Source organism: Solanum lycopersicum, chromosome 11, assembly GCF_036512215.1.
Source record: "Solanum lycopersicum chromosome 11, SLM_r2.1".
Taxonomy (NCBI): Eukaryota; Viridiplantae; Streptophyta; class Magnoliopsida; order Solanales; family Solanaceae; genus Solanum; species Solanum lycopersicum.
In genome coordinates this window covers 6,558,962-6,623,039 of record NC_090810.1, presented here as the reverse complement: position 1 = coordinate 6,623,039, position 64,078 = coordinate 6,558,962, and the positions used below count along the sequence as shown (strand labels likewise).

The window sequence follows — 64,078 nt, the reverse complement described above, 5'->3', positions numbered from 1 at the left end:
TTGATCTAAGGATATTAGTCATCTTACACTCATACACAATTAAGATCTTCAATGAGAAACGAAATAAACAAATATGTACCAATTTATGCCCTTAATCAAAAACATATAATATCATGAGTATGAGACAGACATAAGCACATCAAAGAGTCAAAAGAGTATAAAATTTGAGGATAAAGATTGAGACAAAGATTACTAAAGTGAGGAAGAAAGGGATGTTTACTGCCATTGATAATTTTTTCAGTATGCCCATTGTGCACCAGCTTCTTTATTCTGATCAGTTTTCTTAGAATGTGAAATTTCATCAAGAGAAGCATGAGATACATCATCACATTTTTTTTAACTCTACTCCATAACATTTTCATTCCTCCATGATTTTCTTCCTTTTTTTTGATAGCCTTTTTCTTGATGACAACTTGAAGGAGTACCAACTACCAGTAAGAGATTCATCACATTTTTGTGCACAAAGAGATGTGTTTATCAATAATGATAGCAAGCAACAATTTATTTCTGTGAGAATTGTTCCCCCTGAGAGATAGACAAGTTATACACTTGGAATGGATGAAATATCAATTTTGGAGTTTATGAACCTGGTTCAGATGTGGGTGGTAAAGCAAGGTTTCCCCTAAATTAAAACATGAGTGACTTCAATACTGAGATTTTAGTCATTAGAGCAGTTTGAGATTGATCGATGCTTATTGTCAAAGAGGGTTCTTGGTGATCTTTAAGAAAGTTGAATTTTTGATGATCGACCAGGTTCATTAGTCCTTATGTCTGACCCAAACTCAAGAAATTAATGCACTGAAAAAGGATGGTACATACCTGAGTATTACAGAGAAACCAGGTTCCCCTTTTTTTTGTGTTTCTTCATGATTTACTTAATGGTGTTAGCAAAGAGTAGAGATAACATCCGTAAACTTTCTAAGCATTGTTTGAGGTGTGACTTGAGTGTGTACCTGTTATAGTACGAGGTTGAGTTAGCAGATATTCATTGTATAATTACTCAAGCGTAAGATTATTCTTTTACTAGCCAATTATTAAAGGAAATCATGATAATGCATCAACTTGTTTCGATAACACCATGCTTTGACTGTTTTTTCTCAAGTTCTTCATATTCAAGGCCTTCACAAGAATGTCGCATCATCATATTCTCCCAGATCAAATGAATCTCAAGCTGATTCACAGAGAACCAACCCTTGTCAATTTTTAATACCTTCCAATGAACAACAAGAACCATGTTCATACAACAAAGTTCCCCCAAAGGTGAGCCATACTCTTACTGTATCGATTGCTCTAATATTCCCCCAATCTCCAGAACCATAGATAAGTAGTAATTTATGTTGCAGGTGCATCAATGATTGTTAGCTGTGAACCAGGTTCAAATGCAGTGTTCCCTAAATTTGCATCATCAAAGATGTTTGATATCATGTCACTTTCTTCAACCTTTTTTTTTCATTTTTCTCATCCTTTTCAAGGAATAAACTGCCTCATTGAAAATCAAAGAGCGAGAGGAAATTTTCTACCATTTTTAGCACCATTTTGGAGCATGCACTATTCATGTACCAAGTTGGTCTTTTCCCTCTCACCTTCATCTGAACACTAGTCAAAGATTAGTCTTGGGAACCCAGATTAGCTTGGGCCCCTTTATGTGAGTAAAACGATGAATAAGATTTCTTCTAGCCCATAAAGGCAAATAAGAAAACCTTTTATTTGGAGCATTTTTATTTCGAACCAGGTTCTTAGCCGTATCAGTCTTTTCCTTTTTGGTGAACTTAACATTTTTCTGAAAAGCCTCAAATAAAGCTTTACATTGATTCTTTAAATGATCTGAGTTTCCACAATGAGTGCATAAACTTTTAGACATGTGAATAGTGTGTGACACAAGATTATTCTGTTTTTTAAAACCTAACCCACTTCGACTAGTGGTTTGCTTTTCTTGAATCTGAGTTAAAATTTCAGAGGACCTGGTCCATCTAAGATTTCTTTCCAGATCCAGTTTGGTATGATCAAGATTTTCTTGTAGCAACCTATTCCTTTCTGTTAAAGCTTGATATTTTATGGTTAACAAGTTTAGTTTATCTTCTAGAGCTAATTGAAGTTCACTAGCAGAGTTTTTGCCCTTGTGACTTAACTCTGAGATTTTAATATGTTCTTTTAGTTTATTTTGAAGAAAGTGATTGTGTTTCTTAAGATTGTCATTGACTTCTCTTAAAGATGCATAGTTCTCCATCACTTGTTCTCTTTCAGAATTGACAGACTGATATACATCTATAAGAGTACTCAATAAGGACTCTAGTTCCCTTTTAGAATATGATTCAATATTTACTTTGATGTGATGAAAACTTACCTTGCTTTGATTGTCATCTTCTTCATCATCTTCAGAATCTGATCTAGCCATGAGTGCTAGTATAGTTTCTTATGATCTGCATGTTTCCTTTTCTTTCTTGGTTTCCACTGCTACAAGGGCAAGAAAGTCATAATCATCTTCTTGTTCTAGTGCAAGAAGAGACTGGTTTTCTGTCTCATCACCCTCAGACTCTTCATCAGATGAATTCCCCATTGCTGCAAAGGCCCTCTTCATTGACATATCTGCCTCTTGAGTTGTCATTCTTCTGTTTGAGGGGACAAACTTATCCTTTTTGATGTCTTTGCCCTTCTCAAAGTTTGCCTTTTTCTGCTCTAAGGCCCAAAGTGGACAGAATTTTATGAAGTGATTTGGGCTCCCACACTTATGACAAACCTGGTCTTTAGTGTTTTCAGATGGTTTTTGAGAAGCTTTCTTTTGAAAGGCATGCCCTGTCTTTAGCATTCTGGTGAACCTTTTGGTTATGAGGGCAATATTTTACTTTTCAAAATCATCTGATGTAGTAGCTTTTAGAACCAGGTTCCTTTCCTTTCTTTTTCCTCCAATTTCCTTTTCTTGGTTTTTCTTGAGTTCGTGTGTGATGATATTACCAATTAACTCATCCATGGCCAGTGAGTCTAGGTCGCGGGCTTCGGTGATAGCCTCGACTTTGCTTTCCCAAGTTTCAGGAAGGACACTCAAGAGTCTCCTTACTGCCTTTCCATTAGGCACTATCTCTCCTAAAGAATACATCTCATTAATGATAGAGGTGAACCTAGTGTGCATGTCTTGAATAGTCTCCCCTTCTGCCATCCTGAACAGCTCATATTGCCTGTTCAAGTTATCAATTTTAGACTTCTTGACTTGCGTTGTTCCCTCATGAGCTGTTTGCAATGTTTCCCATATGGCTTTGGTATCTTGACATGACAAGATTCGATTGTATTTGTCTGGTCCTATGCCACATATCAGAATTTTCTTGGCTTTGACATTGTTTTGAATTGCAAGTTTGTCTTCAGCATTCCATTCTTTTCTTTCCTTTGGGATTTTGGTGATTCCATCAGTTGCGGTTTTCATAAGTATGGGTGGGCCATCTAGAATTACTCCCCATAGATCAGGGTTTTCACCAATAAGATGGTCCATCATACGATTTTTCCACCATCCATAATATTTGCCATTGAACAGTGGTGGTCGTGTTTGTGAAGCTCCCTCTTGTGGGGTAGGTGGTGCTGCCATTGAGTCTTTTCAAGGTGTGAATCTTTTAACGAAAAGACCTGCTCTAATACCAATTGAAGGAACCTAACCCCAGAACACGAACCAGGTTCGTGTAAGTTGTTTTTAAGTAAAGACAGAGTAAAGACACAAACACTTATAGAATTAAAAATCTTCCTCACTCAAGGAAGGAAAAACCTCGTTTTATTAACTCAACTATAATATTTTGTGATTACAACTCAATAATCAAAAGTCTTATCTCTACTACTCCCTCGATTGACTCCAATCGATCTCTCCAAAAGGCCAAACCCACCTTTTGTTACAACTCTTACTAACACTCAACCCTACAAAGAGCCAAACCCACCCTTTGTACAATAAACTGTAAACTACAATTAAGAACAAAAACAAGACAAATAGTTCTACACGATAAAACCTTCTTACTCAAGAATGTTTTAAACGTAGTAATCCTATCAACATTGAAGACTTCAATTTGATGAATTATTCTCCCTTGTTCTCTGCGTGAAGTCGTGCCTTTCTTCCTCTGCCTCGTGCTCTTCTTATAGAGTTTATTTTGCCTTGTACAATCCTTATCTGATAAGGTAAGAAAGTTATTGTTAAACAAGGATTCCTTTTTTAAAGTACAATCCTTATTATATACAACTTCCTTCCTTAATAATATATTTAAGGTTTTCCTTATTTGTATCAACTTGTACCTTTAATATATTATTTTTGGCTTTGTACAAATAACTCCGTTTTACTCGATCTTAGACTCTAGCCTGGCTTCTTTTGCTGCGTATATTTGCTACTGTTCTTTGCGCGTCTTGTCTATCATCAAAACATGAATTATCGATTCTATCATATTCTATCAACTACCTTGTTCATTGTTATTTTCAGGTTTTCGAGAAAGGATGTGGAGTACAATGATTCTTTGTACCATAATAAGGGTGATATTCAAAATCGAAACAACTACATATTTATTAAGTTGTTAAGATATACTATAAAAGTTTGGGATAGAGCGGTGGAGATGAGTGTGAGAAAGGATGTATTTATTTTGAAAAATCAATTTAGAGTCATACCAGGGTGATTAGCCACAAAAGTCATCTATCTTGTGAGGAGACTGATGGAGAAATAAGAAGAAAGGGAGATGTGCTTACATATGATGTTCATTGAATTTGAGAAGGCCCATGACAAAGTCCTAAGGAAAGGCTTGCAACGATGCCTAGAGATAAGAGGTGTATCAGTTGCCTACATTCGGATGATAAAATACATTAACCAATGATTTAAAATACATGTTGAAACAGTAATAAGAGACTTTTCTGTAGAAATGGGATTACACTAGGGATTAACTCTTAGTCTGCTTCGATATGTTTTGGTGATAGATGAATTGACACGTGGCATTCAAGTAAAGATGTCATGGTATATATTATTTGTGGTTGATATAATATTGATTGATGATACGTGTAATAGAGTTAGTGATAAGTTAGAGTGTAGTAGACTAAATGTTTAGGTTGATATAAGAAGGACTCAGACAGAGTATATGAAGTGCAAATTCAATGATGTAATGCCTGAAGTAGGAATGAAAGTGCGGCTTGACATAAAAAAAAAATATCCATATGAGAGACAAATTCAAGTATTTTGGAACTATAGTCTATAGGGGAGTAGGGCATCGACGAATGATATCACAAATCATATTGGTGCATCATGGATGAAGTCGAGATTTGCCTATAGAGCCTTGTGTGATAAGAAGGTACCCCCTAAACTCAAAGATAAGTTCGAAGAGGTGGTTTGACCAACATTATTGTATGAAGTGGATTGTTAACCAGTCAAAAACTCTGATGTCAAGAAGATGCATGTGTAGGAGATAAGGATGCTCATGTGGATGTGTGGTTACACTAGGAGCTATAAGATCAAAAATCAAGATATCTCAAATAAGATAGAAATGACCTATGTAATGGATAAGATATAAGGGAAGAAAGAGTAAGATGATTTGGACATGTAAAGAAATGATGTGTAGATGCACTAGTAAGGATGTGCAAAGGGCTGGTTACAAATCAAAGGGTACGAGGAGAAGCATAGGTAGACAGAAGAAGCATCAGGGGAAGGTGATAAGACATGATCTATATTGCAACTTCAGTTTACCGAGGACATGACCTTAGATAAGAGGGTGCGACGGACACATATTAGGGTATAATTTTAGTAGGTAGTTGTAGTGTTGTCTTGCTTAAAGTTACTAATGTTTGCAATGGTACTAGTTATGCTTAATGTACTTCATGTTTTTTTATTTTTTATCATTGTTTGTTATTGTTTCTATAATCTATCCTAGTATCTTGTTTATTCTGGTAGAGGTATATCAAAAGAGTATGGCCAAAGATAAATAAATGAATAATACACTTTTCTAAATGTATAAGGACAAATATGACTCTTTTTCGCGTTTCTATAATCTGTCCTAGTATGTTGTTTATTGTGGTAGAGGTTAATTTTATCAAAAGAGTATGACGAAAGACAAATAAATGAATAATACTCTTTTCTAAAAGTATAAGGGCAAACATGACTTTTTCCGAAAATAATATAATTGAGTTCAATTACACGATATTTTAGCGTTTTTCTAAAAGAATAAGAGAAAACACGATTTGTTTTTTTCCGAAAATAATATAATTGAGTTCAAACTACAGGTCTTTTTAGCATCTTTTCTAAAAGAATAAGGGCAAACATGTCTCTTTTCCAAAAATAATATAATTGAGTTCAATTACATGCTTAAAAGATTCCTAGAGTTATTTGAGTTCTAAACTTCTTTTCATCCAACACACTATCATTCAAACTAAAGAAATAATTCAGTTCAAGTCTTTGATAATCTCATATTCCCATCAAATAAAGAAATAATTTAGTACAAGCCACCTAGATTTGACATCAAATGTCAATTGATGACACATATGAAAAACTAATATTGAGATGATTTAACTTTTATTTATATAATCAATCAATAAAAAAGTCCTCACTCATTTATATCATCCTCATTAGCTTGTATCAAACATCTTAAAATAAAGCAAAAAGTCTCAAGTGTATAGTAATATATGTTATGATAATAATAGAACAAACCATAGTACTGATGAAATTACAAGCTAATTATTGGTGGGGATACATAATTCTTCATTGTGGAAGTTTGTTAAGCTTACAATAGACATAATCCTTGTACTTCTTGGTCTTGAATTTTGGTGGGTTGGCCTCATTAATCAACTTAGGGATTGGCCCAACTTCATGCTCTGATGAGGGCTCCAAGAAAACAGGCCATGACATTCTTGTCTTGTGTTTGTTCACTGTTGTCCTATGGTACACACTCTTGTATTTCCCATTGCTAAGAATCTGTTCAACCATTAAACACTCATTTTTAGAAATACAAACATAAAGAGAGAATGAGAGAAAATAATACAAGGCATGGGCGGGCTAGAAGCGTGTACATCTGTTTCGACAAACCTAACTATTTTCTAAAGAACCCATAAAATTGAAAATCCTAATTCCGCCTGTATCATATAGAATTTGCCAAATACCTATAATAATAACTAGGGTATATCAATTTTAGTGAAAAATACACAAATTGGACTAACTAGGTATAATTTCCCAAATCGAACCATATCCAATATATATTTACCCTTATTGAACCAAAGATTCAAATATTTTATGTGAGTGCCTCCTTATTCAATTCACTAAACCACTACTTCTACATTCTTGATACTAGCAAAGTATGTATATGTATATATATATATATATATATATATATATATATATATATATATATAAAAAAAAACAGAGTTCTCACTAAATTTTACTATCAACAATCCTACTATGAGTTGATTCCCATGAAAAGTTGAAGTCGACTATATAAATCCTGGGTGATGGTCCAATTTAGTTTGGGGTATGGGAAACCTAAGTAAGTTCAATGCATCCAAAATGATAAAATGATCAACAAGAAGGGAATATGAGATATACCTCAACTTGGTCACCAATGTGGACAATTATAGCATTTGGTATGTAGTTGACATCATACCAATGACCATCTTTAAACACTTGGAGTCCTTGGACTTCATTTGGGACAAGAAGGGTGATATGGGACATATCAGTATGAGCCACAACTCCAAGAGCCAAATCAGGCCTTGGACATGGTGGATAATAATTGATCTTTAACATGTAAACTATGTCTTCACCACCAGCTGCCTCCATCATTTCATGGCCTTCCAAACCAAGCCCAAGTGATAAGCTCCTAAAGATACTATTAGCAACTTTTCTCAGACACTTTGCATATTCCTCATTTGCTTCCCTAAACAAAAAAAAAAAAAAAAGAGTTAGTTTAACATTTATCAATTGAAAAGGTAAAATATATGATAGTATGATGTTTGTGATCTTAATTGAATGTATTATTCGTTAATATATATGTGATTTTTTGATTATTTATATTTTGAACAATTTATAAAGTTGTATACATATCAAAACTATAACATGTGTAAATACATTTAATTGTCTTTTTTATATTAAAAGTAGATGGTATATTTGTTTTAAATTGAAATTAAAATTGACTTTTGTGAGTGATCAATTTATTATAATGAATTATGTAGCCACAAATAATTCAAGTGAGGAAATAATAACAAACATAGCGACAAAATTGTTTTTTTTCCTAGCTAGTTAGAAGGTCATATAAAAATAATATTGTACTGAAGTTATTTAACTTGACTTAATTATATAAAATATCATAATAATTCAAGGTATAATTTAAAAGAAGTTTTGTAGAATTTTAAATTAAACACAAAATAGAGCAAACACTTAATCCTACGTTACTAATCTTTGTACCAAGACAACCCGCTATTGTTATAAATGCAGGAATTTAAGTGTGGAACGTAGTTGAGTATATAGACAAGAGGAGCTTTGAGAAAAATGGATTTAGTAAAAACGTGGTCCACTTCGTTAATTAATTCATCTCAATTTAAATGGACTTTAATTATTTCATCTCAATTTAAATATTTTGAATAATAGATAAATTTCAAATAATATATGTTATCATCTTTCCTTTTTGTGTGAGCATATGTGAATTTCGAGAGTGACTCAAAATTTTAATATGTTTTTAGAAATTTAGTCACTTCTAGACATTCAACACATGTAATTTCTTTTAATTTGTTTGACCGATGTCCTACAATTGATTTATATATATAATTTTCTAATTATTTGAAATTTTATTTTATTAATTATGAGGATTCAATTCTATCATCTCATAATTTTATTTTTTCATATTCCCTTCCCATATCGAAATTGCAGTATATAACGTAAATACTCCTAGTGACATTAGAATGTATTCTATTTTGGCTTACAAACAAAAAGAATTTACGTCTTTAAAACAAATCATGACAACCATGAAAATTCCTGGACGCATGCATATATCTCTTAGTGTTTATCTTATATATATATGTCTCACATCATAAATAAATTTTCATTACTATTAATTTATTTTAATATGTTAGAATAGGTTATCTATTATTGATTTACCACTAATTTCATATTCTAGATATAATAGTAAATCAAGGTATATAAGCCACTTGTGGTCAGGCGTTCATTTAAAATAAAGTTGGAAATTTATAAAGAGTGTATAGAAATTGCATAATACAAGCTCTTTTTTTAAAGAAAAGGTAAAAAAATGTTACTAGTGAATTTGGACACACAAACATCGACTCATTCAAGATGTCTGAAATTCAACGGAAGGGTCTCGAACCATTAATAGACTACAACTACCAGATATATATTATAGATATCTAAAATATATTATTTAATCAGTGTGTATACTGCGCTCTTGATTTATCTGAACCCCATTTAGCTAGTTTGTATATTTACTTATTTAGATTTTAAACCTTCTTAGTTAAGGCGCTAATTCCGCCAATAATACAAGTTATCACTAAGTTTCTTTCATTTTTCATTTTATGTGACACAATTTTCTTTTTGATTAGTCCTTAAAAGAATGTCACAATTTGTAAGTATTTAAATTTATAAATCCTCTTTTATCCTTGTATATTTATAAAAAGAGAGACAAATGAATTTATTTTTTCTACGAGACAATTTGCTTTTAACATTTTAAAATTTTCATTATTTCTTAAAACTCCCACTACAAGAAAACTATCAATAACATGAACATTTTCCCGGAAGTTAGTATGAAAATTTTCAGAAAAAAAGTTTTCTGCGAATTTTTATACTAATTTCATGTAATTCACAATTTTTTTTACAGTGCATCAAATGTTGTCACATGAAATAAAACGGAGGGAGTAATATTGTGAAAAAACGAAAGGATGAGAGGAAAAAACCTGTATGAAGGAGGATTTTTTGGCCAATAATGATAGTTAATAGCAGGAGGAGGCCAAATCTTATGAAACAAATGATCAACCCAACCTTTTTTGCCTTCAATTTCCTTTTGCAAACTAGTACCATATCCTTCTAAACTTTTTGCCCCTTCCTTCTTTGCAATCAATTCTTTTTCCTCTTGTGCTACTTCTTCAAAAAATTCCTTACCAACTCTTTGCAAATTCTCAATCACTTCATCAGGTATCCCATGATTTATCACTTGAAAAATACCCCACTCTTTACTAGCCTCAACCATTTCCTTAACCAACTTCTCTTCATCGTCATCGACCTTACTCAGGTCGATGACTGGTACTTCAAGTACCACTCCCTGCAGCGTTGTCGCTGCAGGCTGTTCGTTCTCTGAACGAATATATTCTGATGGTATTGTGTCCATGCATTTCGTTATCGACGATATTGCTTGGACCCTTGCTACCTCCATTGTCAATGATGTTGGTGAACTCTGACCTTGAATTGTTTTCATTTTTCTTCTAACATGCAAAAAATTTTGTTTCCTTTTTATAGGAAAGTGACGCGGTGTGTGTGTTTACTTTTTCACATTTTTCAAACCTACTTTTTGCCTTTAATTAACACTTATAGAGGATCTTTCTCTTCTTTTGTTTTTTTTGTTACGTGGATTATTATGGTTCACTTATATCACCTACTCAACTTAATTTCTTTTGTATATTGTAAAGATCAAATATTGTATTTTTAAATTAAAGATGCGCAAAATATATTAACAATGGAAAACTGTTACAAGTTCTTTGGGGTTTTATTGAGGTAAAATTTTTTGATTTTGTAAAATTGAAATTAATAAATAATGACATGAATAAGTGTTTTGTTAAACGACAATGATATAGATGTAATCAAACTTTTAACGTATAATATAAATGAATCGTTTCTTAAAATTTGACGACATATTTGAGTTTGAATGAATATCAACAAAAAATTTAAAAATTGTCTGAAAAGGAAAAAAATAATGACATGGATGAATGTTTTTTTTAAAGGACAATAACATGGATTAGTCAAACTTTTAATGAATGACATAGATGAATCTTTTTTAAAGTTCGATAACATATTTGAATTTTTTCTAATAAAAAATTATCTGAAAAAGGAAAAATATAATTATTTGTTAAAGTAATTAAAAAAATATCGAACAAAACTATAAAAATGTAAATATGATGGAAAATTGACACTTGGTGTTGTAATTGTCACTCCTTCAACCTACCTACAATTATAGTACATAATAAAAGAAGGTTTTAGCCTGAGCCACACCATCTAACTACCCAAGTTTGAATGCCTTACCTAACTTCTTTCTTTTTAATTTCGTATTTGATGTTTATATAAAAATCTGATTAAATGTTAGTTTGTATTAAAATATTTTACATTTAAAGGTAAAATGTTTTCTAAAAAGGTTATTCTAAAAGGACTCAAAATAAAATTTCTTCTTATCAAGAATTAAAAAAAAATTATCGCAACATCAAAATTTAGTGAGCTTCAACATAAAATCAGAGCTTGCAATTGATATTTTGTATGTATAATAATAGTTCAACTTTTTTGTTTGGGGCCCTAACATATCCAAAACTATTCAAAATAAGAACTCTTTCAGACTCCTTTCATTCTCATTCTTTAAATTTTTTCTAAAACAAATAGCATAAGTCAAATATAATAGTTAAAATTTAGTTGATTTATTTTTAATCATGATCTAAATAATGAATATACTAGTATTTCAAAAATTATTTTAATTTCAGTGTTTGAAATAAATTTTAAAATGGCAAAAAATAAATTACAATCACAATAGAATAAGAAAGAACTTTAAGGTATAATTCTGTTCCTTCCTTGATTCTAAACTCTTAAAATTTATCCATGATTCGAGGGCCGTTTGTGGCGTGTTTCTTGACTCAGGATGATTTGGACTTGATATACATAGTTTGAGGGCCATTAGTGGCGTATTTCTCAAACTAGGATGATTTGGAGTCGATCTATATAATTTGAGGCTCGTTAGTGACGTATTTCTTGAACTATGATGAAATTCATTTCATCAATGGAATATTCGATTTCTTGATCTCTATCTCTTTATGGAACTTTTGAGATGTCTTTTAAGAAATTTAGTACCCTGTATAAAGTATTCCCTCCGTCCAGAAATATTTGTTATGTTGGCTTATCGAAAGTCAATTTGACTAATTTTTAAAGTTAAATTAATCACATTAATTCGATATTTTAAATAAAAAATTAGATATTCTAAAACTATATGAAAAGTACTATAAATTATAACTTTTTGCATATTAATATGATGAAAAATTGCATCTTAAAATATTAGTCAAAGTTTTTATAGTTTAACTCTAAAAACAAAAATCATAACAAATAATACCGAACGAAAAGAATAGAATTTAGAATTGAATACCCTCTGAAAATTCTAATTGAATAACACACTTTCTAAGAAAGTTTCAATTTAAATTGAACAAGTCTTAGGTCCCGTTTGGATGGGCTTAATAAAAGCAACTTTAAAAAAGTACTTTTGAAAGTGCTGAAACTTATTTTTAAAATAAGCAGTTATGCGTTTGGATAAAAGTGCTGAAGTTAAAAAAAGTTGTTGATGTGTTTGGCAAACAAGTGCTGATAAACAGCTTTTTAAATCAAAAAGTCTGAAATACCCTTAAAAACTGTAAACATAATAAAAGTTAATTAATTTATATTTTACAGCCATAAATAATTATATTTTGCTATCATTCACATATTTTTTTCTCATCACAAATTATTTATAAGAGGAATATAAACTAATTATAGATTTTAAAGATATATAATTTGAATAGATTAAAGAACGATTTAAGATTTTATTTTAGTTTCATCCATAGGTAATAATAATTGTCTATCATTCACATATTTCTTTATTATCACATATTATTTATAAGAGGAATATAAATTTTTATTTAAGTTATATGTGCAACTTATTTTACATTTTAATAATATATAATTTGAATAGATCACTTGAAAAATTTAAAATTTATTTTATTTTCATTCATTAGTAATAGTAATTGTCTATCATCCACACGTGAAAAGGGAAAAATAGAAGAAAGAGATTTAGGGTTATGTGGGTAATTTGGAGATTGTATAAAAATATTAAGGACAAAAAGGTAAAAATGTGATCAACTTAAAACAGCTTATAAGCTGAAAAAAGAAGAAGCATCCTTACCCCCAGCTTTTAACTTTTAGCTTATAATAAATTTTGTTTTAACTTAAAATAAGTTGTTTTGAGTATTGCCAAACAGCTAAATAAGTCAAAAACTAATTTTTTAGTTAGTTTGATCAGCTTTTAAGCTGAGCCAAACAGACTCTTATTTATCTAACAAGATTTTAATGTCTGCCCCACCATTTTAATAACCATGGAATTCAGGTGGAAATACAAAAGATTTTTTTTATATAGAAAACTGTTGCAAATTTAAGGCAGGAAAGAATCTTTGTCTAGAAAATATCAAAATATGCATATGCTCTTGAATGGGTACTTATTTAAATTTTATGCTTTACTTTAACAACTTTTTAAAGCAATTTAAAGTAATAGTAGGGGAATTTAAAGCAATTTAATTGCATATTTAATACTTCACATTGACGTTTCTTATTTCTCAGCATTTATACATCTAAAAATTATGTGTTGCGTTAGCTAATGCAAAGTATTTATACACTTATTTATAATATATGTTATTAATTCGGAGGCGGATTTAGAATTAGAAATTTAGGGGTTCTTAATTAATTTTGTTTATGGATTTTCATGTTAATATACATATATTTATTTAATTTTCAAATACAAATATAAGGTTTACAAAAATGCTAGTGCGCTAGTCTGAATCCATGAACCCCCACTTAGCTCCCCCTGGTTACTATATGTCTCACACTTATAACTTCTATTAAAAACATTGACACAATCTTTTTTTGTTTGAAGCAACGGTCAATAAGAAAGATATCTTTAAATTATTTTACCCGTTAGAAGGATATTTGAGCAAAAAATATAGCGATGATTGGAATATATTCGACACTTTTTCTCGGGGAAACATAGAATTAGAACTTTTATACATAGAAAATATCAAATTCATACTGAATTATTAATTTCTAAGTTAATAATTTATACCTATTAACTAAATTTCTTAAAAATAAATATATAGAATTTAAAACAAAATTGACCCAATTCCAGAGTTCCTACACTCCACCCCTGAACATAAGACTCTATGTAGCACAAAAACATGAAAAATACGGCAATCCCAATTTTATTTTATTTTTGTTATTTTAATTAATTGTAGGCAAGATAAAAGATAATAATAATAGTAATAAAGTCAAATATGTTATATAATCAAGCTCATAAGAATATAATATAATCATAAAGAGAAGAAGACGAGAAGTAAATAGAACAAGAGAAATTTCCTTCTTATTCAACTGTAGGTAAGTTCATCTGTATCTCATCCAATAGTGAATGAACAACACTATTTATAAAGTGAGAAATCACTTCAAAAGTCACCATATTAAATATAATAATAAATAGATACATTCTTATCTAAAAAGGTTCATGAAACCTGGTGAATATGGATGGTTGTTCATGTATCAACTTTATAGACTATCCATTCATTCAATGGATTTATAACAAAATAATAATATGTCTGTAATCAAAGATTTATTTCATATCATATAATAGGTGATTCAAAATGATACAACAAAGTCCTATCTGAATGTCAAGAATAAACATCGTTCAGTTAATTAGACGTTTTAAAGTAAAATTTCATGGCCATTAATAAGTTAGGCCTTGTTCAATCCTAGCTAAACCATGCATGTATGGTGGTCACACATGATAACACATGACCTGTTTGTTTTGTTTTCTCAATTAGGGCAAATCTTTGAATTTTATAGCAAAATTTCATAAGGTGTAATGTTTTTTATACAGTAAAATAAGAAATTTTTAAAAGTATTCTTAGAATTTATATAATTGGTATATATTAGGATCCAATGAACCAGACGAAAAAATGATGAGTCACTGCCTATATTATTTATTCAATATTTACATTTCCTTGAATTAACTTTAAAGGGGAAAAATATACTTTACACTTCAAATCTATTTGAAAAGCATTCTTGATGCAATAATAAATGGTTAGTATTAAAATTTTAAGGGCTCAAAAAAGGGAGTTAAAAAGACTACTCCAATTAGTAGTTTAAAGACGGATTTATAATTTAAAATTTATAAATTTTCGTAATAATTCTGATTTAGTATATAATAAACATAACAACGATATATATATAATTCTAAGTTTATTTTTATATTATTTAAACATATTAGAATAGACAAATATTTTATACATAGAAAATACATAAAACATTAAACAAGTTTTCATATTTCTATTGAAAATACATAGAATTTACATTAGAATTCAAAAGGCTGATTGCATAATCCATTAGAACAACACATATAAAATGTATAATACTTAAAAAGTACAACTAAAATATACCAAGAAAAATATTACATGAAACTTAACAAATCTAACCAATTATGTAATTTTTCACTATAAAAACAAAAATTAGAGGCCACGTATTTGGTTCAGTTTTTCTCTCCAAACATCACTCTCACGTAAAATGTTCCTTAGCAAGAACTTAAAGCGAATTTCTATCATCTTCGACTTTATTTTAATGTAAGTCTGTGAACGTTGACGATCGTTAAGGTCTTATTAAATATGTAAAACATACAACACATTAATTTAGTGTGCAATAGGTTTTAAAAAAATCGAATCATAAAAAAAGAGAAGTGAATAGAATCACACATGATATAAATATTGAAAGAGTCATCAAACCTTAAAGATATTGGAGGAAAATTTGTAGTTTAAAACAAATATTATTCGTTTTATTTAAAAACTTTAAAATTGCTGTTAAAGTTGTATTTAATCATTTTTTTTGCAAAAGAATTTTCGGAATATAAGCATGATATTTTAAATATAATTTATACCCCAAATTTTATGGAACTAGCGAAATCATAAACTTGATTAATTTATCAAAAACAAATAATTAAAATTGCTCTAAAAATGTAATATCTCAAACTAAAATAGTCTCATAACGTCAGATCTTACATACATTTGCAAATATTTTTTACCTATATTTTATTTTTGTAAAAATAGAATTATAGTCAACTAGACCTGATCACCAAAACCTACACACAAATAGTGATATTTTGAACTTGTATTACTACTTAACAACACATTTGACTTACGTTGAGAGAACTCAATATATAAAATATAATAAATCAAAAAACTGATCGTACATAAATAGTATAATTTTTCGATGAAACAAGTTCATCGAACCCTCTAACTCCAATGTAGCTACACCTGCGGTCATATGTCATAGTTTGGACCACTAAATCTATCTTGGAACATATCATATACCTTAAGCCATTACATTACATCTATGAATTAAACGCGTTAAACACAGATTCATAGTCAGCACACAGACGTATATATAAATACAAAATAAGAAAACTATCTTGAGTTCTATTCATGTTTTAGGATGAAAGGGACATATGAACACGCTTTCGAGTTTTGAAAATGTAAGCATACGTGCAGAAATCTACATACAATTCAGTACATGTGTTTAGAGAACAAGATCTCAAATAATAGATTCTCAAAAGTTGCATACCCGCATTTATCCGCAGCAAGAACCACAGGCAGGAAGAGAACCTGCAGTAGCAATAATGGTGGGATTAAGTAACAGCAGAAATTCTTGGGAAGAATGGTGAGGATAAAGTAGTATTAAAAAAATTCCATAATGTAATGTGCGAAAATCGAAGATGATAGTAAACATACTGTGGTCAATGCCTCGGACATTGTCCATCCCACGGGGTGGCCCACGTGGACCACCACCATATGGACCACTTCCAGGACCTCCGGGACCACCTCCGTCCCACTTCTTGCTGGATCCTGAACCTTTTCTGTAGGAGTCTGTTTTTTCCATCTATGAAGGTATTGAGGCAGTTAATACAGAGTCTACAAAAGCAAGATACTAGCACATAGAACATCCTTACCGAAAACATAGTAACAAAAAACACGCTAATGAAGTTGATGATGGACCAAAAGAAATCAGTGATAGTCTTCAATCGCCATATAGAACGCTTCGATTTCACCACACCTGCAAAATGAGGTGCTTATATGAGGTGCTCTCTTCTCACAATATTACAAGTCAAGTATATGTATCCAAACATAAAACATCATGTGTAGTAAATGTTCCCCTGTGGCAGACTACATTTATCAATAGAGACCAACCGACAGAGACATGAGATAGCAGCATGATTTTCTAACGGACTTGGATCAAGAGAAGAATTTAGGTTTCTTCTAGAGTTCTACTAAGAGCTAAGGAAGGTCGACTGAATCAGCCAAAACAAGTACTTAGCATGCAAGCTCAGAAACATTGTTGCTCTCAAGCAACTTCATAAACCAATGAGTAGGAAACACACAATCAATCAATCTAATAATCTCAATCCCAAATTAGTTTGGAGTAGACTATATTGATCCTCTATATTCATTTGGCTATATTTGGGCACATTTCATTTCAGAATCATAGTAAATAGTTTACTTTTAAAATGTTAACAGTTTTCTATAACAAAAAAGGTGGACATGGGAACACCCACATACAAGAAGTATACCAAAAAGTAGAAAAAACTAGAAAAAGAGACGGTCCTCACGGCCAGATAATCTGTACAAAAAGGAACCTGACGAGTGCTCACGTGTAAAATTGTCTGCCTGAATAATTAGTTGAATTAGACAGATACCAAAATGACAGAATACTTCAGGATGAGGAAATGGTGATAAGAGCAACAATCCTCATAGAACTGGAAGTGTTTGCCAAACAAGAAGAAGCTAGTTGAAGACAAAAATCCAGAGTATTATGGTTGAAACAAGGGGATAAGAACACAAGGTTCTTTCAAAGGCTAGCAACTGCTCACTAGAGATACAACACAATTGACAGACTGGTGGTAAGGAAGAAGGAGATACAAGATCATGCAGAAATTGAAGGAGCCATGATAGACTTCTATGCCGAACTCTACTCAGAAACTGAATCCTGGAGACCCTCTTTTGATTTTGTAGGATGTCCAACAGTCTCTACGCTCTACAGAAGAAAATGAATGGTTACAAGGACCATTTACAGAAGAGGAAGTGCTAGTGATCATCAAACAATGTAATGACGCTAATGGATTTACAATGGATTTCTTTAAGAAATGTTAGGATATTTTGAAAGAGGACTTGATGCTGAGTATTCAAAACTTCCATCCGAGGAGTGTGTCCGGAAAATCATTAAATGCTACATTCATAGTCTTAATTCCAAAGAAACCTAGTCATCTCCAAGTTGCTGATTTGAATGAAGGCACTGATAAGCAAAGTAGTTGATGAACACCAAATGGCTTTTTGGGAGGTAGGCTAATTATGGATGCAATTGTTGGCAATGAATGAGTCGACTCCATGATAAAGCACAAGAAATCGGGAATACTTTGCAAGCTAGATATTGAGAAAGTCCATGACCATATTAATAGGAATTTGCGCCTACAAATTCTAAAGGACATGGGATTCGGTAGCAAGTGGATTAGATGGATCAAGTATTGCATTTCAAGTGTGAAATTTTCCCTCATCATAAATTGTAACACTGTAGGTTTCTTCCAATCACAGAGAGATCTTAAACGGGCAGATCCTATGTCTCCGTTTCAATTTTCAATAGCCATGGAGGGGTTAAATCATATGGCGAAGGAAGGTAAAGACTAATGGGTGGTTGAGAGGTTACCGCACATTCTGTGAGGGTGGAGCTGGAGATCACACACTTATTTTATGCTGATGATGCTCTTATATTTTGTGAGGAAGAGGAAGCACCAATTAGTCACTTAAGGGCTAAACTCACTTTTTTAATGCATTTCAGGCCTCCATGTCAACTGGCTGAAGAATCATCTCTTCCGTATGAACCATGTTGACAATTTGCTTAGGCTAGCTAAGACATTGGGTTGTCAAAGGCGCACTTAAGCCCTAAAGTGAGACTCAAAACGTGTTGAGCGCTTCACCTCGCTTTATGTGCGCTTCGGTGTCATCATCAAGGTTCTAAGGCATGCTTTTCCTTGCCAATGAGCCTCTCTTGAAGAGGTGACACCAAAAAATTGATATTTCACTTTATCATAAATTATTTTCAATTTCTTTGGTCATATATTTGTCATTCATGTTCATAATTATTAGTGTTGGACTAAGCATATATATTTATATTTTTTCTCCCTAGCACCTTTTTCATTAAAGCCCACATTTTATGGACTTTGCGCTTAAAGCTCCAACAGACCTTAGAACTTTTGTGTTTTTTGCCTTTGATAACACTGATAGAGAAGAAGATCAACAAATTGAGGGATCTTTTTGACAAGTTGAGAAGGATCTTTTTGTGGCAGGATAACAAACACAAGAAAGGTTATAATATAGTCAGGTGGCATATTGTGAAACTTAGCAAGAAACACGGTCAAAAATGGGGATTAAGAATCTGAACTTCCATAACCAAAATATTCTACAGAAATGGATTGGGAGGTTCTGCAATGAAGATAGGTCCCTTAGAAGTACATAGCACAAATATGATGTGATGAATCACTAGGCAACTAATGAAGTGAAGATCATTGGAAACCTGAGCACAAAGGTTGGTGATAGGGCAAAAACTTTCTTTTGAGAAGATCATTGGATTGGGCAAAGTAGTCATAGAAATCTACTCCAGGATTTGCACCTTATCCGTCTGCAAAAAGATAATAAAGAATCCCACGTATGGATCGAACAATGGTGTAAACTTTTGTTTAGGATAGCTTTAAATGATTGGGAAATTACTAGAATTGCAGATCTGCTACTGGTGTTAAATTCCTTTCCAGGCACTACTATTGTTCTAGACAAACCAGACTGGTAGTTATACAACAAAGGGATGTTCACTGTTAATCAGTGTATTAGAAGAAAAACAAAGTTGATTACTTTCATGGATTGGCCAAACTTACTAACAAAATCGACATTCCAACTAAGGTCCCCATGTCTTGTTTGGTTGGTAACAAGAAAGGCTTGTTTAACACAAGGGCTTTTACCAACAAGAGGTCTACATATATGCTCAAGATGCCTCTTTTATGGTGAAGATGCAGAAAGCAATACACATCTTTTTCTACATAGACAGACAACTGCAAATCTGTGGTACATGTTCTTTTGTATACTAAGAGTTACCTAGAACAACTCTTGAACTCTTATGTAATTGGAAAGAAATTTGCACAAGACATGTGTACGTAGGACGCAGGTGTTTATTTGTTCAATTTTATACAACTTTAAGTCTACATGTACCCGTCCAAAATTGAAGAGCAAAAATCACACCAGAGACCAATTTAAAAGGCATATTTATGTATTATGCCATTAATTTTTGTTTTGTTTCGCATTTTGTTGGTGCCGGGGAAAATTTCAACGAAAAAAAACACACATTAGGAATTTGATTTCGGATCTAAAAAAAGATCAATTAAACAAAAACATCCAAACATCAAGTAAACTAACAAAGTCATTAGGAATTTGATATTAAATTACAACAATAACAACAATACCAAAGAAATTGTTAATAAATCACCAAATCAAAAAAGAAAATCTATGAACAAATTGAAAATCAAGGAATATAGAAAGATATCACCAACAAAACCCAAAAAAAAACAAAAAAAATCTCTAAAAATTCCAATCAAACAAACAAAAAAGGATCAAGCAAGAAAATATTTGAATCAAAATTTTTTTACCTCTCTCGACGTAAGCCATGGTTCGTTTGAGCTTTGTTGAAGAATCCAGAAAATTCTCAACTTTTATCAGTGGTATCCTCTCTCTATTTCTTACGTCGGTTCAGCAAATAATAAATTGCCACGTCATTAAATTTTCCTTAATTTTATTTTTTATTGTATGGTACTATGGTATATAATAATAATAATAAATTTGTAATCAAATTGGTTGTTTCTTTTTCTTTTTATACTTATATTTTGTATTTAAGTCGATATGTGTGACATTATATAAGAATGAAAAATGATATAATTTAATAATTTATTTATTATAATTATATAATAAGATATATTATAAAAGAGTGTGTTTGATATTTCGTTATTGTAAGGTTAAAAATATTTATTTTTGAAAAAATATGGTATTTGTCCGTCAATAAAATTATTTTTAAATAGAAGTATAAGCAGTTGAAAAGGAGTTAAAAAGATCTTGTTTCTTAAAAAAATACAAACAGAAAATTATTTATCCTAAGATCAAAATATATTTTTTATATATACATAATTTTCAGTAGATCTCCTATATTTGTTTATTTTTGTGATGAACTTTTTGTATGTAGTGATTTAATTTATGATATTATTTTTAAATTTATTTTTTTTGATATTTTTAGTTATATTTAAATTATTATGTTAATATTATAATGATATTTAATTTATTTTTTTATTCATGTCTGTACAATATTAATTAAAAATTTGAAATGTGCATTTTAATTGAATATAAATAAGTATTTAATTAACAAAATTATATTAGATATTTGAAATACTCTTAATATTAAAAGTATATCAATTTGTCTTTTTTCATAGTTTAATTTTTAAAAGCATTTTTTCTAAAAAAAAATAGTCAAACATAGTTCGCTTATCAAAAACTTTTTTAAAATGAATTGGCCAAAGAAAATTTTTAATTTTTTTCAGAATTGCTTTTCTGAAAAGGTATTTTAGAATATTTTTATAAATAAGCATTTTTTTAACTCAAATACCAAACAAGCTCTAAATAATAGCCAAACAAATGATGTAATTCACTAATAATCACTTTTTAAATTATTCAGATACTCCAAGAATTCTTTAAAATTATTTTGATTTCAAAACACTAAATAAGTCGATTCAAAAGTAAAGTCAAACTTTATAAATTTGAATAAATTAATTACTCTAGAATTAATTTTAGATATATGAGATTGATATTATAAAAAATTGTATATGAATTATTAATGTTTCCACAATTTGACATGTTATTTATGCAAGTGAACTTCAGACAAATGCAATTACAGTTTGATTTACTACACATTTCTGTATTTATCTTAAATTTAACTCTTTCAATGACTCAATTTTATGGAAAAAATCAAATTATAATTTTCTAATAAGTCCTAACTACATTATAAGGTAAAGTGAAAATAATTTTATATAGGGAAAAGACTCAAATATGCCATTAAACTTTCAGAAAAATGCTTATTTATGTCATCAGTTAAAAGTTTAACTCATTTACGTCATTACCGTTAAAGAAAAGACTCATTCATGCCATTATGTTTTAACAGTGGTTTTGCAAAACCATTTTTAACACGTGACCAATTATAATTCGGCCACGTCATCAATTCTTTTAATTAAAAAAAAATTAATCCAATTTTTATTCAGAATTTTAATTTTTTTTATTAAAAAATTGATGACATGACCAATTATAATTCAGACAGATCATCAATTTATTTAATATAAAAAATAAAAAAAAATTAATTCAATTTTTTTTCAGAATTATGATTTTTTTTCATTAAAAAATTGATGACATTACAATTGGTCACGTGTCAAAAATGGTTTTGCAAAACCACTGTAAAAATAATGGCATGAATGAACCTTTTATTTAGCGGTAATGGCATAAATGAGTAAAACTTTTAAAGAATGACATAAATGACCTTTTCTGAAAGTTCAATAAAATATTTGAGTCTTTTCCTATATACAAGTGTTACTACTAATACAAATAAGAAAAGATTTAAGTGAAAAAAAAGATAATACACCCCTGAACAATTGTAAATGATATTTCTAGGACTATACCAATGTGTATTGGTTTGTTTAGAACTAAGTCCTAAATATTCATTCAAACACATTTTATTGCCGCGTGAAGCGCGGCCAAGTTCCCTAGTCAATATATAAGTTGGAAATTAGAAAGATGATGTTATACGTCTCTCAAGTCTTAAGTATATTCCTATTATATTAGTTGTTTTTATATTCTTGAGCTTATTATTTTAATGCTTAGCTTCCATTTAATACATCTATATTTTCATTGAACAAAAAGATATATGGAGTAAGAAATTCTATTTTCTAAAGCGAATGAGTCCATACTTATCGTCTAACTGATTACAAAATGGGAAGGTCGATAAATGTATGTGGTTTGTCAAATCCCTTCTCAACTTGTCTAAAATTGTTGTATTAGAATTTACCAGATTCTTGCTAAATCACTAGTTCTTGGTACAATATTTGGACTACATTAGTCTACTCTTTGGACGACCATATACACTTGTGTGTGTATTGAGAGTCACCATTACATGGATGTCATTTTTAAGGAACACATGTTACCTTTTGCCAAACCTTTTTCCACAGTTCATGACAAGGGAGTGATGTATCTTCTCATGATCTTGAGTCTCTTCACATTCCTGAACCACATACAAGAGCAACAGATAAACAAGAATGAGATTCCTGGCATTGAGGATGTTGCAATATCAAAGGAGAGCGGTACAGATGAGACACTTGTTGAATCTATAGGTGGTGAGAATGCAACACATATTGCGGAGGTATCTGGTGAAGCAGATGTACACATGTTGAACGTCAATCACTTCAATCTGGTTCTGTTGAAGTCAAAAGAACTGATAGAAATATCAAAGAGCCATTGTGGCATCAAGACTGGTTGTCGTTTGGTTAGAAACAAGTTATCCCATGATAAGCTATCCTCGATAACTTATCTCATCATGTATATGGGATAACTTATCCCGTCACTATGATATAAATGGTGGGATAAGTTATCCCACACATGGCAACCAAACAACATGATTTTTTTTATCCCATCACTATTATTTTTAATCCCTCACACCAAACGAGAAGAATGCTAATGGAATAGTCCTATAACCATTATTAGACTGTCTTTCATACTCTTATAAAGCTCAAAAACTATGCAGAAGCTTCTAAGAATCAAATATGGATTGAAGCCAAGAGTTTGGAGATAAAGGCATTGGAAGAAAATAGTACATGGGAACTAGTGCATCTTCAAGGGGAATTTTTTTTTTAAAAACCTATATACATTTTTTTGTATTTTTCATCAGCAATTCACTTGATTAAAGCTTATAGATATTAAGAAATTTTGTCTATAATCCAAGAATTATATCTACCACAATAAGGTTAGTCACAGATATAACTTGGAAACTGATGAAAAATTCTTTACTTATTGTATGAAAAAATAAAAGAGAGAAATATCATTATGTTTTTTATAAGAAAAATAAAAAAAGGTGAACCAGACTGATGAATATGCATTAGATTTGATTTGGTTTGGTTTTGATTTTACCCAAAACAATTCCGAATGCACCAGTTGCCAAAACGGCAACTATGAGATTTGTACCTTAGCTACTACCAGAGGTTGGAGTGTGTATCAAATGGATGTATACAATGCATTTTTGCAAGGAGATTTGTATGAGGAGGTGTATAAGGAGCTGCCTCAGGGATTTAGAAGAGAAGGAAACATAATGTATGCAGATTAATTAAGTCCTTGTATGGTTTAACCAGGCATCAAGGCAATGGAACATCAAGCTTAGTGAAGCTTTAACAAATGCAGGATACAAGCAGAGTCGGCATGACTATTCCCTATCAGCTAAGCAGCAAGGACAGAAGTTTGTAGCAATTTTGATCTATGTCTATGATCTGATGATTACTGGAAATAGTGAATCAGAAGTTCTAGATTAGAAGTTCACTTCAGTTGAATATGATATACATGCAGGGATGAGAGGTTATGCAGTGTTAGAAGACATTACTGAATATAAGACTGATAGGGAGATCAATTTACTTGGCAGTTACAAGGCCAGATATAGTGCTCAGTCAGTTTATACAAGTATATAAGATGTCTCATAGGGAAGCAAAATTGAGAGTTGTGGATACATCAAACAAAGTCCAAGAGTGGGGATTTTGCTAAGTAACAAAGGTGAAGATCACCTGACATGTTTCTGAAATGCAGATTGTACATCATGTTCAAACACTAAAACATGAATGACTGACTGACTATGTAGAGAATTTCGGTGAATCATTGATTTCATGGAAGTCAAAGGAGCACACAGAATCAAGACTTCTTGCTGAAGCAGAATACAAGAGTTTGGCAAGAGCCACTTCAGAAGTTTTTTGGTTGTTGGGCCTGTTTAAGGAGTTGGCGGGTGAACATCATAACTCTAGTAAATGTTTACTGGGATTGTAAGGCTACTTTGCAATAGCAGCAAATCCCATTTTCCATGAAAGGACCAAACATATAGAAATTGATCGTCACTTTGTGAGAGATAAGGACAGGGAAGGCGGAATTCAACCAAGGATCAACAGATTGATTTGTTAACTAAAGGACTTGCATATGCTCAACCTTTTGAGCAAGCTTGGACTTTTAAACATTCTACACCCTATAGCTTGAGGGGGAGTGTGAGAGTTTACAAGCTGAGGAATTGTTAAATGTTAATTACAACTACGGTTAGCTGGCAGTTGAAGTTAGGTGGACTTAACGGATAGAGTTAGTATGTATAGCTGTCAAGATAGAAAATACATCTATGTACTGGGATCTATACTGGTTATGATTCATCTCGGTTGTAATTGAATCAAAATGCTTGAATGGATAGTTCCATGTTCTCTCTCCCTTTCTCTCTAACATTTCTGTTTAGCTCCTGTTCACTGCATCTATGAACGTGTTCATGTAGAATTGAGTGCGTGATTGGTGAAATTCATAACATGTATGAAGTAACCAATGAATGCAAGACATGAATCCGTTTAAATAGACATTTGCCAGTTAAAGTATGTACGTAATGTTTCAAAAGTATGAAAACGTTTTCACAGAGGAACTTATTCAAAGTCCCTCCAACACTGAATTCTCCTGGGACCTTTTGGTGTTTATTCTAATTCCCTTTCGCTGATCTTTAAGCATGATGTCATTACACTAATTTGTATACCACACAATGAGTTAATGAATTCACTAACAAAATTTATGCTAACCTCAATCTATGACTCATATTATCAATTCTATTCAGTAAGTTCAATGACTCAGAAATTAGCAAATTGTTTAGCAGAGAGAACTGAGTTGCAGTAACATTTAAAAGTAGTTTTACAATGTTGAGTAGATACCCGAAAGCACTTTTTCAACTCAAACTTTTTGGTCCAAAATATTAACACTAAAATGTTTTCCTTTCAACTTGGTACCAAATATAAAAATGAAAAATGAAAAACTAGAACAAAAGGAAGACAAGAATAACAAAAAGAAAAGTACAATATTTGCCACTAGAGTCTATTAAAGGGTATACCATCAAGTTTCGTCAATTTTAATTTTTGAACGAGAGCAAACACTTGGTCAAGTGCTTTAAATAAGAATGTAATTTTTATATCTTGAGCACCAAATAACACTAGCAAAAATTTGTTGTTTCTCTTTAATTCACCTTTGGCAAAAGCACTGCCACACAAAAAACTATGTTAACCAACTAGCGTGAGATAATCAAATCTGAAACTCATCAACCGTGTCAAAAATCAATAGAGAATGTTGGAGGAGATCTCTTACCTCTGATAATGAAAAGAAGTTTTGATTTGAACTTGGAATCATCGATGTTTTCCAATCGTTTTATACCAGTTGCCCATCTGTCCATGTCCTCTTTCACTTCCCAGATTTTGCTTTCTGCTTCCCAGTCCCAAACTCTCTTAATGGTCGAGAATAAATCTCCATCAGACTTTGTGTTGGTACTTGAATGCTAAGTGATAAATTCAACAGAAACAAGACAAAGTATATTAGAAACTAGTTCATTCAACCAGCAGAGTAAAAATTATCTTGGAGTTGTCATGCTATAATCCTAGGCCAATTACCACGTTTCATAAGTTTTAGATGTGAAATGCTTTTATAAGGGTGCCTAAAAGAGTGAAAATGATCATGATGACAATCTCACATTATAGATGTAACATGGAAAATGATCTTCAACTGCGGAATTATGGGTAAAGGAGCTGACAAACTATGATTTTGTTGTACGGATTTGACAAAGATGATTCATCTCATTGAGTTTTGTAGAGGGAAAATGCACTGAACAGAATTTAAGATCAGAATTAAAACGAAACTGGAAAAAAAGATGTACTTCTTTAATATGTCGATTAAAAAATACTCTGTATTTACCTCTTTGGAGAAAGACGATATAACCAAGGACCCATCTGGATGATCCAGGCTTCCAGAATTAAATCTGAGATGTTGTTTTACAGCAATGCTTGCCATCTCTACATCAAGAAATCCGAATTCCACCATCCTTTTCAGAACTCTAGCCTGGAAAGTTTTTCCTCTGAGGATATCACATCAAGGTTAATGTTTTCAGACAAGCAATAGAATGCAGAAGTACCGCACAAGAACACCATAAGTACTCAGGACCAGAAGAAGCTACGTCCAACAGGGAAAAATAAGTTACAAGTTTCTATGAGCTACAACCTGCTACTGTCCCTGAATGGTGACCGGAGCTCTGGCGCTGGTATCATTGCTGCAAGCATAGCACATTCTCCCAAGCTAAGAAGGGATATGTGCTTTCCAAAATACAATTTTGATGCAGATTGAATACCAAAAATACCATGTCCCCAATATATCTGTTTTGCCTTATGCTCTGTTAGAATTCACGCATAACCAGATGAAAACCAAATAGTTACAGGGACAAACATGAAATGTATATCCACTTGATAATATAGTTGAAATATCATTTAGTTGATTTTTTTAACCAAGAAAGGTCAATTTACTTTATTCAGTTTTATCTCCTTCCCAGGCTCCACAACTGGACCATAAACAAGTTGATCTAATGAAAAAATAAATTAATATGAAGAAAGAAACAAAGGCAAAATGCTTTTATTTTCCAAACGCTGAAGTAATTTGTGAATGAAGTTATGAGAGCAATAAATAAAGATGTACTTGACCTTACACAAATAAGCACTCAAGATTTCCATTTTCGAGATTGTTCCCTCGAGTGCTAAAGCCAGAATCATCTCAACAGTTTTCCTCAAGACTGTGCGTTCATTCTTCAAGAATGAGATTCTGACAAGCTGCCAAGGGTAAGTAGATTACAATGAATAAACAAAAATACACAACTTGAAAAAGAGTCTAACAACACAGGCAAAAAGCCAAACCCTTGCCCCACCAATCAATAGAACCAAATGGCAGGTTAATAGTGAGAATAAAGAATATTCTACCTGGTAGACAATATCATTTTTTAAGCAGAGACGCAGAAAATTAAGATTGACACAAGTATCAGGGATAATGACGTGAGAAGCAAACAAAGAATCAGTTTACACCATAATGAAATTTACAATTAGTTCTCCAAGATGACTCATCAGACTGGTGCTTAATATTACTTTTAGCATGTATCTAAGACCAAAGAGGAAACAACAGTTTGGAAAAAGAACAAGTAGAAATGGGAATTCTGATGTCTCGTATTCAGATAATGGAGGCATTTTGAAGAATTGAAAACAACAAATATAAAGAAAAGGAAGAAGAAAAAAGAGTAGGAATTTTAGTGGTATAGAGGTATTTTTTGCCACATACATGAAACTTTAGTAATGGTACAAACATGATCTCAACAAACTGAAACAAAATTTTGAATTCCTGATTAATAACAATGGATGGAGAGCCTGTTTGTAGGATGGCAATGGGGCGGTGCGGGTTGAGCTTAACCCGCAAAATTTTTAATCCGTTCCGCTCCACATAACAACTCTTTTCATTTTCAAACCGCCTTGCATGAACCCGCCGCACAAAAATTTTTTAATATTTTCTTTTTCTAGTTATATTTGATATTAAAAATAAAAATTTATGAAAATAAATTCATTTTTTCATTAATTTAATAGGATAGTGACTTAAAATTTTATTTTTTAGAGGTCAATTGGGAAACATGTAAGAAATTGTATTATTTTTTATTGAACCATTTTCATTTATTATCTTGAATATTTTAGTAGCTTTAATGAAATTATCTTAATAAATAATGCTCTATCACTCTTATAACATGTAAAAAGTTAAAATAAAGTTTGAACCACATAAAATCACATATACCCGCAAACCGCCCCGCCGTCGCAAATTGGATATGAGAAAGTAGTCACCGAAAAATTGGCATTGTGCTACACAAATCAAATATGGGAAAGTAGCCGACGGAAGGATGCACTGTGCTATGCAAATCGAATATGAGAAAATAGTCACACGAGAGATGGTTCGGTGTTACACAAATCAAATATGAGAACGTAGTCACCGAAAAGCTGAGGAGTGCTACTTAGTATCGAATGCTTCTCAAATCAGTCATTCTCAGCATGATTATTTTTCATGTGTATAGTATTGCCCCAACATTTGCTAACATAATCATTGGCCAGACAAGCATATATATGAGTAATAAACACCTACCGGCTACAGAAGCTTTTTTTAATTATTATTCTCTACTAGGGTCTTGGAAGATTTGATACCATGTGAGAAGTATTGAAGAAAAATATTATTGAATTTGTGTATGTACATTATTACATTGAGACTCTATTTATAGACACTGCATTAGACTCCTTTTCCAATTAGGAAACTACATTACAATCCCTTTCCAAGTAGGATTTAATTTATTTCCTATTCTAAGTAGGAATGTAGGATTGTGTATACTATTCTTGTTCTTATTCCTATTCTAGCAAGTTGGATTTCCTGCAAGTGCACCAGATGAGATTCAGATAGGGACAGTTGGAAGGAAAGTACCCTTTGTGCTCTATGAAAAAGAAAAAGGGAAATGATATTTTTGCAACAAATCTAGAGTAAGCACTTAGCAGCAGTAACTCCACTTAATTCTCATTTAACTAAGAGATTGGGTTATTGAATTCCTAAATGAATTGTTATATTGTGTGGCATTTTCCACATTTAAATGAAGAATAATAAATACTTCAGCATAAAGTAAGATCCTTTTCCTAATTACTGGGGTTGGAGCCTTGGAGGGTGGGTGAAGGGAAAAGGGATGGGTCATAGTGGAGGTGTCAGGATGAGACACACATTTCTACATTGAACGAGGAAGTCATAAGAAGGTGCTATCTATTTTCAATGGAAAAAATCAGACTATCATGAAGGTGAAGCTCATCTCTCACTCTTAGGACCACCTATATCTCACTACTAAAACTAGAAAAAGCTACTGTTGAAGAACCTCAAAGCTGATATAGAATTCTAGGTCTCATTTGAATGGCTGTCAAGTTTTAGATGTTCCACACCCAAATCTACTGTTGCTTCTTTTTTACCAAACGTACTCTGCAAGCCAAACAAACCTCAACATAAAACCAAGTTACTCTTATTTTTGAGTACTTAATATAGCCCAGACATAGCATCCTCCATGCCATTCTATAAAATTCTCCCACTAAATTATCTTGGTTTTAGTTTATGCAGTATTAGTTCTTCTCTAGTTTGTTTTTGACTTTTTTGGTGGAAGGAGTAATACTTTTAAACCTGATCAGATACTGAGATTAAAGACTGTCTTGCACCATTTACAGGACACAGACATCAAACACATTTGTATTTAAGATTGAACCAAGAGTTAAGAATGGAATGCATTCCCTTTCAGAAATTCAACTTTCATGTTTCTACATGAGTAACCTAATATATATTTGGACTACAATTTACAAGTTATCTGCACTCCACTTCTATAGAATATGCTTTATCTTGGACCAGAGATCTGTTGGGACGAAATATAAGAGAAGTAAGCATTAGAGACGCTCCAAGAGGTTGTATGAGAAGTATTTGCCTGCGGATATAACATGGCATCAATCTGGCCTCCAGCTTCTTCCACGTTTGATGCCTCTGAAAAACGTCGCCCATAGAAGCGTAAAAAGTTAAGAGATTCCATTCTTGGTGCAGTCGGTGGTATCTCGCCCTCTAACATGCTAACAACACTAACCATAGTTGGCCTGAGACATGGCTCCTCATGGACACAGCACAATGCTATCCGCACAAACTTCTCAACATCTCCACCACTGACCCGCCCTTCAAGTTTTGGGTCAGCAAGTTCAAGGTACCTTCCTTGCTCATGCATCTCTAATGCAAATAAAGGGAAATAAACTAGTCCCTGTGCAGATAAAGATGATGAGTGATCTCCAGTGGCACTATCATCAAGGCTGTGACTTAGTGTTCTTAAAGAGCAGTTTTTCCTTCCACTTACAATTTCAAGGAGTACCATTCCAAAGCTATACACATCCGTTTTATCTGAGATTGCAGAACTTGTGAGCCATTCAGGAGCAAGGTAGCCACGAGTCCCCCTCATTGTTGTGAATAGACTGGATTCTTCCCGATTCAGCAGCTTGGAGAGGCCAAAATCAGATATTTTTGCCTGAAAATTATTGTGCAAGAGAATGTTCTCTGGCTTCACATCACAGTGGACAATCTTTTGTTCACAGCCACTGTGCAAGTATGCAAGTCCGCGGGCAGAACCAAGAGCTATTTCAACCCGTTCTTGCCATTCCAATACAGGTGCATGACCAAAAAGAGTGCGATCAAGCGATCCACGGTTCATATATTCATAAACCAATAGGCGTTGTCTCCCTTGGGCACAGAAACCTTTCAACTTGACCAAGTTTATGTGGTGAATATTGCCAATGATTGCAATCTCAGTACAAAAGTCTCTCTGCCCTTGAATGCCTAAATTTATTATCTTCTTTACTGCAACCACAGTGTTGTCCGGGAGCACACCCTTATATATAGCACCAAAGCCTCCTGTGCCAATCTGAGTCTTGAAATTATCAGTTGCAGCCTTAAGCTGTTTGTACTGAAACCGTACAGGTAATCCTGGAATGGAGAAGGCATCCAGGTTCTCTGAAGAAGGAGAACTGGGTTGGCTTATTTTCGATTCTATCTTTCCCATTCTTTGGGGTCTAGATCTTATCCACAAAATGAAACCCAGCGCCATGAGTAGGAAGATTCCTGTGAAAGGTAAGATCACTATTGCAACTAAAGGGAAGTCGTCAGCTTCCTGATCAAAATTATCATTGTTTTCTAAGGTTGTTGAAACTCCAACCAGGGTCTTAACAAATCCCAACAGATCATCATTTCTACTTGTCCTTAACATAATTGACCCTATTTCATCTTGAAGTTTGTAACAAGAACCAGACAAGTTCGCATAAAATATCCCCAAGCATGAACAATCTACTGAGCAGAGATTTTGACAAATGGACAAATTTACCCCATCCCTGAAGGGCTTGGTAAAATCAGTAGTGAAGTAGTCCATACCAAAGCCAAGTCCTATGTACAACATGGAGGAATAATTTGACAGATTGCTGTGGTTCGTGGAATGACAAGAAACTGGCAAAGAATAGGAACTATCACTAGGCACACAGCTGCTTGAATTATGTGATCCAAGATTGAAGTTAGCAGGACAGGAACATTTAGGATTATCTGATAACACATCAGAGGTGCATACACCAAGCCCTCCGCAAGCATAAGGTACTCTACACCCATCCACTGGCCCAACAAAATCTCGTTTAATGTCAGAGCCAACAAAACTAATAACGATCAACTGACCTGAGCCATCCAATTTGGCAATTCTAAAAGTGGATTGTAACAAGTTCACCATTATCACAACTACAGAACCACCTTGACCAAAAAGATAAAGACCTGTTTGATTGACAGACATGTATTCCACTGCATAATTTGAATTAGTATAAGCTTTGGTTTCCATGGACAATTTCCAGTATGTCAGACCTTGCCACTGTAACATAGCATCGGAAGTTGTCAAAGAAAGCCTGTAACGACCCGTTGACAAGTCATCACCTGCTATTGCACTTGAAAGCATCATGCCAACACGCAACTTCTGTCCAATTACAATTGTATCTGTCGGATTATTAAAGCTTTGCCAAAGTGTCCCATTAAACTGATCAAGGAGAAGGAGATTTCCAACCTCAGTTAGCTGCATCGCGTATACTGCTAACTTTAGTGGTGGAGTTGACCATTTAAAACTGCCATCTTTTTCAGTAATACTAATACCATTCTGGGTCAACCTCATGATTCCTGAAGTTGAAACAGGTGCATCACCATTTGCAGACCAGATAATGGTATTGGATTCAGCATGGATAACACATAAATAAAAATTAACTTGTTCAGGACCGGGATTGAAGATAGCAGCTTTGAATGTTCCATTGCGAGAAACCAAGAAACTTCCGGTGCTATCGACAAATTGGAAACTGGAAGCGGTAAAGTTGGGATAGACAAATTCTGTCAACGTAAAACCAAAGACAGGAATACTGGACAAAGATAAAATGAGAAAGAATAAAATGAACTCCATATAGAGTAATGATGAAAGAAAGAACAAAAACAGCTTGGCTGGACTTTGTATAGATGAAGCTGGAATTGGTCTACTATTTCTTTCTGCATTTGCTTTTTCATTCTTTCCTCTAAAGCTTATAGTTGACTACATGAATTAACTCTGATTACACCAACTTGATATTGATTGGCGACCAAGTAGAGATATACCATCACATTAGCTGATAGCAACAACTGAGGGCGTAAAATATGTCATTTCCAGCGTCTATGTGGCATTACCGCCTGAATCCATGGTTATTAATAGTATAAGAATATTGAACACTCATGAACCATGACCTCATGATATATTCTCTTAAGTCATTATTCAAATAAAAGGTATCGTTTACTTTAAATTTTATATTCACTTGAGGTGACAATACCAATTTTTTTAGATTAATAAACTAGAGTGGTGGTTTCCCACTACTCTTAAGAAATAACACAAAGTGTGACATGAAATCCTTCTGACCAATTGTAGTATACATAGAGTGATGGTTCAATGATTATTTTATTGAAGACAATTGTTCTGACAGCAACTGTTACCTAAATTAAATTAAGTCTTAGTTAGACCCATCATACACTTGCGCACATTTCTGGCTTTTCTGACAGCTCATTTCTTCTCTAAAATAATCTAACATATGACTATACTTCAATTTAGCATGTCTAACCTTAATAACAACCCACTAAATTATCTAAACTGATAAAAGAATCATATCTATAATTAAAGTAGATGAAAGTTTAACCCATCTTAGAATCTCACATTTTAATAAATCAAAACGATAATTAACATATACAGATCATAATAATTATATCAATATCATATATCATATGCTTTTGTTTAAATAGAAGTAATTTAAATAAATACATAATAATAATGATGTTAGGGGAAATAATAATGATTTATACATACATACATATATATATATATATATATATATATTCGTGGAACTAACGTGCAAAGCACGTGTCCAGAACTAGTTAAGAATACAAGTACATTTAAAAGTGCTAATTTACTTTGTCAGCTTTAGCTATCCTAGTCTCAATCCCACTAAAACAAAAGAAAATAAAGAAAGAGTTTTGGCGGAAGACAGAAGGTACTCTAAACTTACTTCGTCCGTTCATTTTTACTCGTCACATTTTGTTCATTAGAATTAGTTTGACTCATTTTCAAACCTAAATTAAATTTATTAATTAAATGTTCAAAAATTATACAAAAAATACTATAATAAGTTGCAATATTTCTCATACTAATATAATAAAAAGAAACATCTAAAAATATCAATCAAAATTAACATTTTTGACACTCGAAAAGTGGAGAAGTGAATAAAGGAAGTAATTTTTAACAACACTAAGAGTGTGCTTGGTATGAAGGAAAACATTTTCTGGAAAATGTTTTTCAATTTTTCCATGTTTGGTTGGGAAAAAAGTTTTGGAAAATTTTTCCAAATCAACTCATTTTCCTCAAAATAAAGAACAATGATTTCCCTTCAAAAATTAAGGAAAACATTTTCCATAACTCTCCTCCAATTTCAAATTACATTTTTTTTGGAAAAAACATCAATTTAAAAAAAAATATTTTCAATTTCAAAATTTTCTTTTTTCATCTGATCCCTGACCCTCCCCCCACCGGCCAGCCCCCCCTCCCCCAACTCCACCCCCTCCCCAAAAAACTAATTTTATTTTTTAAAAATATTTTCAACTTCAAATTTTTATTTTTAAACTCTCCCCGGCCAGCCCCCTCTACCAGCCCCCACCCACCCCCAACCCCCAAAAAAATTAATTTTGTTTTTTAAAAATACTATCTTCAAATTGTGAACAAAGGAAGTAATTTTTAACTACACTAAGAGTGTGTTTGGTACGAAGGAAAACATTTTCTGGAAAATGCTTTTCAATTTTTCCATGTTTGGTTGGGACAAAAGTTTTGGAAAATTTTTCCAAATCAACTCATTTTCCTCAAAATAAAGAAAAATGACTTCCCTACGAAAATTAAGGAAAACATTTTCCATAACTCCCTTCCAATTTCAAATTACATTTTTTTTTTGGGAAAAAACATCAATTTTAAAAAATATATTTTCAATTTCAAAATTTTCTTTTTTCATCTGATCCCTGACCCTCCCCCACCGGCCAGCCCCCCCCCAAAAAAAACCCCACCCCCTCCCCAAAAAATTAATTTTGCTTTTTTAAAAATATTTTTAACTTCAAATTTTTCACTCCTATCCCCTCTCCTCTCCCTCCCCACACCCCACACCCCACCACCATCCCAAAAAAATAATAATTTTGATTTAAAAAAATATGTTCAATGTCATAAATTATTTTTTACTCTAGTAAGAACAAAAGATGTCTCTCAAAAACATTTTTCATTCATAAATCAAATACTAAAAATCAATTTTGTAAAATATTTTCCACTCACCAAACAAACATGAGAAAATAAATCCAAAATCTACTTGTTTTCGAGAAAAACATTTTCTAGGAAAAACATTATCCATGAAAAATATTTTCCTCCATATCAAACACACCCTAAATGCCCAAAAGTAGTACTCCCCTCATCCCATTTTATATAACAGATTTTTCTTTTTTAGTTCGTCCCAAAATAATGTCAATTCACTATAATTAAAAAAAATTATTTTAAAAATTCTCTATTTTATGTTTAATGAAATAATTTAGAATCATACAAATATGAAGATCCTTTAAAAGTAAAAATTTCCTTAAAATAATGTATCAAAAGGACAAATGATAGCAACATAAAAACACAATCAACTATACAAAACTTCCAAAGGATCATTCATCATTGAGACATAAAAGCAAACACCTTATCTGCATACTCATACCTGTTGGGTAATGGTGCTTCCGCCACCACGAGACGAGAGTGACAAAACAGCACGAGCAATACCAACTGGGTCGACGCCAAAATGGCTAAAGAATCGTCTATCCTCATAGGCAACCACAGCTCGGATCAAATGGTGTGGACAACTACTCATCACCTCCGATTCAGCTTGTTTAGAGAATGCAATGAGTCGACTCCATCTTTGAGGAAACTCAGGAAGAAGAATAGTGGAAATTATACGAAGGGAAAGAAGAGTGAATGAGAAGATTATAAGAATGAAACCTTTTGTCACAAATGAATGGGGATTTTCGTGAGTATCATTGTAGGAAGATTGGGAAAAGCAAAGTTGGAACTGCGAATGATGATTGTAAAGAGAGAGTCTATGGAAATGGATTAATGGGTTGATTTTCTTGAATGTTCTCACAGAGGGTACATTCATGGTGAGTGTTTGGTTATTGTGTTCCGCCATGACTGTCCATTGATTGAAGATGGCCAGTGAGGTCATCTTCTAAGATATCAGTTGGTTCGATAACAAATTAACAATTATCAGACTACATATCGATTAACCTCTAATTTTTATTATACATTCTTTAGAGAAAACATTAGATAATTATAAAATGGTAAATAAGTTTCTTTAGGAGTTTGAAACTAACGAAGGAAAAATGTATAACTACTCTTACGTATTAGGGTAAAATATTAATGAGGCTAATATAACTAGAATAAAAATGTAAATATGATTATTTTTTTACGATTATCTGATAAAGAAATTGAATAATCTGTTCACACACAAATAAATCGTTAATTGTAAAATTTTAATTTGTTAATTTCTCAATCGTTTATTCGATAACACAATATCAATAAGTTAATTTTGCGATTGACTTATCGATAACTATTAGCAAATAATGATGTTAAACAAAAATTGCAGGTGTAGTTTAAAATAATGTTCTGCATGTTTGAACTTAACTAGTTGATTAGATCATATTGTTATTATCACCTTGTTTGTGTAGAGTTTCTACTAAGAATTGCAAACACATGGATTGAAATAGCTTTTATAATAGGCTATTAATAATCTTTACATGAAACTCTTGCAAACAATCTACTTTATTTACACGTTAGAAGTTCAGAAATTTGGGATAATCCAAACTCATTTGAACTCGAAAAAAATAAATAGTTGAACCTCTAATTTTAATTCTAACATTGGCATCAAAAAGATAATTCTATTAAACCACCAAAAAAAAATATGATTGCTTTAAATACACCAAAAACTAAAAAGATGATGGTAGTCTTGATACCAAAAGCAAACAAAGGGTAAAATTGAGTTATTTCTGATAATTTAATGACGATTTTCCCCTTTTTTGCCACGATGAATTGTTATGTTACCAAAAGAATATTTTTGAAACCAAAAACATACAGAGAGTAAATGTAAACTTGACCCTATTCTTTGTAAAAAAGAGAAAAAGAAAAGAATTCATCATACTTTTAAACTTGCACAAGATAGTTCAAAAATGTTCTCAATAAACACTTGAATAATTATTGAATTTTCCTTTTACGAGATCCTATAAGACAAAATCCCCCATGACATCTCAAGAAAAAGAACTAATCTCTATCAAAATCATATTGTACATATTCCGTATATGCCTTCATCAATTTAAGATCCAGCATGTTGCGGGTTTTCCTTATCATAAAAAAATAAAAGAATAAAAAAATTTAAGATCTAGCCTCTATAAAAACCCTATTACACCATTTCTATCAAAATTTCTTAGCAGCATGAATGATGCCTACAAAATTTTAGTGACGCGATTATTTTCACTATGATACAATTAAATAACAAACTACATGACAGTAAGAAACAGAAAGGGAAAAAAAGAATGGAGTTTTACTGCACTCAGTAATCTCCTCTCCTACTAGCGACAAGGTCGCTAGTGATATCATCCTCTTCATTTTCACATTGTTGCAGAAATTCTTTGTAAGACTCATTATAAGCAGTAGCCATTTGCAGATAAGTAATTGCATCATTCTTGCGGCCAACATTCAACAACGTACTGGAATATAATCATGTACCAGTTTAATCAATTGTAGAATTGGAATAAACAAGCGGTTTTCTAGAACTTGCTTTGAGAATATAGACCACGAATCAAGAACTAAAACAATCATTTACCTTGACAGTAGTACTAATCCTTCGTAGTAATGGGCCTTGCTCTTTGGGTCGTCTGGCTCTTTCAACATGGCTAGGCGTTCCAGGTGTGCAAGTCCCTCTCCCATCTTACCCTATAAAAGAAACGGAATGGTTAAATATCACTATGAGAAACCTACTTCCAGTATAACTCTGACTTGAACTAGCCTAGATTTCTGGTTTGGCTCAAGAAAGGAGAGCCCTTGAGATATCCAATGACCGAGCCCAAAAATACGGCAAGTCAAGCTCAAAACATCACGAGGAAAATAGAAGTTGGGTCCAACTAAGCTCTACTCAGAGAGCAACTTAGACAGTAATCATATTTAGAGGGCATAAACAATGTCTCGAATCCTTAATATGAAGATTCAAGAATAAAAAAAAAAAAAGGAATTGAAGACTACATTAACCAATATTCTGGAGGTGTCAGCAGCCTTTCAGCTTCATCCACCATCCAAGCAAACTCCAGGCTCTGAGAAATCAGCCGACAACACAACCCACATTCATATAATTTGTTTGATTCAACCTTAATTTGAGTCCAACAAGTGGGATGAGGAAAGAAAGGGAGCGAAATTTAGCCAAAAGAGATTTTGAGAACCGGTATTCTTCAGAATTCTTAATGCTGGAGACCTCCAAAAACTTATGAACAAATTGTGGTCTAATACAAACTAATTACGAAGACCCTGAACTGATCAGCTTCCTCTACATTTGCTTCCTTACACTAAATATAAGGTTTATAATACATTTCCACTTATTCATATCAAACACATGCAAGTAGAAGACACCTTTCGATGTAAGTTGAGGCTGGCCTTAGGCTAGACTTGGGGTCAATCCTACGAGGAATGATGTCGACACATTGGCTACCGCATCTTCATCTGCACCACTTGGTCCGTCACCTGCAGAGGTTGGAGAGAAGGGGTATTTATTGGGCCTTATTTGGAGATGCAGACACTACTTGTGCGGCTGGAAGGGATTGGCGAGGGTGCTGAGGAGTGCGAGCGACGTGCACTCGAGGCGGCTTGGCGATAGTGAGAATGCAAGACTGGAGCGAGTCCGGCAGCAGGTAGCTGGAGCTTCGAGCTCGGAGCACTACAGATGGTTCTTCCCAAACTGTTATAGAGGCACACATTAATGCACCGGGGTCTCCACCGACGGACCCCCAAGCCTCTAGCTAGTTCTTTGGCACTTAGGTGCCACAGGTTTGTTTTCACCCTCAGTTCTTTATTTTTAGTGCAATGGGACATTGCACATTGTTTTAAGTGGGGTGAGATAGATCTGTCTAAGAGTGTAAAGGATGAAGTCCGAATAGCCTGAACACTCTGATCATGCCTAGGGATTTTCTTGCCTAGGTTCTTTTTCAACCAAGGACTATTAAATTACTGTTGAACTGGGCATGTTTAGGATGTTGATTGTGAAAGTCAACTAGAAACAAAAGCACGATAGCAGTATTGATGAGATTAATATCCCTCCAAATTAAATTCTGTGTGCTTTGTGCTATATTTGTGTTATTAATTAGCGAATTGTGTAGGATCTTTGCACAACATGATAGGAATTGATAGGATAACATGACTTAAGTTGGAGCATGAACCAGATACTCCGATAATTTGATAGTGAAATGATGTGCTATGTGGGTGTTTGTTCATTCATACGATATGTGTCAATCTAGAAACTTGCCCCGTTAGTCTTGCTAGGATGATTGAACTGTTAATTAGGGAAGGACATAGTCATTGTTAAAGTTAAGTCCACCAAGCCTAAAAGCAACCAACCTAATAAAGAGCTCCCTTTGATCCAAATTTGTAGTGCCTTAAATAGACCGTTCTTTCAATATACCCAATTCACCTCCCCTTTGTGAATGTTAACCTTTGTTTTGGCCCTGGTTCCTCCTTGTACATCGTGCACCTCAACTCAGGCTAAAAGCCTAATTAGAGGGTGGCTACTATAGAAGAACACAAGAAAAGGAAGGGTTATGAGAAGAGTTGTGTATTGAGAAAAGAGAAGATAATTAAGACGGTGTGGCTGCCGAAAGAAAATAAAAAGATAAGAGGATAAAAAGCTGAAGAAAAGTTTGAAATGGAAAAAAAAATGAGTCAAAAGCCACACTGAGCTTTATTGAAAAATAAAATGAGGAGAACAGAAAATAGAGGTGACACAAGTATTGGTTGTAAAAGAAGAAAATAGTCAATGTAATGTCAAGAAGGCCACAAAGGCCACTTTAAATCTAAATACACCAAACCTAAACCTGAGCCTGCAAGCTAAAAAAAGTCCTATAGTTTTTTTTTTAAAAAAAAAAGTCCTATAGTGATCCTAATTTAACGGTTCGAGAGTCTAAGTAGAAGATAAGGGCAAGCCTACGGCCTTGAGCATGTATTGTATTGAATACAATTGTGAGAGTGAGCGTATACCGAGACCTTGAACTTGAAATACATGTTGATATCTCTATGAAAAATAGGACTTCTTTGCCGCAGGGGCACAAGCTACATTGTCGAAACGTCAATATCTTGGTAATTGTTATCTGTGTATGTGAATGTATGGATTATTGAGGAAAAGTCCATGTGATTGCTTGAAGACTAGGTTTACTTTTGCATCGTGTCCTTTTTGTGTTAGTAAGTGTCGCTTAAGTTGAGAGTGTCAATTGTATCGGGGATTTACAGTACTTATTATGCTTTAAACTTGGGGTTTCACATGTTTAAGCATTTGTTAGTAGATTCGATGGTATTTTACGTGTGTTTTGCAGAAATTTCTACGGTCTGCATTCTGTACTCGTAGACTCCAGGTTTCTAAATTTTTCTAAGTGTAGAGTCAAACTACGAAGCCTTCTACGAATCATAGGATATCCTACAGCCCGTACGGGCTTTCGTAGAACCCAGTAAACATAAACAAAAAGACCCGACCCAAACCCTCCATTTCAAATTCATTCCCCATTTCCCGTTTCCTAAATCGTTTCAACTGTTACACCCTCTGTTTCCCAACCTTTCATCATCCATCACACCACATTAAAAACCCACAAATCCATTATCTTCCTGTTCTTCTCCATTTTCCTTTTCTTTTCTTTCCCACAAAATTCTCATCCTCCATTTACAAGAGAAAGTCGTGGGTCACAGACAGTAGGAGTTAAGGAATTCGAGTCATTGTCAAAATCAGACACAATCACAATTTCACTGAAAAGGTATGGATGTAAATCTTAAGAGTACCAATTTTGATGTTGAAATTACGTTGTACTTAACCTAGGGTTGAATTTATTGTGTTTCGCGTTGCTTATAACAAATGATGATGTTGAACCCTGAGAATGATGAATTGTGAGTGTTTGTAGTGAAACTAATGTGTGTCCATGATTAGGAATCTTGTTCGGTTGTTGGTTTGATTAATTTGTGATTAGAGTGTGAAATAGGCACACTGACCTGGGTTGTTTGCGACATACGAGGGTCTTCTACGGACCGTAGAAAATTCTAAAATCCATAGTTGCCCCTTGTAGACAAGTCCCAGGTATCAGTGTTGTCTATTTCACCAGTGTTTCTACGATTTCTATCTACGAGGTAGGACCTCTACAAAATCGTAGATATGACTCGTACAAACATCTAATGTCTAAAGACATATGAGGGGGACTACGAAGCCTGTCTACGATCCGTAGAAATTTCTACAGCTCATAGATCAATCTCGTAGTCCCAGAGTGCACACACTACTAGCCTAAGTTAGGAACTACCGGTTGACATACGGTTCACAGGAATTTTGACAGACCATACTGACTAACCATAGTTGTAACTTCAGAAATTTAAAAGCTGGCCTCCTTTCCTACGACTGGGTCCTACGAACTGTGGAATGTTTAGAATAAAAAATAGTGTTATTCCTGAATTATTATATTTTTTCTAGGTTTTGTAGTTTTGTTTTCAGTTCTTGCTTTCATTTGGCACTTGTTAGGCACTAACAATGCCTCCATAGGTACAATGCCAAGAAGTGGGGAAACCTACCGGATCTTCATCTCGGTCCGAGACCTCATCCAAATACCAGCTGATGAACGAACTTACTGACGATGAGCTAAGTGAGGATCTCATCGCAGTCAGGAAAACTCACTATTAAACATCTCTACAGTAGACCCTTGTCATCAAAATGAGAGGAAACCATTAATGTCTTCAGTTCCAGAACTAGTAGGTTCTTAGAGTGTCCACCTATTCTTATGAATGGCTTCCTTGTAACTTCCTTCTCTCTTGAAGGATTGGGCTAAGAAGAGAGCCAAGGACTAATTTGAATTCGTGCTCACATAAATATATTAAGGAGAGTAAAGTGAACAATTTATCTCTAAATTTCATTGAACAAGACAAAAATGTTCTATTACATGATATCTGAAAAACTAATTTATCTGTAATTTGATAGCCCATATCTATAGACAGTATGCTTGAACATCATCACAAGCTTCTGTTATACACACACACACACACACACACACACACACATATATATATAATGCCTCAAATTCTTTACAAAGACATACATCCACTCATTAGCTTTTGATGAGCTTCAAGCAGAAACAATTACATATGCCTAAAATTAGACAAATTGAGGTGAGCTAATATTGCTACTCTAATTAGACATGAACTTCTCCATCAAAACAAGCAACTTTTGATCCATTTTTATCTGTATACATGTTTAGATTGATCTAATGCTACTCCAAGTCTTTTACTTCCCCATCAGAATAAGGCAGTTTCCGGTTTTTTTTCGGTTTAAATAACCTAGGACTGGGATAGTAACTTACATTAAAGACCCCCTGTTTATTAAGCTTGCAATGCGGCTTACAAGTCCGAACCACCCCTCGTTAGGCTTATTTCCAGGGATAATAATCACTGATCTAGTTTGATCATTCACAATAACCAAAACAAATCTACCATACTTCTTGTACTGAGGTTTAGCTAATTTTGAATAGTGAAAAAAAGTAAAGAGAGAACATGCAATGGCTAGGATTTCCTTCAATAAATAGACATGGCAGAAGTACAGGGAGGAAGACTAATCAGTTTGTCTAGAATATGGGGAGGGGAGGGGGAAGAGCAGCTAGGTATTGGGGGAGTCCATGTTGACTCCTCACTATCATTATATAGAAGAGCAGCAATCAGGCATCAGCAGGCCTTTAGGGGCATGTGGGGTCTATAAGAATAAAATATACTCCCTCCTTTCAATTTGTTTATCCTATTTTGACTTGGCATGGAATATAAGAAAATAAAGAAGACTTTTGAATATTGTGATCTTAAATTATAGATATATCAAATGTATCAAAATGCCCTTTAATCTTGTGGTCTTAAACATGTCATATGGAAATTTGGAACTAAAGAGTTGCCAAAAAGGAAAGAGGCATACTTTTTGAAACGGACGAAAAAGGAAAGTAGGACAAGTAAATTGAACCAGAGAGAGTATATAAAAATGGAAGATGAATGATTGACGAATTTCAAGCTTAACATACTGTAGATAATGAGGAATTTCACAGAAATATTTGAATAGAAAAGAGAACTAAGATGAAACTTCTAGCAACTACAACCCCAGAGAAAAAGGAAGAGGGAATTTTTGTATAGAAACCTTCTCGTCTGAAAATAATTTAAAATTATACCACAATTGTGTTTCAACAGTCCAACCCACTAAAAGTTTACCCAAAATAGATCCCCTATATATATGGTTTCTCTATTGTCGGCTCTCCGCCATCCCCTATAAATGATGCAAGGTACTCAATATCTGTGACTAGAATTATTATTGGTTTATATCAAGTAAATATGGTGTCTGAGATGAACTTGAATGGAGTGGTCAGTGAGAATTCATATAGCCGATCCCAGTTTGCTCGGGATCGAGGCATAGTAGTTGTATTTATAAGTCAATCATCAAGCCATTTTGTCAAAATGCCATTACCTGCCGTATACAGGCAACACCTGCCCATTGAGATGATAGAATCATCAGATCTACATCTTCAATTTCCATTTGATTCTCCTTTAGCAGAAGCTGAACTTGCAGAAATTGACTTTGATCAATGACCAGTAACAAATCAACTCTGCTGGATTATAGCAGCAAAGTTAAGATCATTAGAAAAATGAAGTTTTCTGCATAGTAAACTGCATACTACATAAACTGTAAAAGGTCCCAAATATAGAAAAACAGATTTTGACTTCCCAAATTCAGTCACCCTTGCCATGAACTGAAAATAATAACGTTCAGGAAATTCTTAGTCCAAGAAAGCCAACTGATCTTCTTCATCAAGAAGATCAGTAAACTCAAACTGAAATGCGGGAGTTCAAACTCAAACCTTAGCAATGGTACGTTCCAAGTATTCAGTAGCTTCTGGTAAGGAACCATCTTGCAACAGTGTCTGGCCAATAATAAGCAAAGCTCGAACATTCTCAGGATCCTTGGCAATAGCAAGTCTGTAACACAGATATTAAAAAGAGGATGCTACAGAGAAGGGAAAAAGAAATGAGGCGGTGAGGATTGCTTTTATCAAAGGAGAGAAATACCGTAGAAAGGACATAGCTTCATGTTTACGTCCTCCTGCTAAGAGTTTGATCGAGAGCTGATGAGATTTCAACAAACGAAGATTTAGAAAGCAGCAAGATAAATTCAACATTTCAAGTCTCAATATCAGGAAACGAAAATAGTTACTAACATTAACCAATTCATGAGGTGATAGGTTCTGGACAGATATTTTGCTCTGATTTTTTGATGGATCTATTTTGATTTCTCCAGTATTACCCAACTCTTTCTGATGTGCAGCTTCTGATTGAGGATCCTTCTGAGGTAGCCCCAGTTTCTTGCGAACATTTGGATGGTTTAGAGATAGTTGCTGTATATAAAAAGGTAATGAGTTCTAAGAAACAAAATTTTTCCAATACTCACCACACCGATTGATTCATGAAGATGTGAGAAGTGCAACCCTAAGACACAACATTTTTCAACGACCGCTATTAGACAAGGAAAAATTTACAAAAGAGAACGTCAGCTACGTAGGATTTGCTAAACAGAGTGTGTCTAGAGGGAGCAAAAGTGAAATAAAGAGGAGAGCATAGACATTTTCCAAGGGAAGTTTGAAGAAAAAGTTATATCTTCATTATCTAGTAGTTCATCTATCGTGCTCTCTTTCCACATTAGGAGGAGGAAAAAGCAAATTTGAAACTTAATGCCTTTTGTGTAATAAAACCTCTTGGCATCTAGTGGATAACATGAGAGGTTACAAAACTTCCTAACAACAACAGACTACTTAAGCATTTGTCGGCATGCCCAGTCAAGCGAGAAATAAAGTTGGGATGAGGAACCTTAGGAAGAATACTTCAGAGGAGATACCTGAATAACAGTCATCGAACTATTGGTAAGCCAAAAAACTAAACTCCCCTGAAAAATAGAAATATGAACAAAAACTTCATTTCATGCACACAATCCTTTGTCAGGTATATCAAGATAGAAAGGCAAGCAAAAAAGTCAGAAAGACAATGCAATTATTTTATTTTGCAATCCCCTCTCCTGCTCTCCAACCCAACACCGAAAATTTTAAGCAGATTAAAGAAAAAGATAGTGACCATCAATGTAAATATCTATTTGCATGTGATCAGTCCACCACTGCTACCATTCTTTCACATAAAACCTGACAGACAACTAAATCAAGTTTCTCCATCCATCACCAACTTCAAAATTCATTGGGGCTTCCCGTTCTGCCAATTTATATTGTACTATTCGGGTAGTCTCATCAGGTCATAGTTCAATTGGCAACTCATTAACTTCCAAAGCTCAGCTTTCACCAATTTCAAACAACCATTGATGTGCCACTTGTTCATCACTATATCAATTACATTAATTGCATGCCTTATGCCTAGTATAATCCATCTCTCAGGAATAAAAAAGAGAACAGTTCGCAAGAGAAACTAACCCTATCAGACAAAAACATTAAATCATGATATACTACTTGCAATCCATCCAATTATAATATGGTTTGAGTCTAATAACTTTATAAAAGCAAGAGATAGGCCATAGAGCTGCAAATTACGATGACAAAAATCTCCTACAGTGAGTGACCAACTGTCCATAAATCCTAGGTACGCATATTCAAGCTAATCATGATGCAAACCACCTAGAAAAGCAAGAACATCCCGACTATTCCAATTCACAGCTCTAACATGATGAATTGCTCAGGTACTGAGATACTCAGATTAAAAGCAGAAAAAACAGTGTATTTACAATAACATAAATATTTTTTTCCTTAAATGGAGAAAACAATTTTAAGATAAAAAGGGTCACAAAGAATGGACACAAAAGTCAAAAGTATGCCTCCATTAACAACTTTCAAGAAAACAATGATTCCAGCTACTGTTGAGACCAATAAATTAACAGACCAAAATAATGTTCCAGGGGAACCAACATAAACAGTTCAAAGATAAAAAATCAGTTTCCTTCTTCAAGTTATCTTACAATTAGACCACAAAGCTAAAAATAATTAAGGAAAACATGGGATGCCAAGTTCAAACATAAAAATGGACAAATCCTACAGCACATATTATTTTGGAATCAAATGGTTGATTACCTGGGGCATATGGAATGTAATAAATAAAATGGGTAATGTCAGGACTTCCAAGTACTTCTTGTAGTACTGTAACCCAAAAAAAAAAACGGAAGTGTTAAGACTTGCATCTCAAAATTATCATCAGGAAAACAGAAAACTATAGATAACATCCTAATGTTTTGTTTTCAAGGTTTACGAGCCTAAATTTGAGAGTTTTCCCATAACACCTCACACGTTCGTAGACATTCAATTTGATTTATTAATATTTTAACAAAGATATTTTAGTTTTTTGATGAAGTAAGATGTTGTATTTGAAAGGCATCAAGGAGATGCAAGTTACACACACAAAAACATGGTTAACTCATGAGAACAAAAAGAATGGTCGCTAATGATATCTAAGAAGGGTAATATATCATTAACACGGGATAAATTGCTCCAATGGGAGAGCTTAATAAGGGAAAAGGATTTCAAACTGCTAATCGAAAAAGAAAGATGAATTATAATTTGATAGGGTGAGAAGAATTTTGCATAAAGGAGGCGGACTCCATACCAGACTTTTTGGAAGCCTTGTGAAATATATAGGCCTTTTCCTTTCTGTTCTAGAGTGGTCAGGCCCAGCACTAGCTCTATGCTGATGAATAATATGTTAACATTATCAAAAAATAATTTTATATCTCTAGATACTTAAAATATTTCAAAGGATTGAGAAATCGATATCCGAATTCACTTCACAAATTCTATTATTTGATACTCGTATTCCGAAACTAGGCATTCTTTTTGGATAGGAGGATAGAATTTTTAGATTTTCTCAAATTCTTTGGATAACTGTGGTAATAAGATAATCGATAAGTTAAAGATGTACCTCCACAAATGGAGTTTGAATAGAGATTGGTTAACTGTGGTAATAAGATAATCGATAAGTTAAAGATGCACCTCCACAAACGGAGTTTGAATAGAGATTGGTTTAAGTCCCTTTATTACACCGCAAATTGACAAAAATCACTTTTAGATCAAAGTATGAGGATATATCGCATAAATTTCTGACAGATTACTGAATACTGACCTTGGCTATTAATCCCACGAATCCACTCATTTTTTCAACTGAAGATTTCCGAAAAGATACCTGAAGTAATAGAAAGAGAGAGATCATCTCTATCAAAAAGCATGGGGGGAAAACACCTCGAATATCACTTGCATAAGAAACTAACCAAGCTCACTATACTATATACTCGAATACACTGTGCGGCATTCTCAAAATAATCAATTTCAAGAAAGTGTTTCTGGAAACTTGTTTTCCCCCCTTATATTCCCTTCCATTAACGAGACAAAAGTTTATAAAAGTCATTTTGTGCGCAAGGGAAGGAGAAATATTAGGAAAAGACTTATTTTAAATGTAGCCCCTTGATGTTTTTATTTCTTATTTATTTATATTTTTTATCACGAGAAGATAACACTATTTAGTTTAGCTAACATCATATCATGTTTTTGAATTCTGCTATTTGAATCCCATCACCAATAAATTACCAACTACTTATAATATTCTTCCCACTTTCCTCGTCTGTTTCTTTCCCTTTCATCTTTTGGTTGGTTATTTTTCTTCCTCATTCCCAGCCCCTTTTATTGGTGATTCTTTCTCTTTCGCTTCGCATTTCACGTCACACTTCAGAACTTTTATCCATCTCATCCTCTGAAAACACACTGTTATTTCCCCAGGCCAACCTTCTCTATTCTTTATAACTCACGGCCACAAGAAATACAGGCAATATCAGATAAATCTTTTCCATTGTACTGTTGCATCATTTTTTGGGCGAAAGCTTTTCGGCTTCGACAGTTGAGTGAAATGAAAATTGAATTATGCCTTTAGATAGATCCTGTTCAAGTCTTATCTCATACCCTGAAACTGTAGCTTACTTGAACTAGATTTTGCAACTGTGACCATAAAAGATGGCTTCTTGAACCAATTGCTAAAGTCGTGTGTGGTAGCGAACATTCTTCTTTTTCTTTTCTGGAATGCGATGGTGTCCAAGCAACTTGCGCACACCTCGACTATTCCACAAAGTACTTGCACACACCTCGACTTTTCAGGCCTGCCCCAAACATTAAACAGTATCTAAGACCCACCAGCCATTGCAAGGTGGGCACCAAGAGAACATGTCTGAATATTAAGAGCCGGTTAACCAGCACGAAATTGATCATGTTGACGATCAAATACCTAAACATAAGTAATATTGGATAACAGTTCATCCTCCAAACAGAAAAGGAAAAAAAAATTATATATGAAAATGTAGCTAGTATCAAGGCCAAGAACAAGGTACAGGTCTCTTAATCCCGTAATGAAACTCTGTTACCAGTTTCCACAAAGAAAGACGACAAGAAAACAGAATGGCAGTAAATCTCAAGGTTGATAAAAGCAATATACCTGAACGTTAATATAATGCAATCCAGCAATCAGTAATGGAAAGACTGGCCCTAAAACACCACTAGGGACCTCAGTCAAGTTCTGAAACCAAAGAATGCCCCCCTAAAATGAAATGAAATGGGAATAAGTATCATCAAGTGGACAGAATATTTATTTTTTTCTGAAACAGAAGTGGACAGAATATTTAAACTCAAAAAAGTTTCAAAGCTTTATGATTTATCATACAGGAATTAGACTACTACTCCCTTTGTCCCAAATTATGTAGCCTTTTCCTTTTTACTTTGTCCCTAAATGAATGCCATTCTTCTATAATTAGAAACAATTCAACTTTAAAATTCCCAAGTTACCTAATTAAATTATTTATAGTTCACACAAATATCTACGGTTTGTTTTAAACCTCAAGTTTCAAAGGTCTTCCTTTTTAAAAACTTTGTGTCAGGTCAAACAGTGCCACATAAATTGGGATAGAGTAACTAAAGTAATTTGGTAAGAACAAACAATATACTTTTTCTATAAAAGTCCAAGCAATTTGGTAAGAAGAAACTATATACTGGCTATTAAAGTCCTTCATAAATAATTTGACGTTCTCTATCAACTACTTTCATAGAAAAAGTGAAGACAGCAGTGAGGAGTGTGTAGAGACGGAGGTGGATGAGAAAAGAAATGACTTCTGCTAGAGGCAGACAGGAGAATTCATGGTATAACTGACTGGAGTTTTCTGGGAGTTCATGGAGTAGAACGTGAGAGTCCAAAATAGAGAATTGGGACAATGATAGTCAATAGACTAGTCTGGGATAGGAAGTAACATGGGTTATAAAAAGGAATTTCGATGAGGTTCCCTGATGAAAGTGTGGGACGTGAGACATATTCCGAGGCAAGGGAGGGATCTTAAATTTTGTTACTATCACCAACAAGTTGACTTCCCTCGGACAGGTATCAGATTTACTAGGTCCAAAGTAAGGTTCAAGACCAAATCAACACTTGAGATCTTAGTGTGGGCATTGCATAGGTCTAGACATCCTAGTGGCCAATGAAGCTCTTGGCTGGAGATTGAAATCAGGTGAGTCTGTAATCAAATGAGTTCGATGCATTTGCATCACAAGTGACAGATACCCGGTGCTAGTAAATAGAGAGCCAGCGGGGGTTTTCACTCCTCAAAATGGGATTAGAAAGGGCCATCGAGTGCTGTTTGGAAGAGTGTGGCTCCCACTAAATTGAAGTGTTTTGTCTGGTTGGCAGCTAGGAGAGCTTGTTTGACTCATGAAGCATTACAGGAAAGGAGCCTCACAATAGCTTCTAGATGCTTACTATGCAAAGAGACTCTGGAAACCAACAAACACTCGTATATGCCAGAACACCAGCAGACTTATTGAGTTGTTGGATCAGAAGGGGGAGCAACAAGAGTCAAAAGAAGTGGTGGAGAACCGTACCTGCTTGCATCTGGTGGAGCTCAATAAAGAAGATTAAACGGAAAGTAATTACTTCCTTAGGTTTTTGGTGTAAAGAACAAAATATAGAAGAGGAAATCCAATTAGTGTACCCTGTGCGCACCCAAAGGGTTGCGGCTGCGGGTTCCCTTGCCATCAAAAAGAAAAAAGGTTCTTGGTAAGTATTTCTGTGTTTTCCCCTCCCTTCTCTGTTACAACTTTTTGGAGGTGGCCACCATAGCCCTTAATGTTGAGGTATACAAGTTACTAGTTCAAAAAAAAAAACGAAAACCTCATTGGATGTGTATAAAATGCTCTTTGTTTGCAGGAGGAGATGCGACGAAAGCAAAAGAAGAGGAAAAAACAAGCCAAGCGAACTATTTACTATTTATGTTGCATATATTGAATGCCTCACTTACTTGAGAATTACCATTTAGTTTCACCGCTATGTTGTCGAATCGCATGTTATATGCATCAACAATTGTTATACAGTCAGTTTTTCACTAGCATGTTATATGCATCAACAATGCTTATACAGTCAGCTTTTGACTAGGTGTATCAATTGGGCCTTGTAAAAGATAATGATACAAAACCAAACTAAGCAAAATTAAGGGGAGAAAGAAACACTTATAATAGGAGAAAGAAAACCAATCCTGCACAAGAATTGCATATATGAAAAAGGGTGTTCTTACACAATCAAAGCCTTCATGATGATGCAGTGACATTCTTCTAATAGTCGTAATCCAAAGAAGAAAGCAGGGCACCTAAAATGCATAAAGATCATGACCAATATGACAAAATTAATCTACAACATCCTACTATCATCAATGAAGTACCAAATTTCATGCGGAGATTTCAAAAGCTTCAACTGAATAAAAATAACATCAATATCTACTTTTTTGTGTGAAGTCTTCTGAAACAAAGCAAACAGACACGGAAAACGAAACATAACTTATTGTAGTCTAACTCCTACTCATCTAAATAGGCAAATAATCAATTCTAAAACATGAAGACTTTCAAATTTTTGTTTTCTTCGCATGGTTTTCAAATAAATGTAGCAATTTCTTCAGTGTTCTATAATGTATAATGAAAGAGAGTCAATTATCTAGCATATATATGGGAAGTCATCAGAGGCAAGTATACTTGATATAATAAATTATATAGGATTATCACCTGAACTGTCAGAGAGGCGAAGTACCAAAAAAATGAAGGACAGCCTGCTGCTCGTTTCTCCTTGAAAAAGATTTTAAGTTGGTCTCTAAGACTCCTTCCTGACATAGGCGGAGGCAGTGGAGGAGGCACTAAAAAATGCATAAATAGATCAGTTAAAATTAATAGCTTCTGGTGTGCATAGATCTCTTTTAAGAGGTAAAATATTATGTCCACCGTCTCAAACAACTCATTGAGGCTAGCCTCTTCACTCTTTCTTTTTCGTCCATATTTGTTAGGGTGGTCATGTCATTATGAGATTGATTCCTTACAGAACAAAGAAAATAGCAGGCATTAGCAAAGTTATCTTAGTTCTTTTTTTCATGTCTTCTTTAATCAGTAGTGTGGGGGCTAGCTTGAGAGCACCTCCTCAACTGATCTGCAGGGCAACTTGGCTGGATCACAAGCATAGTTTCCCAAATCATGCCCATCAAGGCTGAAGCATATGGGAATACCAAGTATTGTAGCTGGGATTTGAACCTGGCGTCCACATTGTTGCTCTCATGCCTCAACCACTAAGCCATCCTCTTGAGAACATTGTGTAAGTTTCATTTTAAAGAAGAGCACCCCAAGAAACATGAACTATTAAATGAAACAATAGCCAACTCTAATCTAGAGTGAATATATAGTTATATACTGAAGCACTTGGAGGGAAAGAAGTAGAACTGACGATAAAGTATATACAAGTTAAGTTAATCTTGGGCAGATTTTAATACTCTAAATAGACATGTCGACAATGTGAAATTGAAAAGAGTATTGGGAAGTTTGTTGTGTTTGGACATAATTTCACTTGGAGACAAAAGTTGAAGTTTATAGAGTAAAAACCATTGAATCACTTGAGATACTCCTCAAACAAAGTATTTTGACTTCAAATTCTCTATTTCAAGTTGAAGTTAAAAACACACATTTATGGGCAATAAACATCTCAAATTGAAGTTGAGATAATGAAATAATTTAAATGGACAACAGGCCTTAAATATCATTGTTCCGAAAATCCAACCAAAGGAAAAAGAGGCCCACCTACTCATTCCCCTCTTCACTCCATACTACTTTTTGAGTTCCAAAATTAGCATCAGATAAAAGGAAATCAATGGTGCTGAAAACAAAGCCTCACATTTAGGAAATAACTCTCCAATTCTCTTCAACTTGTGGAGTTGCAATAATACAAACGGGAATAACGTAAGCCTGAAAGCCACTGCTGAAGAAACTATAATGATCCACCTGCAAACCAAGTACGTACAGTGTATGGTTTCAAAATCAAGGGCCCATATACTAGCATTGGATAAAATTTAGAAAAAGAAAATACTAAATCAAGACATTACAAACTGTTCTACGGGCTTTTAGAAGGAACTTCGTCAATAAAAATGTTCCTCAGTGGTTGAAAAACTGGTCAATCCTTGTGCTAATTAATAGCCCTTGTAAAAGTTGAGTCCTATTAATGAAGACTGAACTTTTTTTTTTGCAAGGTAAGGACAGAGCAGTTATTTTTCCACCATATAATACAGTTCACAAGCTAGAATTTTCAGCATTGTTTGCTTATCTTCTGTATATGAATTTCAAGCTGGGTAACATGGCTCTTTTCACCTTACTGAATCAATTATCAAAGCCATTTTTAGAACTACATTACAATTTTATACTGAAACTAGGAATTTTAAAAATACCAGCAAAAAGCTTAGAATTTCTGGAAATTTATATGAACGTGCTTAACAAAAAATTTGGAACCAATGGAGTATGTTACCATGGGAAGCCAGTGAGGTCATGATAACCATCCAGCAACGAAATCAAGGCACGTACTGGAAGAATGGACTCCTCAACATTTGCACTAATATTTTCGCTGATCAACAAATCGGTGTTCTCATTCTGAGTAACCACTGAGTCGTCACTGATGTTACCAATTCGCAAGTCGACAGTGGAGAAGGAACGGCAGAAGGAAACACTGTGCGGAATAACAAATAGCCGCTTTGATGGTAACAACGAGTTCAAAAAATGGACATACCGGTTGTGCCCACGGTTGTGATCGGAAGGGTTTGAGGGTTTATTGTGAGAATCTGAAGAAGTGAAATTGTGGAGAAAGTATATTTCCGGCGAATTACGAGAGTAGCGGCGGTGCCGGAGGACTCTCTGAATCGACATGATGTACCGGCGGTTGGTATCGGATGGCAGAATATCTAATAGCTTGTAAATCACATAAAAAAGATAATCAATACTAGACAAGTTTGGTGCAACATCTCGAGCAAATCCCTTACTTTATTTACACTTTGGTCCCTATTCTAGAAAAGTCTATATTTTCTAGGATCTTCCAAGCCTTTCAAGAAATATCTAAATTATTCTAGAGAACTCTCAAGTCTTCTTGATTAATCTAGAAAGTTCTAGAGTTTTCCGCAAACTTCTCCACTCCACAACTCTAGACCTTTCCGCCTCTATCCGGATGCAAAATTTAACTATGATATGGTGGGACGTGACACTCTCCCTCACCTATTGATGCGATGACTGCGTCGCATCGTCACTTTATCGGCGATCGAGTCTTGTCTTCTCGTACGCGCGACCAATAGTCCATTAACTTGATTAATGCCCTCGAGCAACTCTTTCAATTGCTTCTTTATCTCTTCTAACTCGGCCTCACGATCTACATTCTTCCTAGGAGGCAAGCACCTCGGTGACTTCTTTGGCATCACAACGTTGTTCCCTCTTGGAGCCTTTTTCATGCCTAGTGGCAAGGATTTCTTAGCATCGTTGTCTTCTTTCAAACTTGTAATGGTGGCTAAAAATGTCGACTTCTCCTTCTTAGGATTTTTCTTGAGCTCAATGGTCGTTAGTCGGACCTTTCATTCTGTCTTCGGTGCATTAACCATGGGAACCATGCATGTTTCTCCTTTCTCAATGACAAGAAGCCGTTGGAGATAATGATTGATCACCGTGTGGCACTCCTGGAAAAACTCTTGCCCAAGAATTATATCAAAGATATCTAAAGGAGCGACTGTGAAGTTGGTTTTACCTTGCCACTCGCCTAGCGTGGTGCTTGTTCTATGCGCGACTCCACTTACGGTAGTCGATGGTGCATTGACCGTCCTAAGTTGGGCATTACTTGGTCTGTAACGCAGCCCCAACCTTGTCGTTGCCGTCTTGGTCATGATATTGACCTCCGCACCTGTGTCGACCATAGCACGAGCGGGTCCTCTATTGATCGTGATGTCGACATACTGCGTGCCGCATATTCTCAACTTCTCTGGTTGACTGGTGATAGCTCCGCATAGTCCTATCAAGCCCAACTGTGTCGTCTCCGCACCTTGTTCTTGCTCATGTGCTTCTTTCTCTTTCCGCTTTCGCAGGATAGCACCAAGGCTCTTCAGCTCGGGGCATCTTGTATAGCCATGTGGCCCACCACATATGTAGCAACTACCTCTTTTGGCAACCTCTGTCTTTCTTTCCGTGTTGCCATGACATCCAGACTTTTTGTCATCGAACTTATAGGTATCATGTTTCTTAGGATATGGCCGTTGCTCCTCGTCTTTGCCACGATCTCCCCCACCATGGTCATGACTACCTCTCATCTCATCTCCTTTGGCTCTGTCGGTCTTTTCATGCCTGAAGCCTGTTAATGCTTTGGCCTGCGTGATGGCTTCATCAATCGTCCTGACCTGTCGGCGTTCCAACTCCACACTGGCCCAACTTTGCAGCCCATCCATGAAGTGGAACAACATATCTTCATCCGTGAGGTTGGAAATCTGAAGCGTAAGGGTGGTGAACTCCTGCATATATGCGCGTGTGTTGCCCGTTTGCTTCAGTTCCCTAAACTTGTGCTTCACCTCATAGATGACGTTGCTCCCAAGTGTTGATGGTGCAATGCCCCTTCCCTATTTTCGACTCTTTACGCCTCCATCAAAGCATGGCCATCTCCGAAAGATACAACACAGATGTGTTGATCTTATTTTTGTCGTTCTTTACTCGATTACACTTGAAGTAATTCTCCAAGTGCCAAAAGAAATTCTCCACCTCTTGCGCGTCACGGACGCCTTTGAACATAGGTGGCTTGGGAGCCTCGACCTTGGCCTCCCTATCTCGGTCGAACAACGATAATCCTCCAATTTCCGCACCTTCCTTGAGTGCTTTTATCTTGGCCTTCATGGTTTCAATCGTGCTCATCGTCTTCATGAGCCGACACTCCAAGGAAGTGATAACCTCCTTCGCGTTAAGCACATCCATAAGCCGACACTCCAAGGAAGTGATGGCCTCTTTCATCTCAAACTCGGCCCGCTGGCGACCCCTCCAACTCCTTCTGGATGCTCTCGGTCTCCTCAAGGGTGAAGTCCTCAAGGGTCTTGAACTTGCTGTCTGCCACGTTCATGCGCCGGCCTAAGATCTCGATGGCTTGTCTTGCCACTTCTACCCTTGCGACCCATTCTTCTCCAGTTGTGACGTCTATGGCGTCTTCGCCTATTTCTTCGTCACTTGCTTCGGTAGTAGATGGTGGATGAGATGTTAGTGCCTCACTAGGTGTGAGTTCGGACAGCACCTCCTCATTATCCTTTTGATGTTTCTTCCCCTTTCAGTTCTTCTTACCACCATCCAAGCGGGCGTTGGTGGTGCTAGTGCCGTGTACGTCTCCTTCAGTAGTCATTCCCTTAGCATGAAGCCTCGCTCTGATATCACTTTGTCACAGACTTAGAGTATTTTCTAAGACTCCATGCAATACTTGACAACTTACTCACGAATCTTTCGCGATCTTGTAAGGTCAAGTAAGCCCTTTTATACTAAGATCGCTAAGAGAACGAAATAAAGACTTAGAGAATTTTGGAATAAGGTTTTTTACAACTTGGAAGATTTCTTTACAACTTTCTTGCTTTGCTTGTTTCAAGTTTGGATGTCTTGCAAATGAATGTCACCCCCTATTTATACTACCTCCGAAGGACCTAAGTGTAAATATTATTTACTTTACAAGTCCCTCCTTATTCATACTTTAGTCCCTCTCTAGAAAATTCTACACATTCTTGGAATTTCTAAATCTTTCCAAGAAAATATCTAAGTTATTCTAAAGTATTCTATATTAGTCTAGAAGGTTCTAGAGTTCTTCGCAAACCTCTCCACAACTCTAGACCTTTCCGCTCCCATCCGGACGTAAAATTTAATTGTCATGTGGCAGGACGTGATAACTCAGTGTTTATATGTCATTTTGTCGATTTCGTTAACTATAGGTCTATGTGTATATATTCTTATTCTTCTTTAGATGTTGCAACTTAAAAAGATTATGAAGGAACACTAGGAATAGTCCACCTTTTATCGCTAATTTATTTTTTGAAAAATATAAAAGTAATACTCACTTTTTCTCAATTTATATGATATTTTTCATATTTCAAGATTCAAACAAGTCTATCTTTGACCATAAATTTTTAATACATCTTTTAAATATTTTGAATTGTCATTTATCGTGACTTATTGTACTTTTAACGTAGCTTATAAATTTATAAATTTCATTCAAAAAGTTTGAAGATTTAATGCGTAAATTGCCAGTCAAACTTAAACTATTCGACCCTCTAAAAATCAAAAGTGCCACAAAAGTTGAGACAGTGGGAGTACGTCGATTTTCCAAACTCTTAAATGTAACTCGTATGTTTAAACTACAAAAGGACATGTTTTTTTTAAAAAAAAATACTTTCTTTTACAAACTACCAAGGAAACACATACAGAAACTAAGTGAACTTTCTAAATTCGAGTTAAACGTTCCAACTTGATTTACAAGTGTATGAGGTCCTACAAGACGTTTACGTGTGGTATGAAAGTGATTACTGGATTATGAGAACAAGAGTACCAACAGACCAAGATTGATCGATAATATGATTATAGTGACATAAATGCATATGAATTCATGACATGACATGCTATGTATTCTACTCCCGAGCTATAATAAGGAGATTAGGGTCTATTGCCTATATTTATACATACAAGACAGATATGACCACAAGTTAGTGAATATGATATCGATTAGTTATCGGAAGGCATTACTATTGCTAGCACTTGGTTTGGTATGAAATGCATTAGCATCTCTCTCTCTCTCTCTCTCTCTCTATATATATATATATATATATATATATATATATATATATTCACGACATATGATTCCACGAGTATATCATGCATATTTAATTTATATAAAGTCGAATGTCATCCATTGAGCCTATCAGTTTCTGCTTCATATGGTATCTTTTTACAACAACTACTTGTGATTCCACATAGTATCTTACAAACTAGTACATTTTATTCGTACTGACATTTTATTTTCTGAAGACACTATATTTTTATTTTGTGTGGAAAAGTCCAGATAAAACTCTACCTTTTTTCTGAAGCTTTTATAGGATGCTAATCTTTGTTGTATAAATCGGATATAGTCGGGGCCTTGTCCTAATCAGTTCTTATGATACTCTTAGAGGCTATCGTGGAGACGATATTCTAGGTTTCTTTTTGCAGCTTCCAGTCTCCAGCTCCATAGGTTTCGCACGTGTGTGTTGAGTGTGTGTGTGTCTTTAGTTGGGACCTCATCGATTATCTAGTACTTTATTATTTTTGGATTGTTTACCTTTGTCTATATGACTTGTTGTTGTTCAGGATATGACCTTAATGGTCTAAACTTAACATTTAAATGGTATGTTGTCCGACAATCTACGCCCACGACTGAGTCAATTAGTATGTTTTAGTGGCTAACTCAATTGAATAAGATATCAACTACGCAGCCACACCTCCCCTAATTTGGGGCATGACAAGGGAATAATTGATCAAGTTTTATTTAATTTTTAAAATAATTATACTGTAATAAATTTATCAATTACAATATTATTAAATGTTACTTTTTCTAAAAAAAATAAATTTCTCCATTGTTCTCTTATTTTTCCAATTAAAGGATTAAGAGAATAATAATAATACTATACTTTTCAATTTATCAATTATACTTTTTTATTTTTAATTCTTTTTTCTATTATTCTCCTATTTTTTTTATTAAAGGATTAAAAGAATAACAATAATATTATTGATTTATTTTTTCTCAATTTCTTTTTCTTTTTTGTGGATTTTTTTTGCTCTACTCACTTTTTGGTTGGTAAATTACTATAAAGTTCACTCATTTATATTTAATGCAAGAAACAGTAATGGTTGTGCCCTATCGTTACAACTTTCTCGTGTATTATATTTATGAAATGCCATTACCTTTTCATATTCCACTGCAATGGAGGATAGTAATTTCATTATTAAACTTTCTATTTATCTAAAAAAAAAACATTTTATATATAAATATATATATATATACGAGCAATGAACACACAAAATTTATATAATTTTTCTTACTAACTACACAAGTTCATTCACTTGATATTGGCCAAGGATATTGATGGTTATAATATTAATTAGTGTATTGTTTCAAAATATCTCAATAATATAGTGATACTGATAATTATATTGTTGAGTAAAAAAGGCTTAAAATTATTGGAGAAGAATTCTAAGAAAGAACAAGAGTAAAATTTGCTGATTCTAAGAAAATTGAAATGGTTTTCAATTGTTCAGATTTTTTTTAGGAATTGTGATACGTCAAATACTCCAAAGTAGTTATATATAGAGCCATCAATATGAGCTAGGTCTTTTGGGCCGGCCTGGTTTAACCCGGTATTTAATAAAGTTGGCTACGATTTTTGGAGCCCATTTGAGAAAAAGACTTTTTAGCCCGGCCTAAATAAGTCTGCTGATTTGTGGGGCTTGATAAATATCGATAGGATCGGCCTGTGGGCCAATAAAAATTAATTATAATGGGCAACTTTCACATACAGCAAACAAAAAATTCATATTTTTTTGCTATTGCAAAATTTGCATAATTGCGCTCCATAGCAAACATAAAACTGTATAATTCGCTATACATATACAATTGTATAATTCGCTGACCTAAATTGAATAATTCGCTGGCCTATTTCGCTGCAATTGTATAATTTGCTTTGCATACAATTGAATCGAATTAAAATGTATGTATATTGCATAGTTATAAGTGTATAGCAGAAAGATATATATTTTTCTCGCTTTATACAAAAAGAGAAACACAATATATACACTTATGTTGTATAAAGATAGAATTGTATTTCACTGCATTGTATAATTCGCAATTGTATAATTCGTTGGCCTTTTTCTCTGCAATGTTTGAAGTAAAATGTTTGTAAATTGTATAATTAAGTGTATAACACGAATATATATATTTTTGCATGTGTATATACAATTTTCTCTCGCTTTATACAAAACAGAAACAGAATTATACACTTCTGTGTATAAAGCGAGAGAGGCGAGCGAGAATGGAGAGTGGCGAGCGAGATTTCTGGGAGAGAGATGCTGGCAAATTTTAGCTAACGTTTGATATGGAGCACAATTAAATCAAACCCTAGCTATTCCATTTATTTTAGGTTTATTAGTTTGCTATTATATAAATTTTCCCTTAAAAATATAATATAATATTAAAATTTAAAATCAAATAGAGTCCAAACTCAAAACAATTAGGTTAATATTTCTATTTAGATATTTATACTTTTACTTAAAAAAACTTAATAAATATGATAAAGATAATTTTATTTGTGGATTTTATTAAAAGTAGTAACATTAACATCATGAATTATTTTGTCAATATTTATGATAATATTTTTAAATTATAATTTATAATTTAATTTAATAATTCTAAAAATAATATATTTTTTTAAAAAGTGGGCTGGCCCGGCAAGCCTGTGTAGCCCACATACTTGTGGCTTGGGCCGGTCGTTTTCTGGCCCACAACATAAATGGGCTAGCCCGGCCTGAACTGTAAAATGTCGAAACTTGTATGGGTTAGCCCGAATGAGATGGGCTAGCCCATATTGACAGCTCTAGTTATATACATGTATTTTCTTTTTAATTAATCTCCTTAGTTATATTCCTTATTTAGATATTTCATTATATGTATTTGGTTAATATATACTCCCTTCGTCCGTTTTTGTTTGTCATGGTTTCTATTTTTAGAGTCAAACTATAAAAATTTTGACTAACATTTTAAGATGTATTTTTCATCATATTAATACGCAAAAAATTGCAGTTTATAATATTTTTCATATAATTTTAGAATATCTAATTTTTTTAAAAAAGATATCGAATTAATGTGATCTAATTTAACTTTGAAAATTAGTTAAATTGACTTTCGAAAAGAGCAACATGACAAACAATTCCGAACGAAGGGAGTATCTAGTTATGTCAGATGATGTAAATTACGATAAGATTCATAATATAGCAAATTTACGAAAAGAAGTATTCAAAATAAATTGAATTTGTGAGCCACACACATATCAAGAAAAACATTTATTATATAATTTAAATCAGACAATATTTACTATTTTCCTTTATGAAATCACAAATATGGAGTAACTTCCTAAGTAATATAATTAATGGCCTATAAAACAAAAAACTCAATTAATGAAACAATCAATAAGGAAAAAAAATTCAAATATTCATCTTAAATTTTTTGAACAATTCAATTACTCTGAATAATAATAAAAACCTAAAAAATGTACGTAATATTAAATAGAAAAAGTCCTAATTTATTAATTCAACTATTCTGAATAATAAAAAAACATAAAATTTTTACCTAATATAAAATAGAAAAAGTACTGAATTAGTAAAATTTATGTTGTTTAAATAGGGTCTTAAAGCCTAATTATTTTATTAACCTAAAACATTCAAAGAAAAAGATTCCCCATATGTTATCTCATCTCATCCCACCCACTACTCCTTTCAATCCCTTCCCCTCAAAGCAAAGTTTTGACCAAAATGAGCTATTTTTAAAATCAATTACCTAATTAATACATTTTTAATTTTTTATACAACAATAGTATAAACGTATTTCATGGTAACGTTTTAGGCTTTATTTGATTTTTTTTTTAAAAAATAACACCATTAAGTTAATAAACGTTACTGGCGGTAACGATTTTATATTAAAACGTGACAATGGCCCACCCCTTTTACTGAACGACGTCGCTTTGTTTCATTAACTTTAATGTTATTTGGCTGCTAAACCCTTTCACCCCTTTCACTGTAAAAAAAAAATTGACAGCGGCCATTGTTCACTTCCTAAGCCTCCATGACTCCATTCTCGATCGATAATTTGTGGACGAAGAGGAGGCGTAAAAGAATAAAAACACAGGAAGACAATGAATGGGTCAAAACCTCATTTTGTTGATAAACGGTAGTTCTACCGTTTCCAAATCAATTTTTGGGATTTCTTGTAATATCGAGTTTCACAATAAATTACGGCTATCAATCTTCTGGAAAGCTTGGAATCAAGTTAATTTTTCTGTATGTTGAGCCTTGAGGTATGCTTTTTTTCCCTTACAAATTAGTAGATGAAATGCTTGAATTTTAGAAGATTACACAAATAATCAATTGAGAAAAATAATCCGGCCATGAATCATTGTGAACAAACCTTAGTCGTAAGGTAAGAAATAAATTAAAATACTATATGCTAAAATATTCGCGATAAATAAATAGGCGCCACGCCACGGATGAGACATTTTTTTCTCTATCTTCTCGTATTTATGTCGTTTTAGTTATATAGAATAATCACTCAAGAAATTCTAATATGTATGTTCTGTTTTTATTTTGAATTCATGCATATTATTGATGCAAAGAGAAACAATGAAAAGAAAAACAAAGAAAAAGATGTTCACATGAAAATGGAAGGGAAGACTATAATAGGTTGACGTGCAATGCGGTTCTACTAAAATTGATTTTATTTTCTAATATTTTAATAAAACATTAGGTGACATTACATTACTTTGATTTAGTTGTTATATTTTGGACTAACATTTATATTTAATTTACTTTCATATGGATTTTTCAGTTTAATAGATACGTATATGACCGATTATAGTACATATCGATTGGATCCCGGTCCACTTGAATCATCGGTGCTAACTCAACAACTTATCCATAGGTCACAGGATATATGGAATAGAAGTGTTAATATGATTTTAAATACGAGAAGGTGTGATAGAAAATTTTGGAACCTCGTAAAGTAATATCTCATTTATCCACGAGTCTTAGAAATGATTGAATTATCAGGACTATATGGTGTTTATAGATATAATTGACCTTCTATTGATCGTAGCTTGATCACTTCACTAGTAGAGAGATGTCGTCCCAAGACTCATACATTTCACTTTAGGACGGGTGCGACGACAATCACCTTGCAAGATGTAAAAGTGTTGTATGGCTTACCTGTGAATGGTGATCCAGTACTTGGTCATCAGTCGATAAGGACCATAGGGGATTGACAAAATATTTGTCAAAGATTGTTAGGTTTTATTCCACGTCCTCAAGACTTCAACCATAGTAGGCTCAAGGTAACTGCACCTAATGCGCATATGCTCGAGGAACTACAGTTACCTGACTTGACAACACAAGATATGATCGATCAAAATGGCTAGATGTTACATGTTTTGGATGATTGCTAGTATGATGATGGCAGATACATCTGCCAACTATAAAGCTTATGTACCTTCATATGCTCGAGGATCTCAATGTAGTTAGCTCTTATAGTTGGGGTAGTGCGACCTTAGCGTGCTTGTATTGCTTTCTCTGTAAGGACTCACAGAGTAACCAAATGAGATAACTGGCTTTCTACCACTGCTTCAGATATACTTAATAACTACATCAATTCTTTATAAATATTTCTTTTAGTTTATAATCTCATAATTATATATTTATATATTATGTTTAGATTTGGGCATGGGAGAGAGTTACCGTCCTCAGACCTCAGGTAATAGCACAAAGGGACACCGAAAACAATTTTCTTGCTTGTTTACCTAGGGGTCCACGTACTACTAGATGGTTTGCACATTTTAGTTGGACTGATACCACTAAGCATGTGTTGAAAGTTTCTAGGGATGCACTTGATTCCATGATAGAGGATCAGGTATGCTGGTATACCGTTTTTCTTAAAAAAAAATATGTATATATTGTAGTTGAAACTCATTTATTTATCTTTATGTAGTTTATCTGGGAACCATATACGGATGACTTAATTATGAGTCTTCCTGATTATTATTGAATTGAACGAGGCATATTGCGGTAAGAACTCCATTTTTTGTTGGGATATCGTCGAGGTTCACTTGCCTGATTGAGTAATGAGGCAATTTGGATTAAAACAAATGATACCAACTCCATTTCTATTTGACGCCACACATTTTCACCATGATCGTAGGGGCAGACCAAATACAAATTGAAAGTTGGAGCT

The 64,078-nt window shown here is 33.8% G+C and overlaps 4 protein-coding genes and 1 long non-coding RNA gene across 14 annotated transcripts; all 5 read right to left on the bottom strand.

The window, feature by feature from the left end:
• Window positions 1–6,494: 6,494 nt before the first annotated feature.
• On the bottom strand, window positions 6,495–10,535 carry LOC101249699 (flavonol synthase/flavanone 3-hydroxylase). Its single transcript, XM_004250281.5, has 3 exons — window positions 9,886–10,535; window positions 7,535–7,862; window positions 6,495–6,910 (listed from the first exon to the last, which is right to left on the bottom strand). The coding sequence occupies exons 1-3, from the start codon at window positions 10,401–10,403 to the stop codon at window positions 6,698–6,700; spliced, it is 1,059 nt and encodes a 352-aa protein (XP_004250329.1). The 5' UTR covers window positions 10,404–10,535; the 3' UTR covers window positions 6,495–6,697.
• A 5,791-nt stretch (window positions 10,536–16,326) lies between these two features.
• On the bottom strand, window positions 16,327–20,935 carry LOC101250268 (uncharacterized). The gene is made up of 4 exons (XM_004250283.5): window positions 20,700–20,935; window positions 16,965–17,068; window positions 16,747–16,894; window positions 16,327–16,620 (listed from the first exon to the last, which is right to left on the bottom strand). Exons 1-4 carry the CDS (start codon window positions 20,716–20,718, stop codon window positions 16,586–16,588), a joined length of 306 nt encoding a protein of 101 aa, XP_004250331.1. The 5' UTR covers window positions 20,719–20,935; the 3' UTR covers window positions 16,327–16,585.
• Window positions 20,936–23,007: 2,072 nt separating this feature from the next.
• On the bottom strand, window positions 23,008–36,885 carry LOC101249980 (uncharacterized). Of its 2 annotated transcripts, none has more exons than XM_019211228.3 (6): window positions 36,066–36,885; window positions 27,870–27,995; window positions 27,397–27,548; window positions 27,094–27,253; window positions 26,494–26,680; window positions 23,008–23,362 (listed from the first exon to the last, which is right to left on the bottom strand). In XM_019211228.3, exons 1-6 carry the CDS (start codon window positions 36,564–36,566, stop codon window positions 23,355–23,357), a joined length of 1,134 nt encoding a protein of 377 aa, XP_019066773.1. In that variant the 5' UTR covers window positions 36,567–36,885; the 3' UTR covers window positions 23,008–23,354. The 2 variants fall into 2 exon arrangements, with proteins under 2 accessions (XP_019066773.1, XP_025884165.1); XM_026028380.2 differs by lacking the exon at window positions 23,008–23,362 and adding an exon at window positions 26,201–26,388.
• A 759-nt stretch (window positions 36,886–37,644) lies between these two features.
• LOC101253961 (ALBINO3-like protein 3, mitochondrial) lies at window positions 37,645–54,055 on the bottom strand. Of its 9 annotated transcripts, none has more exons than XR_003244369.2 (15): window positions 53,540–54,054; window positions 52,916–53,022; window positions 51,766–51,893; window positions 51,285–51,356; window positions 49,166–49,267; window positions 47,810–47,869; window positions 47,297–47,377; window positions 46,768–46,833; window positions 45,537–45,584; window positions 44,863–45,039; window positions 44,714–44,769; window positions 44,506–44,623; window positions 44,115–44,253; window positions 38,220–38,329; window positions 37,645–38,103 (listed from the first exon to the last, which is right to left on the bottom strand). XR_003244369.2 is itself a non-coding variant. In XM_010314476.4 (15 exons), the coding sequence occupies exons 1-15, from the start codon at window positions 53,932–53,934 to the stop codon at window positions 37,947–37,949; spliced, it is 1,767 nt and encodes a 588-aa protein (XP_010312778.1). In that variant the 5' UTR covers window positions 53,935–54,050; the 3' UTR covers window positions 37,645–37,946. The 9 variants fall into 9 exon arrangements, 6 of the variants coding, with proteins under 6 accessions (XP_010312778.1, XP_025884164.1, XP_010312779.1 ...); XM_010314476.4 differs by having other exon boundaries at window positions 44,115–44,204; window positions 53,540–54,050; XM_026028379.2 differs by having other exon boundaries at window positions 44,115–44,204; window positions 52,822–53,022; window positions 53,540–53,969.
• On the bottom strand, window positions 52,016–52,306 carry LOC138339576 (uncharacterized). Its single transcript, XR_011212423.1, has 2 exons — window positions 52,168–52,306; window positions 52,016–52,068 (listed from the first exon to the last, which is right to left on the bottom strand). It is a non-coding gene; the product is annotated as an uncharacterized lncRNA (long non-coding RNA).
• Window positions 54,056–64,078: the final 10,023 nt, after the last annotated feature.

Bases quoted from the DNA above. Each gene is read 5' to 3' on its own strand.
- LOC101249699 (XM_004250281.5), bottom strand. From the start codon at position 10,403: ATGAAAACAATTCAAGGTCAGAGTTCACCAACATCATTGACAATGGAG. The intron at 7,863-9,885 runs GTTTTTTCCTCT...TTTTTTGTTTAG, and splicing joins AAAAATCCTCCTTCATACAG to GGAAGCAAATGAGGAATATG. The intron at 6,911-7,534 runs GTATATCTCATA...ATGGTTGAACAG, and splicing joins ACATTGGTGACCAAGTTGAG to ATTCTTAGCAATGGGAAATA.
- LOC101250268 (XM_004250283.5), bottom strand. The intron at 16,895-16,964 runs GTAAGGATGTTC...ATACCTTCATAG, and splicing joins TTTTTGTTACTATGTTTTCG to ATGGAAAAAACAGACTCCTA. The intron at 16,621-16,746 runs GTATGTTTACTA...TTGCTACTGCAG, and splicing joins TGTCCGAGGCATTGACCACA to GTTCTCTTCCTGCCTGTGGT.
- LOC101249980 (XM_026028380.2), bottom strand. From the start codon at position 36,566: ATGACCTCACTGGCCATCTTCAATCAATGGACAGTCATGGCGGAACAC. The intron at 27,996-36,065 runs GTATGAGTATGC...TACCCTTGGCAG, and splicing joins GAAGCACCATTACCCAACAG to CTTGTCAGAATCTCATTCTT. The intron at 27,254-27,396 runs GTTGTAGCTCAT...TGATATCCTCAG, and splicing joins CCATTCAGGGACAGTAGCAG to AGGAAAAACTTTCCAGGCTA.
- LOC101253961 (XM_010314476.4), bottom strand. From the start codon at position 53,934: ATGTCGATTCAGAGAGTCCTCCGGCACCGCCGCTACTCTCGTAATTCG. The intron at 44,770-44,862 runs GTTAGTAACTAT...AAATCTCATCAG, and splicing joins CACCTCATGAATTGGTTAAT to CTCTCGATCAAACTCTTAGC. The intron at 38,330-44,114 runs GTAATGGCATTT...TTTCTTTTATAG, and splicing joins GTGTTGCCTGTATACGGCAG to GGTAAGATGGGAGAGGGACT.